The following is a 72,089-nucleotide window of genomic DNA, read 5'->3' as shown; positions in this document are numbered from 1 at the left end:
TATTATATATATATATATATATATATATATATATATATATATATATATATATATATATATATATATATATATATATATATAGTGCTCAGCATAATGGAGCGCACCCCATTTGTGAATTTAGGCAAAGTATTTTGCTGCAATTAAACAAAACAGATTTATTAAACTGATATATTTATTAAAATAATATTTTAGTCAACAAACGTATTTAGAATTTGAAAGATAATACAATTAAATTCAAGCAAAATATTGCAAAAAACAATTACAGCCTACAAAATTTCAACTAAATGTCATTTTTTTGCTTCTCTTGATTTTCCCTATTTTTAAAATTTGTATTTAGCTTTTTGCTGTAACATAAATTTGGCTGGAGTATTTGGACCATTATCATAAGTTATTTTGTAAGATTAGCTCCACATTTGGCTTCAGTACTTACCAATCTAATGTAAATGCACAGATATAATATTGTATATCTATTAAAATATCAATTTAAATGTATGTATTCATGTATATGTGAATATATAGACACACACACACACACACACACACACACACACACACACACACACACAAATATATAAATTCTACTTTTTATTTCTGTGACCTATTTAAATAGCTTAAATAAAGCAATCCCAAAACTGCCTTTGAGACAATCAACACTTCGACAAAATATTGACCTATTATATATAAGCGTAATATATCCATTAGCGTTAATATATATGAGTTTATATGATATTAACGTAACAAGAAAAAAAGATGAATCGCCATTGCAGTATTAGAATTTACCTGCTGTTTTGTGACTATTCTCCACCATCGTCTTTAGGACTTCATCTTGAATGGGTCTGACAACAGGTTGGTGTCCCTTTAAATGTGCATCATTGACAAAGATCCTCTCCACGACCGTCCCGTTCACCACACTGCGCTCGAACTGAATTACTAGATCTAATGTTAGACGTAAAAACATCAGCAACCGAGCAGCTTTAATGCTTGACAACAATGTAGCCAAGATGACAAAAAAATCATAATCATGATTTGCATAAAATAGCATAACGAAAGCAAAATAACAGCACTTCTCGGTGGATGCTATAAGATGAGGATGCTATAAGAGGATGAAAGACTTACCCGTTGGAAAAGCCCAGGATAAAGCGACAAGAAAAGCGAAGGTTACCATTAAGAGCATTGCTGCGTGGTGTAAAGCGCGAGAGCAACAATGTTTTGAAACGCGACTTGCTTTCTGTTTTCGATGTTTTTATCTGTTTCAGTTTCTATTCTCTGTAGCATTTTCATTTAAATGGCATGAGTGTAAAAAGTCAGCTGAGGTGTGGAAAATCCCGAGCAACCCTTGCAAAACTCCTGTCAGTCAACTAGTGTGTGAGTGGGTGTGTGCAGGTTTGAAGACAGAGAGTGAGAGCACTTGCTTGTCATTGGCTGTTACTAACTAAGGAGGAAGACGGTCACAGCACAGAACAGGGTCAAAGAGTCTAGAACACACAAACACTGACCTCAGGTTGACATTTAACAGCTATAATAACAAAAGCATTCAATAGAGACTGCACTATATAGAAACTTTTCCGTCACTCCACTATCCCTCATTTGCGTTTGAGGTGAGAAAGTGTTTAGAAGTAAGGTAAAATATCTTGTTTGAACTGTATTGACTGATTTGCCATGATATTAATCTTAACAAACGTGAAATGTGGATATTTGGACTAGAAACAAAACAAAAATGTTTGCATAAATTTTATAAATTCCATATAGATAAATTTCTACTGCTCCTGGTCAACTATAATTCAGACTCAACATTGCATATCCTGCTATGTGACTATTGCAGATGCACAAATTACGATATCGAGGCTGAAACAATATATTGCATCCCTAATCATAATTTATGGTGGAATCACCCATATTTTTAATCACAATAAATAAATAAATAAATAAATTATTTAAAATATTTGAATATAACTGCTATAGCGTCAAAATTGTACAATTTTTCAAAAATTGGATTTGAAGTTAATTTTAAGACTTTAATAGAAAAAAATAGAAACTGAGAGAATCCAGAGAAACTGAGAATTTTTCTCTCAAGTGGTCTCCTAATTTTTTCCCTTAACTGTAGGTTTTATATTCATTAAAATGTTTAATAATCATTTGAAACAAAGCAAACTGAAATTTATTTATATATCGAGCTCAGATTTACTTTAGCCACAACCCTCAGTTTGTTATGGGTTTTTTTCAGCAGTTCAGTGTAAAATGATGTATGCGTTTGTATTGTCAATGTAAAGCCGCGGTCACATTGCTCTTTTTGTCCGATAGACTTCCATTCATATGCAAGTAAATGAAAAAGAACGGAAATGCAAATTCATGCGACAAGTTTCGTAGTTCGCTGCTTTGCAAAGTTCAAGCTTGGTGAACTCTGACCTGTGAAATCGCATCACATGACGGTATGAGACCAATCCAAGATCAAAACATGACCTTTCTGGACATAAATTTTAAGTATGGACTAATTGCTAACGTTTTTAAATTGTGTATCTTGTTTACTTCTGTCCCTTTTTGCAGTGCCATACAAATTTCGCATGCTCAAACTTGCGTTTGACCATGGCATTAGTTCCTGTTTTCTTTGTTCCCATTTTTTATGTTTGTATTTTCAGTGTTTAGTCATTGGTCCAATAATTAGGTTCACCTGTGTCTTGTTTAGTTGCTCATTATCTCGTTCTTATACCCTCAGTTATGCATACCCTCAATGTCCACTATCTTTGCACATGTAAAGCTTGTACGTTCTGTCCTGCGCATACTTTTTCAAATAAATATAAAAGATAACATTTAATATTATTTAATTTTTGTGCACTTTCATTTTAATGTAATGGACCATAAAAGAAAAGCTTTTAATGGGCAGTGCTGAAAAATAAAACATGCGAATAACAGGATGACAAACTATAAACAAAGACTGTGAGTGGAAAAAAGAATGTGCCATTTTCTGGTGTTCTCTGAGACTTAAGGAAAGAAAACTCATTTAAAATCAGTCACCAATATAATATTTTAATAGATAAAATCATTTAGATTAAAAGCTAAATATACTGAATATTATATTATAATACATGCATTTTCTGACATTGGCCATTTGTTTAATGTATCTTTTTAGGTGAACAAGTACTCCACTTTCTTTAGCTGCATGCATTTTTCAGAAATCAGAGAGGACGAGGGACCAAGACTTAACCATATATGGCAAAAGACAAAAGCAGAGCCAGGGTTTTATTATGGTTAACCTAAGTAAAGGAAAGGCTGATCATTTAAAATAAGAGACAGAAACCTTGTTAAATATGATAAAGAAACCAAACTCTTTGCGAAAAAGTGTCTCTCTTTGCTTTGACCCATTTTCTGTTGGAGAAAGCATGAAGTCAAAGGTTGTGAGTTTATAATGGCTTTTATAGCCTGTTCAAAACAGTGGACGTTTATAGCACGTCTTTTTTAAGCTACTGTATATTTGACATTTAGATTGCAGAAACTTCAATCTAGAGCAATTCATCAAAAGCACTTTACAAATCAAGAACAAAGTGGCTAGTCTTGAGTAGAAGGTAACATGAGAAGTGCTGGAATACAGGCCTACAAATGTTTAGAAATAAGGGTTAAGGAACAGTGTCTTAGTAGGCCACATTTTTGGTTAATGGTTTAAGAGTAAGAGCCTTTGTAGTTGAACAGTTGTAGAAGACAGATGCCAGGGTCATGTTTTAGTCCACATATCTCATCTAGTTGCAATATTGTACTGCATATACAATCGGACTTCTGCTTTAAAGTGAGCAGAAACTTTTATGTCTTTTCCAATTTTTCACGTTTCCATTTTAAAAATTTTGTTTATATATATATATATATATATATATATATATATATATATATATATATATATATATATATATATATATAGTTGAAGTCAGAACTATTAGCCCCTTTTTGATTTTATTTTATTTTTTTCAAATATTTCCCAAATAATTAACAGAGCAAGGAAATTTTCACAGTATCTGATAATATTTTTTTTTTTATGGAGGAAGTCTTATTTGTTTTATTTCGGCAAGAATAAAAGCAGTTTTTATTTTTTTTAAAACATTTTTGGGACAAAATTATTAGCCCCTTTAAGCTAATTTTTTTTCGATAATCTGCAGAACAAACCATCGTTATACAATAACTTTCCTAATTACCCTAACCTGCCAGGTCACCTTATTAACCTAGTTAAGCATTTAAATGTCACTTTTAGCTGTATAGAAGTGTCTTGAAAAATATCAAGTAAAATATTATTTAATGTCATCATGTCAAAGATAAAATAAATCCGTTATTAGAAATAAGTTTTTAAAACTATTAAGCTTAGAAATGTGCTGAAACAATCTTCTCTCTCTATATATATAAATGTGTGTGTGTGTGTGTGTGTGTGTGTGTGTGTGTGTGTGTGTGTGTGTGTGTGTGTGTGTGTGTGTGCGTGTGTGTGTGTGTGTGTGTGTGCGTGTATGTGTTTGTCTGTGTGTGTCTGTGTGCGTGTGTGTGTGTGTATGTGTTCATGTGTGCGTGTATAAATGCAATTGTAGGATGTCTTACCATTTGCATATCTTCGCCCACACTGCTCACACAATCACACATTATCAGTGTGTTTGATCACCATATGCAGATGGACTGAGAATGGAAGACAAACAGCAGCTTTGTTACATTCCTCCTGCCCCAACATCAACTGGCACAGTAAAACTATGAAAAAAAGACTTCTTATAAACCAATAAAATTAAATATATGTCTGCAAAAATAATTGTCAGAAAACGTCTGATAAAACAGAGCAAGGGGAGTTAACTCAGCTGTTGCATTTCCACAGTGGAGGCAACTTAAAGGATTCAAAATATCTTAAAATAATGTCATGTTATAGCAGTAAGACAAGTAATGGCAATGAAGTTGACAGATTTGTATTTGTGTACCTTTACAAATTAGCTTAATGCTAACTGCAGCATGTGCTTAGTGCTGTTTCACTGGTAAAAGAAACATGAGTTAATCTGAAGGAAAGTGTTTCCTCTCGTTCTGACGTTATGCAGACTTATCTCTTGGTGTGTGTGTTCATGTTTTGTGAAAGAGGTCTGGCTTTGAAGAGAGCACTGGAAGGACTATGCTTTGGATCTGCTTGCTTGTGTTTGCTATAGTCTTTCTTAAGTTGCCAAACAAATGGGGTATATGCACACAGACTTTCAGTTTTTAGTCAGCCAGCCTAAACGCTTCCGGTGAACTGTCATGACATTACAAAATCGCTATACATTTAAGATCTGATTTCTTCAAAAATCAAAGACCTACATTGTCTGACAATGTTAAAAAAGTATCAGAATGGACAAGGAGCACTGCATTTAACTGAATTTTTCAATCAATCATGGAAATTTATTTTACCCCAAAGTTTCTGTGTTAGCCTGCTGCTACTGACAATGTTTGCGTTTAAATAGACTTTCATCTTGTTTTACGTTGAATAACTAAATTAATTCTGAAGTCTATTTAACTGAATATATTAAAATTACAGTACAACATCAGTATGATGATGTATATCACATTAACCTTTTTACCAGAAGTTTAAAATAGCTGAAAAACACTAGCTGTGCATATACTTTATTGTAGCTTTCAGAACTGGATTCACAAATAAGTCTTTAAATACCTGTAAATCATTGAAGTAACTAAGACATAATCTGGCTCAACGCAAGTTAAAAAATAATTATTCAGTTTGTAAATCTGTACAGGAAAATGAAGTCAAAGTACATTAATAAAAAGGGGTGTTTCAGCACTCAAATCTTTTGGGTCATTTACACAACATTTCCCTCAATTAGAAAATGGTTTTTAAAGTGGAAGTTGTGTGTAAACACTCAAAATTGAAAGTTTTTGAAAATTATGATGTATGCATAGGTATGTAGAGAGGTTTAGATTATAGGAATTTTATTGGGCAAACTGACCTAAAAGGCTGGTAAAAGCCTGGCTATTACCACATAAGTAATGCATTCCCAATAACACAAAAGAGGTTCATTTTAAAATTCTTCATAAAATATATTGTTGAAGTCAGAATTATTAGCCCCGCTTTGCTTTTTTGCTTTTTTTAAAATTATTTTTAAAATATTTTCCAAATGATGTTTAACAGCACAGAAATTTTCCCACTAAGATAACATTTTTTCTTCTGGAGAAAGTCTTATTTGTTTTATTTCGTCTAGAATAAAAGCAGTTTTTATTTTTTTTAAAACATTTTAAGGTAAAAAATTATTAGTTCCTTTATATTTTTTTGATAGTCTACAGAACTAACCATTGTTTTACAATAACGTGCATAATTACCCTATCCTGCCTAACCTGATGAACCTAGTTAAGCCTTTAAATGCCACTTTAAGCTGTATAGAAGTGTCTTGAAAAATATCTAGTCAAATATTATTTACTTTCTTCATGGCAAAGATAAAGATATAGAGAAATGAGTTATTAAAATTCTTAACTATTATGTTTAGAAATGTATTGAAGAAATCTTCTCTCCATTAAACAGAAACTGGGCAAAAAATAAAGAGGGGGGGGGGGGGGGGTGGCTAATAATTCAGGGGGCTTATAATTCTGACTTTAACTGTATCCAGTGAATAGTACTTTGGCAAAGTATATGGAGGTTGATAGTTCATGCTCATTTTGTAAAACTGAAGAAGAAACCCTGATTTGCGCACTTTTTCAGTGTAAAAACACAAAAGCTTGAACAGCTTATATCTTCATAGAGGTATACATAGCTTCTCGCAGAGCCCCTTTTGTAACGATGGGGAGTAACACCACAACAGAAGGTAGGATCCAATATGCAGGTTTATTCACAGTCAGGCAAGCAGTGGTCAATACGGGAGCAAACAGGTGTGTGAGGACAATCCAGAATCGTAGTCAATTTAACAAGCAAGAGGTCGAAAGGCAGGCGGCAGACAAGGATAACTAAATAAACAAGGCTAGGTTCAAAACACAGGAAACCAAGACAAGGAAACCGCGTTGTAATGCAACTTTACAGTGAACAAGACTCGGCAACGTGTGTGGAAAAGAGGGGTTTAAATTGTCCAAATAATCATTGTGTGGGTGGTTACAGCTGTGAGAGTTCAGTCTATGACAAGGTTCAGGTGGTGAATGCAATCAAGTTAGGTGAATGAGCATGGGTGTCAGGGAGAAGTGCATGTATGAAAATGTAGTCCAGGAAAAGTGTAGTTCTAAGTGTGTGTGTGTGTGTGTGTGTGTGTGTGTGTGTGTGTGTGTGTGTGTGTGTGTGTGTGTGTGTGTTTACCAGCGACATCTGGTGGTTGTTCGCTGGTGAACATGACACCTTTCAACTACAAGATATTATTTGTTCCCATAAAGGTAAAACCGATATACCTACATTGGTAACTTCTTTATTTTGGATGGGAAATATTTTATTCACAAACAAAAATTCTCGAATTCGCAGCCGTCTTTTTCACATAAAAATCATTTTTATTAAATATCTTAGACTGGTTAAAAATCAAGAAAAGTGTTTGATTCTTGGATTATTGTGAAACTATTATGAAAATATCAAGGATACATAAGTCCTTCTTTCATCTTTGCTGTACTCGTGTTATTATGTATATCTTTTTATTTTTTTTTATTTTATTTTTATTACTGGTTTAGGAGTCATGGTGGCGCAGTGGGTAGCACGATCACGTCACAGCAAGAAGGTTGCTGGTTCGAGCCTCAGCTGGGTCAGTTGGCATTTCTGTGGAGTTTGCATGTTCTCCCTGTGTTGGCGTGGGTTTCCTCTGGGTTTCCTCTGGTTTCCCCCACAGTCCGAAGACATGCTGTAGGTGATTTGGATAAACTAAATTGTTTGTATTGAATGAGTGTGTATGGATGTTTCCCAGTGATGGGTTGCAGCTGGAAGGTCATCCGCTGCGCAAAACATATGCTGGATAAATTGGTGGTTCATGCCACTTTTGCAACCCCAGATTATTAAAGGGATTTTTATAATATTTGTTACATTACCTATAGAAAATAAAACAAATACATAATTGATTTTTTTTGTATTAATATTCATCCTCATAAATACAAAATGAACCATTTGTAAATGTAGGCTAATATCATATAGGCCTAGTTTATGTTTGTTCAACCTATTTTATTTTATTAGTGTCTACACCTGCCTCAACCTTAAACAGCACTTACAGTAATGAAAAAACTATAAATATTAATGTTGTGCAACTTCATAAAAATGATTTATGTGCACATTCTCAGTAGCCACAGCGTTAACACATTCAATCGTAATCGGCATACTCACGGCGGAAATTCCTCCCACTTGGAGGCCTGGATCTTGTGGTCTGGATTATGTATGCTGCAACGTTTGTGCGAGTCTACAGCTGGAAATTATTGCTACTGTTTACTAACAAGGTGACAGCGCCATATACTGGCCTGAAATACGTAGTACAGTGTTTTGACCGTTTTTACAGACCTGTAAACGCGTTGTTCTTGAAGAAATGAAGGACATCTGTAGTTTCTGCAGTGCAGATAAAGAGAGCTTTTGTCATTTATTTTTTGAATGCAACGTTGTAAACAATTTCTGGAAGGATCTAGATTCTAGCCAAATATATCTTTAAAATGACAAGACTTAATTATTATTTATACACTAAAATATATTATTTTTATTATAAAAACAAATCCCACAAAAGTCTTGGTGAAGCAGTGGCGCAGTAGGTAGTGCTGTACAGCAAGAAGGTCGCTGGTTCGAGCCTCGGCTCAGTTGGCGCTTCTGTGTGGAGTTTGCATGTTCTCCCTGCCTTCGCGTGGGTTTCCTCTGGGTGCTCCAGTTTCCCCCACAGTCCAAAGACATGTGGTACAGGTGAATTGGGTAGGCTAAATTGTCTGTAGTGTATGAGTGTGTGTGTGAATGTGTGTGTATGTGGATGGGTTTCGGCTGGAAGGGCATCCGCTGCGTAAAAAACTTGCTGGATAAGTTGGCAGTTTATTCCGCTGTGGCGAACCCAGATTAATAAAGGGACTAAGCCGACAAGAAAATGAATGAATGAACAAAAGTCTTAAATATATGGCTAATCTCTTTATTTTATTTTCATCTCCCACATTAACAGTTTTTTGTATTGATTTTGATTTCTTTATTTCTGCTGTGAAAATTTTTGAAAAGCAAAAAATCTGAGACTGAAAAATAATATTCAAAGATGATTCCTTGGATTTACTAAATTTTTTTTATGTTAAGTGGTTGTAAACAATTTATTTGGGCTGAATTTAAACAAACAAATTAAGTTGAACATTATTAACTTTAATTTGTTTGTTTAAATTCAACACAAATAAATTGTTTGCAACAGTTCTGCATGCAACACTTTTTTGAGTGTATTAATTTTCATAAGTTTTTTTAATTCCCTTGTTATTTCTTAAAATCCTTGGATGTAGAAGTTCTGTACACTATGCTTTGTGTATTTAAATAAAATAAAAATATGAATTTTTATTTGTTAATTTTTTTACCAATGTTATATAATTTTTTTTATGTTCACCTTTTATATTGTTGTATGTTTGTAAGGGTTTGTGTAATAAGAAAACAGATGTGTAAATGCTTGTCCTTTTAAAAACGTTACAAACTCCTTCAAAACCCAAGAGAAAAATCTTTGTTTTTGTTTTTTTGCTAAGAAACTTTAATGTTCATCTTTCTATTTCACAGAAGGCTATTGAAAATAGAAAAAAGCTTTCTTAAATGCCTAAAATTGTTGTCAAAAATGACTTCTTTTTTACTGTTTTACTCCGCAGTGCAGTGTGTTGTGTTTGAGGCATAAAGAAAATGTCTTTGCAATGTTGGTAAATGCATTTCTGTTGTAAAACACTTGTTAAGTTATGAATTATTACACTGTAAAAATAACATGGTTACCTTAAATATTTATTTGAATAATACTGAGCTTATGAATAATTTTAACCTATATTACATTAAACTAACTGAAAACAGCTTGTGTAATGAAAATAATTTAGTTGCAATTTATTTCAGTTATGATTTATATTAAACATACAGTGCTCAACATTGAGCACACCTCATTTTGAAAATGAATGTTTGCATCCATTTTTCAGAAAATATAGGCAATGTATTTTGGTTCATTTAATCAAAACAGATTTATTAAACATATTCATTTATTAAAATGATATTTTAGCCACCAAACATATTTAGATATTGAAAGATAAAACAATTACATTCAAGCAAAATATTGCAAATAAAAATACAACCAACAAAATTTTAACTATTTTTTCAAAAAAATTTTTTGCTTCTCTTGATTTTTCCACTTTTTAAAACTTGTATTTAATATTTTTCTAAATTGGGGTGTACTAGTTTTTGGACCATTATCGTAAGTTATTTTGTTAGATAAGCTCCACAGTTAGCTTCAGTACTTCAGTACTAATCTAATGTATATGCACAAATAAAATATTGTATAGCTTCCTATTAGAAATATGAATTTAAAAGATAGATTTGTAAGGTGTAATGTGCTGAGCACTGTATCTTGACATAAAGTATTGGTCACTATTTATAGTGTAAAAGTAGCACATACTGTACAGGGGGAAAAACATTGTTAAATTAGACATTACAAACAAAAAAGGTGTTTGCTGTTTGTTCAAACTATATATAAAATCAGCTGGATAAACATAATTCATGAGTCATTTGGGGGGACATTCATTCATTCATTTTTGATTTGTAGCTTTCCCAATTCACCTATACCACATGTCTTTGAACTTGTGGGGGAACCGAAGCACCCTGAGGAAACCTACGCAAACACGAAACATGCAAACTCTACACAGAAATGCCAACTGACTAAGCCGGGGCTCGAACCAGCGACCTTCTTGCTGTGAGGTGATTGTGCTGTGTTAAGTTGTCCCTTATGGTGGGACAACTTAATTGTTGTATCTTTAATCTAAATAAACTTGTATAAATAAATAAGTTAACTTAGTTCCTTCATGTCATCTCAACATAAATTGATTGTGTGGAATCCAGCATTCTTTACAGTGTAAATTGTTATTGTCACAACATTTCACAACTACTGACCAGTAAGAGGCAGTATTTGATAAGGCAGGATAAGTTCAGAGAAAAAGTAGCAGGCTTTCTATCTACACAGCTAAACATACATACTTTGAAAAACAAACAAATAACAACTAAAAACAAAACAAACAAACAAAACATATTAAAAATAAAATTATTTAAAGTTAGTCTGCTGAAATATATTTCACTGTAAAAAAATACTATGTATGCTTTGCTTTAAAAAATTGAGACAACTATTTGCATCAGCTTTTTGAGTATTTCATACTCATTTAATTTTAGTTTGTCCAATTAGACCAGGGTGGCCAACCCTGTTCCTGAAGAGCCACCTTCCTGCAGATTTCAGTTGCTCCCCATATCAAACACACCTGAACCAATTAATTACAGGCAGGTGTGTTTGACATGGGTAGCAACTGAAATCTGCAGGAAGGTGGCTCTCCAGGAACAGGGTTGGCCACCCCTGAATTAGACTTTGCATTTTCTCAACTTACACTTTCAAGTAATATCAACTCAATTTAATCAATTTTCAACTTGTAGTTTTAGGTTCATCAAACCGTTTTTTTAAAGTAAAATTTACATATTTATTATGACAATCCATGTTTTTTTTAAGTTACCAGTATTCAGTAAAACTTGTGCTTTTAAGTAATGCAAACATAATTTTATTATTTTTCTACCTACAGGAATCAGAATTATTATTCAGACAGAACAGAAATGATTCAAACAGAAATTAGTTTTTAAAAATATATGTTCATAAATGTGTTGAAAAAGATCTCTGTTAAACTTATTTTTAACAGATTAATTTAAACTTATTATACAATTAAAAATTGGGGAAAAATTAAACATGGAGGCTAATAATTCTGATTGCAGCTGTATATTTTGTTAAAGCCTTAAAAACACACTTTTAATTTTTTTTTACATTAATAATTTTTATACAAACATTAATTTTTATTTATCTACAAGTATCAAACAATAGACACAAAAACAGTCAAATGTTTTTATTCAATTGAGTATTATTCAACATTTCTTAGCGCACCCTAAAATCCCAAATGCTGGATGATCTTTTTATTAACAGACATTTATATAGCTGTAATATATTTAATATTTATAGCTCTTCATATTCCCACTAAAAAGCATGTGTAAAAATTTGTATATATTCGTTGCTTTTTTTAAATAACAAAAAGCTTGATTAATTAACAAAACTTCAGAAAAGGGAATTCTCAGACTTCCCACGATGTCTGTGTGAAAGCCTGATGGATTTTTACTGTTGTGGAACAAATGTTTTGTTCTTTGCAAATCTCACTGAACTCGTAGGGCTCCAAATCAGACTTTATCTGTGGAAAGAAACAACAAACATGACATGCCCCCAGAAAATCACTTGCAACTCACACTTGTACAGCTTTTCAACCAATGATCTTCTCAGAAGAAATCTATCTTTTGTCAATTGTAAAGTTAGGCTGCAACTAGTCTGTCATCATACTAAAGAGTGATTATGCAGTGTTAGTCTATGTCATCATCCCATTGATTATTCAGTGTTTGTCTGTCATCATAAAGTGTTTATTCAGTGTTTTTGTCAAGTGAACCAAAACAGCAACTTAATATTGATGTTTTTGCAATGCAGTTAGGCTGAACTGAGACATACAATGTTACTCACACAGGTTTGAAACCATGGTTTTACTCATATTATTTGGACATTTTTTGTCAGAAAAATCTGAGACATCCAAGAGCCTGACCTCCATGACATGCAAAACAAAGGCTTATACTTTTTAAGATAATGTTAAAGAGCTTTAATGTAATGCATTTTAATGTCAAATTGTGATGAAAAAAGCTTTATTTCAAACCGAAGCCAGATCTATATAGTCTATTGCTTCACATACACTTCCAGAGTCAACTTCTCTAAGCAAAAAATCTTAGTAGGCACCCCTGTCAGTGCCTTAATAAAATCCCAAATGACCCCTTAACCTGTTCATTTACAGCAGCGGTGCTGTCAACAAACAACATTGAGATGAACCAGCCAGTTATATGAATTGCAAACAGTAAAATAAACTAAATAGAAACAAACAATTTAGCTTATTAATAATAATAATAATAATTTATATATTTATAAAATCTAATATACATCATTTTAATCAAATAATCAAATCTCGAATAACTTTTTCTTCACTGTATGAATTAAAACTATCTATGCTCATTAAAGAGGTGGTCTAATGTTTTTCAGAGTTATTTACAGTGTTAAAAAGTTGGACTCTCATGCTTATATAGGCATAGGTCAAGTTTTAAAAAAAATCATTTAGACGTCACATAACACAGAGTATTTCTTTTCCAAAAATATTACTTCTGTGTCGTAACTTGTTTTTAAAAAACTTTGTTTTAGCCCAGGGCGGAAATTACTCTATAACATAAGCGGGAGTGTGTTTTTCCTGGAAATGTGTGTGCACACCTATCACCTGCAGCAGAGTTAAACAGGATTCGGTTGAGAATGAGTCCGAAAAAAAATTGCTTTTGGGTGTAAGGGAACGCTGATCTTGTTTTGAGAAAAGATGGATACAGTACAACTCTGTATACAGTTGAAGTGAGAATTATTAGCCCCCTGTTGCTTCCCCCATTTTCTGTTTAACAGAGAGCAGATTTGTTCAACACATTTCTAAACATAATAGTTTTAATAACTCATTTCTAATAACTGATTTATTTTATCTTTGCCATGATGACAGTCAATAATATTTGACTTGATATTTTTCAAGACACTTCTATACAGCTTAAAGTGACACGTAAAGGCTTAACTAGGTTAATTAGGTTAACTAGGCAGGTTAGCGTAATTAGGCAAGATATGGTTTAACAATGGTTTGTTCTGTAGACAATCAAAAAAATATATCTTAAAGGGACTAATAATATTGACCTTAAAATGTTATTTAAAGAATTAAAAACTGCTTTTATTCTAGCCAACATAAGACAATTAAGATTTTCTCTAGAAGAAAAAATATTATTAGACATACTGTGAAAATTTCCTTGCCCTTTTAAACATCATTAGGGAAATATTTAAAAAAGAATAAAAAATTCAAAGGAGGGCTAATAATTCTGACTTAAACTGTAAGTACACAGGATTAGTATAATATTGGGCAAAGTTTATCTTGTTTAATGAAGGCCAATGAATGAATCTCAATGTGTATGATTTCATGAGATTCTCTTCTTTGTTGTTTAATTAACATTCAATTAGCCTTCTCTAATAACTGTCTATGCCCATTTAATTTACCTGCACAAACATATAAATATATTTTTTATAAACATCTCCAACAACCTCTAGATCAGTACTGATATTATCCCTAATGTATTTAAAAAAAGTTAAAATCTGGAAAAATAAGACATCTTAACTAGTGACTTTGGTCATGTCCTTTCACCATGCTAATGACATCATAACAATCGATTTCCAGTTTTACAGAGTGCAGGAAAACTTGATCCTTTAATAAGTTGTGTGTTTTATTGGACTGCATAGAGCAGCATTAAACAGAAGCCTGAAATGCATTTAGTATGATAAAAAGTGCTACTTCTCCATTTGATTACGACTGAAAGAAATTGAAGCTCTCAATTGTGGCATAATAAAAGCTCTGCTGCTCTTGTGATAACTAATTTTGAAAACTTTAGCTCATTCATAAACATGGTTGAGTCTCATAGAATTAAATGAAGACCAAAACTCCCATGATTTCACACAGTCACAGCATCATCAAACTACAACTTTGTTTGTTGTGAAAATGAATAAAGATTACATACTATGTCTTTAAGTACACACTCAAATCCCAAGTTGTTCATTCCAGCTCCTATTGCGTGTACCCTATAGAAGTTGCTTGAAGAAGGTTACATAGGATGGAGGTTACAGCGCATGGTTTTAAAAGTCTGCATGGACCGAAAGCTGCATGGACCGAAAGCCGTTTTTTTTTCGTATTGTGATGCACTTCCTAGAGAAATAACAAATGAGAATATTAAACGAGAAAACAGAGGGCATGGCTTTTTTTTTTACTGTGAGCTGATTGGATGTAGTAAAGTAAGCATTCTATTCAGAAAGATCTGAAAAAGGGTAATTACAACCTAACAGACACCTCCTTTTCACTATTTCTGTTTGCTGTCACAGCGCTGTCAAAACTGAGAGTTGGAGGGGCATGCAAGTATGTTAACCACACCCAAAACCTAAAACAGACGTAATCATTCATTCATTTATTTTATTTTTGTCTTAGTCCCTTTATTAATCTAGGAGCCCCACAACAGAATGAACCGCCCAGCATATGTTTTACGCAGCAGATGACCTTCCAGCTGCAACCCATCACTGGGAAACACCCATACACTCTCATACACTAGGGACAATTTAGCTTACCCAATTAATCTATACCACATGTCTCTAGACTTGTGGTGGAAACAGAAGCACCCAGAGGAAACCACACAAACATGGGAAGAACATGCAACATGACACCTACAAGCGTAATCTGAGAATTTAAAGGAAATCAAACAGGAAGTGCATTTTCAGGCAAACAATTTTTTTCTTAATGACATTCCCAGATGAATTACCACAAAACGAGCAATGTAGGCTACCAAAATAAATATGGTTAGTTTTGATTGCATGAGTACTTTAAAAGAAAGGAATGCAATGTGGGGATTTTCATAATCCTTTTATAGTGTTTTCTCAACAAAATTAAAAGCAAAATTAAAAGCAAAACAAAATTATCTTGCACAGTTCTTGTCATTATTTGTTTCCGTGTTTCGGACACAAACTAGTAGATTTTAGTAGAAGATTTGTGTGGAAAGCTGCTGTCAGCCCTAATCGAATTAAAATAGAACCATAAGCCAAGTTCTATATTGTTTTAAGTAGGTTTGATTCAGGGCTGGAGTGGGACTCCTTTTCAGCCCTGGAGTTTCAATACAGACTGGCCCACCTCAGTTCATGACTGACTATATTAAAAAAATGTCATTTCCAAATCAGTTTCTAATGGCGCTATCCTGTCTTTTTCAAGAAAACAGCTGCTTTAGAACTTCAAATGTTCAACAACCCTAACAGTATTTTATATCTTAAATAAAAATTAAAAATGAAAATAAAAAAATTAATTAATTACTCAGATGAGGTTCAAACCCAAGTCGGTGGCGTCATAACGCAACATGCTGACCACTAGACCACAACAGCTTTTCTCAGTGTAGTGACTCTTCTCAGCTGCGGCAAAATAATGAATAAAAAGAGTGAGGCTGTGGTCAAATAAATAAATAAATGAAAAAAGTGTGACTGCTGAGAGAAACAGAGTCTGGAGCTAGGGACACCGGCCCTCGCAGCCAAAAAAGGACCGGCCCATCGGGAATTCTCCTGGTCCTCTCGATTAGCCAATCTGAGCCTGGTGTGTTTAGTTTTATTTGTGTAAAAAATTTTGCGTTCCTGGATTCCTGTAACTAATGTTCTCAGCATAGATTTGGTGAAACATTACAGTGCTATGGCTTTTCACACAGTTTTTTAGTCAACTAGTTTGGGTAGGTTTGAGTGTATGTATAGGGAGGATCATCTAGACAGTGGTTCTCAAACTTTTTTCACCAAGTACCACCAAAATTACCTGTATTGAAATAAAGTAGCATAGTTGGCCAAATTAAGCAGCTAGAGGACTGCAGTTTAAAAACGAGGCATACTCATATTTATACAATTTGACAACTTGATCACGTGACTCGTAGAGCGGCATTCTGAAAATGTAAAATGTTTTCAACTGAGTTCACCTGGAATATGCAAGTGCGTCGTGCTGCAGTTCCTACTCATTTTGCTAGCCTGTGGGTTAAATTTTGATGTTCAAGTTACCGAGATGTAACAAAAGAATTCGGTCATTTTTCAAAATAAAAGATTTTTCAAAATAAATGATCGTTCAGACTCAGATAATAAATAAAATGGAAATAATTAATAATTTTTTTGTACTAATGGATCTAGAGACCGGTGCCGGTCTGTGGCTCAAGGGTTGGGGACCACTGCTCTAGCGCTTATCTGCTCTGCAAGCACCAAGCACCTCTTTCTCTAGTTTTGAGTCATTTGTGTTGATTCTTAGCAGCTAATGACGCGATGCACTAAAATAAACATTCTAAGCACAGCGCCTTGATCGTAGGCATAAGAGAACAGCCAATGCTGATCACATCTGTGTTATCGAACGCATCAAATGATTAAAATTGTATTCATGTTTTCTTTCATTACTCAGTGATTCCTCCGCGTACCACTAGAAGTAAGCCTGTGTACCCCTAGTGGTACACGTACCACAGTTTGAGAACCACTGATCTAGACTGTTTTGAGGGACATAAACAATAATAATGATCCTAACATATATCCTGTTTTACATTTTTAATTTCTATAGCTTCCAAAAATCCAAAAAGAGCCACATATTGATAAATACTGTTATGACAGCTGTATTAACATTAATATATTAATTAAATTGCCTCTTGTTGCAGTTATAAAATAGACTGTCAACAAGCAGGAAATGTTCATTAGCCAATGACAACCATATTGAAATGGTCAATATTTTATAATAAAAAACCATATCAGTGCAGTTTTAATGAGCTGTCAGCATGAATAATGATGTGTAAACATTCACATTGCTGTTTGCTTAACGGCTGTTTTCTCACTGCTGCCACTTATGTTTAATTTGTTATCGAAAAGAGAGAACGAGCAGACCACATATTTACATATTCATCTCAAGTGTTAACGCTTTCTCTGAACCTTTGTCCTAATCAAAGAACAAAAGAGAAAATCACTGACATTATCAGGACATTCAATCACTTTCAGTTTCTATCATAGTGCAAATAACAAGGCTTTCTGAATTCCATCATTAGTATTTGTTTTGTATTTGTAGATTTTTTTATATTTATTGATGCATTTTTTTTTTATTGAGATATTCATTGCATTGCATTGCACAACATTACAGCAGATGTTACAGCATCTCAAGTTTTTTTTTTTGCAAAAAAGAAATAAACAAATTAAATATCACACACATAAAAATAAGTAAAAATTAAAAACAATAACATTATCTGTAATAGAATAAAATAAAATAGTTAAGGAAAGAAAAAAAAAAAAAAAAAGAATATCTAACCCCTAAGACCCACCCCACCCCTGGGACTGAAGCTTATGCAGTACTGTTGGTGTGACCTTCACCATCTGGATTTTAGTCTACGCTTTCAAGATAGAGGAGAAGAGGAGACCAAATCTTGTCAAATTTTTTCAATTTTTTTGCCATAAGAAATCTAATCCTTTCCAAATGTGCTAATTTAGTTCATTCTTCCAGTCAAGATCTAAATTATGGGGATTCTGTTGATTTCCAAAACCTTAGCACCAGCTTCTTTGCCACAATAAGACTGTAAGACAACAGTTGTTTTTGAGAATCCTGAAGTGATCTAGTTTTGTCTGAAATTCCGAATATAACCAAAACTGGGTCAAAAACTAATTCACAATGTAAAATTTCAGATAGAATTTTAAATATTTTAGGCCAGAATGGGATCAATTTAGAACACAGAGCATAACTATGTAAGGGAAAGGCTAAGTCAGTCTTGTTTTTATCACAGAAGGGAGAGGTATCAGGAAAAAGTTTAAGTAGTTTTGTCTTGGTATAATGGAGCCGGTGTATAATTTTATACTGAATGAGACAGTGTCTGGAGTTGACAGAACAAGAGTGGATTTCCTCTAACGTTGATGCATTTGTTTAAATGGTCATTAAAAAAGGTTTTGGCTTAATTCATTTGCCACAAATGTGACCATTTGATGTGTGCTAACAGTTTGTGCTTTTGTGGATATTATGTCTCCTTTCATTTAAGAACTGTAAGTGTTTAACAACAGATTTAATTTGACAGCTCCAGCAGGGTGCTTTGCCAAAACCCCTTTCCCCCTCCCATTGAACAAATTCTCCTTTTTTGTGTTACGTAAGTCGTGTGTTTACTGAGGTCTTGTTTCTAATTAACAAACACTGCCTCATTAGAGCTCAGCTGCACTCAGAATGCAGAAGCAAAGAATCTGTGGCGGCGATTAAGAGTAGCATTCATTTCTGCAGTTCATTTTCTTCTCAGATTTCCCTCTGTGTTTATATCTTAGGGTTTTTTTTCTGCTGCTGGTTAGTTTAATTCAGGTTTGTGAACATCCACCTACTATCATTTACAAAAGGTTTCCACTGTGCTTCCTGCGAGAAATTAACCTGCCAGTTGGATTTTCTTGGTATGTTTCCTCATCACATAATCTCAAAACAGAAGGAGCATCCACAGGTTCCAGAACCATGCAATATTTGTTTTGGAGCAATAATTTGATTTTGACGGATTGCTTGTTAGGGTTGGTGGAGCTGCTCTTTAGTGGACTGTCCTTCAACAGTGACATTTGTACTAAATGGAACTGAACTGAACATGTTTTTAACTTAACAGCTGCATTCTACCAATGCTCAGCCTGGTGTGCTGAATATGTCCACAAACTGATATTGTTAACTGATTTTTTATCCTTTTCCGGTTCACCCACAAAAAGTGGCTTTGACTCAATATGATAAATGACTTAAATATGACTTTACTATATTTATTATTTGATTTTTATGAATTATTATTATCAGTAGTAGTAGTAGTGTGATCAGATGTGCTCCAACATTAGGCACATTCAAATTGAGACTGAAAACACATCTGTTTAGCTGTGCCTTTACTGAATGAGCACTGTGCTACATCGGACAGGCCACAGTATTATGTTTTTCTCTTTAAATCTATTATAACCTGTTTAAACTCATTTTAATCTGTTTTTAATCATTTTATTGTTTATTATGTTCTTAAACTTGTCTTTTTATTCTTGTTCATGTAAAGCACTTTGAATTGCCACTGTGTATGAAATGTGCTATATAAATAAACTTGCCTTGCCTAGTAGAAGTAGTAGTAGTTCAGTTACTATTTAAACCTTTATTTAGTTCGATGATGACTATTCTTGTTGTTGTATTCTTATTTTATTTTTAAAGTAAAGTAGATTTTTATATATGAGTTGTATGTGAGTCATGAATAAAATGAGTTTCCATAATCCATAATTGTTACTTAAATATTGTATCTTTTTGGTAAAATGTATTTATTCATTGATTTTCTTTTGGCTTAGTCTCTATTTCAAAGGTCACCACAGCGGAATGAACCGCCAACTATTCCAGGATATGTTTTATGCAGCGGATGCCCTTCCAGCTGCAACCCGGTATTGGGAAACATTCCTACACACTCATTCACACACACACACACACACACACACACACACACACACACACACACACACACACACACACACACACACACACACATACACACACACTCTCACACACACACACACACACACACACACACACACACACACACACACACACACACACACACACACACTCATTCACTATGGCAGGGGTTCCCAAACTTTTCAGCCTGTGACCCCCAATATGACGATGCCAGTGACTCGCGACCCCCAATATCCTGGTTATGAATACAGAAACCTTGCATGCAATGTCACACACACACCAATACACCCAGGGATATTCTTCGTTTAATGTCAGTGCAGTAAGTGGGCCAGAAACTTTAACCTGGTGTTATAAAATCAATCTACTGCATCTGACGCTATTGCTGTGTCTTTAATATAATGTAATTACCACTGGGGTCGCAATCCAATAGAACTAGTAACTATAAGCTACTATAGTAACTATATAGTAATCATAAACGACTATATTTTTTCTCTTCTGTAGGTTATGGATAAAATATGGTCATTCCTATATGATTTTATAATAATAAATATATTTTTTTAAATCACCAGGTGACCCCCCTTCATTGTCCCGCGACCCCTAGAGGGGTCCTGACCCCCACTTTGAGAACCCCTGCACTATGGCATTCACAATTTAGTTTGTTCAATTCTTGAACCAGCTACCTTCTTGCTTGCTGTAAGGCAACAGTGCTAACCACTGAGCCACCGTGCCGCCCTAGTTTGTAATATATATTTTCATAAAGATTACAAGACCATGTTAGCATTTATTTTTGTGCAATAATTTTTTATTAGCATTTTTATAAATGTATTTATATATTTTTTATTTTATTTTTTATACAGGTTGTCGCATTAAATATTAGTGGTGATTTTTAAAGTAAACAGCATAAAAACTTCCAATGACAACAACAAAAACAATAATAAATAATATTGTTACTGTTATTATTATTATTGATGTTATTTAATTTTGTGTATTTCTATTATTCATAAGTGGTAAAAGAATATTTTAAATGCTCACGAATAGCATGTAAAAGGAATATTGATTATTGTAAAATGACCGTGTGTTGATATTATTGCGGCTGCTTGAATATTATAAGGTATACAGTAATAGGACGGTCTTCGGGATCCTCCAGTATACCTGTAATCTACAATCAATAACAATTTCAGGGTTGCACAGTTTACGCATGCGCATAGCAGCTGCTTCTTCGTTCCATCCCCCACAACATAACATAACGTGCTGCTGTCGGTCCGGATTGTTGGACCAGTTTGGAATCGGGAGCATTGCAGCACATTTGGAGAGGTCAGAGGCCGGAGGATCTTCAGTCCTTCATCAGGGCATCAGCCCAGTGATTTCAGCCTCCTCAGACCAGGTCAAACCACAGCGCTTGTTTCTCATCAGCTGCGCCTAACATTTCAGCATGTCTAAAAAGAGCGAAAATCCAGCGGAGGGCAAAGAGCCCGAGAGCAGCTGGAAAGACGCGATCTACAACCCCAGGACCGGAGAATTGTTCGGCCGGACCGCGCGCAATTGGGGTGAGATGATAAACGTCAAATCATGCATGCTCGTGGTGAAATATGCAGCTGATTGAAATGACCGTTTTGTTAAACCACAAGCATGAAGACCCCGAGGTCATGAATGAACACTAGTGTGCACCGAAATTTACGAAAGTGATCCTTATCTTTGGCATTCCGACATTTTGATGTCATCAACTCTCATTGATGACATCAGTCGCAATTTAGCGTCTTATTTTGTCCCGCGTTCTGCATCATATTCAGTCATAAACGCGCTGCTCATGCTCGACGTCTTCAGAATGGCAGATCTTCTCGTGATACCAGCCGAGGAAAAAACATATCTAAGATTTCAGAAACATTGAGACGAAAAGAATGTTTAATGGCAGTGTTTTATTAGGTTTTAAAATGCAGCGAAGCGACTGTATCGTCCATGTTTTGCGTTTGAAGGTTCGGTATCGCGGAAATTTTCTCGGTGTGCAGTGAAAATTCACGGTGTTGTGAAAAAATGCCTCTTTTGATGATAATGAACATTAATATTACATCAGATTAGTGGGAAAATGATAATCATTTTGATTCCAGAATATGAATAACGTGAATCAATTTAATTATTTAAACGCAAGGCGTTTATATTTATCGACTGTTCAACATTTTTGCGCTAATTTCATAATATTTTGTTTTCTAAAAACAAACAAACAGACTTACAATGCTCACTGCCTTAATGTGCGAAAAAGACGAGTGTCATTAACCTTCTCTTGTCCTTCTTGACCTAAGGCCCATTATGCCTTGTCAAATTCAAAGCACTATCTTGACGAGCTCGTCTGAAAGATTAAAGGCCTGTTGGAATGAATCGCTTTCAGTCAGTCAGACTGACCCCAGTCTTCTGAACACTATTTGTTCTCCTCGGTTTGGAGATAGGCAGACCTGAAGAGCGATCGCTAACATCAAAGTGACGTCCCTGAGCGCCGCCGTGACGTCGCCAGGCCTGTGGGAAAGCTGAATAGGTCCCGTTTTCGCGCCTCACTAAACCTTCTGTGCAAATGACACATTTGATTATTTTCCTGGCGACAGCGATCAGCGACCTGCTGAATGGGACAATTACATTCATTTACTACGCGTGAATGTGAAGTAAACGTGAGCTTATATATATATATAATTAAGTGGTATTACTACGTTACTACTGATTTTCACCTCACCTGCGCCACAGCCGGAAATATTTTTAGGCACGAAAATGACGTGATTGTTATGGCCGTGTTTCACGCGAAATCCCAACAATTATGAATATATTAAACTATTGTTATTGTAGTTTGTTTCTGAGAACAATGACGCAATCTACTTGATAATTGATTATCTTTTTAAAAACCCAATATTTTCCAGAGTATAGGCATGTTTTGCAATTAACTTGTTTGTTTGAGTTAAATGCATTGATTGAGGTGATTGTTTTTTTTTTCCTCGCTAAGTTTTTTAAGTACACAAGATATCTTAACAAGACGTAGAAGTACTTTTGCCTGATATTTAAATACTGTGATTTAAATAAAAGTTTTGGAATATATATATTTTTTATGGGTAACATGGTGGCTCAGTGGTTAGCACTGTCGCCTCACAGCTAGAAGGTCACTGCTTCGAGCCCCGACTGGGTCAGTTGGCTTTTCTCTGTAGAGTTTGCATGTTCTCTCCATGTTGGCATGAGTTTTCTCTGGGTGCTCCGGTATCCCCCACAGTCCAAAGTCATGCGGTATAGGTTAATTAGGTATGCTAAATTGTCCGTAGTGTATGTGTGTGTGAATATGAGAGTATGTAGGTGTTTCCCAGTACTGGGTTGCAGTTAGAAGGGCATCCGCTGCGTAAAACATATACTCACCCTCCACTGGCTGTAAAACTGTATTAATAATAAAGTTTTTCTGTTGAACAGACAACATTATAGTTTGGTCGTCAAACACATAATGGTAACCACTGACTTGACATTAGAGGCTTGTGTCAACTGTGTGGTCATGAACATTCTTTTGAATATCTATTTTTGTATTCATTTGAAAATGGAAAACAGTTTTAGAACAGCTTGGGGGTACATTACATTATATTAACATTATTTTAGGCGAACTATTCCTTTAAAATGTGCTGCGCATGAAGTTCTAGCAGTGTTGTTGTTCAGTGGATTGCTTATGTTTATATTTTACAGTGTTAACACAGATATTTAATTTGAATAAAAATTATTAGAAAATATATGATTTGTATAAGATATTTTTAAAAATGTAAGCTCTATAGCAAAAGTCTAATCAGTTTAAATCTGCTGATCAAAAGCTAATCATCAAAGGTACTACTTTCCAGGCCTCATCCTGCTCTTTTACTTGGTCTTCTATGGCTTCTTGGCTGCCATGTTTGTCTTCACTTTGTGGGTGATGCTTCAGACACTGAATGACGACACACCAAAGTATCGAGATCGTGTTGCGTCCCCAGGTAAGTTTGTTAGTGTGCAGTTTTTATTATCGAGCTGTTTTTTACATGACTGTAGTGCAACAAAACTGTAAACGTTCATTTAAAACGCATTTAATGTCAGTTTAAATTTTGTTGCAGGGTTGGTTATCAGGCCAAATTCTTTGAATATAGAGTTTAACAGATCAGATCCTCTTGAATATGGCCAGTATGTCCAGCATCTAGAATCGTTTCTGCATCGTAAGTGCTCAGCATACATCCTTTGAAACATTTCTGAACTGGTTACATAATATTGTACTTGTATATTTATAGTGTCTCTATGTTCCGTTTCCAGAATATAATGACTCGGAACAAGCCAAAAATGACTTGTGTATGGCGGGACAGTACTCTGAGCAGGATGGGGAATCTCTGAAAAAGGTTTGCCAGTTCAAGAGGAGTTTACTTTATAGTTGCTCTGGGATGGAGGATACCACCTTCGGCTATGCTAAAGGACAGCCATGTGTTATTGTTAAGATGAATAGGGTGAGTAACCTTTGGGGTCAGAACCATTTTTACCTTTTATTTTGTTTTATAGTGAACCAGAAACATATGATCAGTGATTTTTACAAAAATGTAATTACAAAAATAATAATTACAAGAAATATTAACTGTGTTCCAAATCATAATATTAGATTGATTTCTGATGAATTATGTGACACTTAAGACTGGAGTAATGATGCTAAAAATGCAGGAATACATTTACATTTTAACTGTACTTTGATGAAACTAATATACAACGGAGGTGAGGATCCAATTGCAGATTCTTTATTAATAACAGAAGTCAGGCAGGCAAGGGTCTATGGAGACAGATTAGACTCAATAATAATTCACGCAAAAGACACGATGTACACATGCGTAGCCAAATTCACGTGCGTAAAATATTTATTTATATTCACAATAAAAATTCACGTGCAAAAATAAAAATACATTTTCATAAAATACGTTTCACAAATGCAAAACACCATTTGCAAATGTATAAGAGTGTGCAAAAAGTTTTGAATGTTTAAAACTTGTGAGTTCATCCTGAATGAGAATGTGCAAATCCTCTTTCACGTACGACTCCCCCTGGATACGTGTGTGTGTATTTTTGAGACTTTCCTGCCAGAGTCAGGGCTACTCGTACCTTTCAGCCAATCAGATGAGAGCTGTATTCAATAAAACCAACCCTGCGCTTCTTTTGCGCAGACTGTAAAGCAGGTCGCACACCAGAAGCGCCGCTCGGCGGCGCGCCACGCAGCGCCATGTATTTTAGAATTCTAAACATAGGTTTCTATCAGGATACACACACCAGCGCCGCAAGTCGGCGGCGCCCGGCGATGGCTCAGGACGCAGTTCATTTTTCAGCCGCGCCACAGAGCGCCATCTGATTAGTTTCATGTTAAATATCATTCGAATGTGCGCGTCTGGTGTGCGATACTTTAATCTGTCATGTACGCGTCGTGTCGTGGCGCCGAGCGGCGCTTCTGGTGTGCGACCTGCTTTACTCTCCAGCATGGCGAAGGGAGAAAGCAGCAGTCGCACTTTTTTTAAATTGATTAATTTATTTGACCATATCCTCACTCTTTTTATCCATTATTTTGTCACAGCTTTGCTCTTCCTATTTGGTTAATTTGGTTTTATGCACGTGAATTTGGCTACGCATGTGTACATCGTGTCTTTTGCGTGAATTTCTTTTGAGACTTATCTGATTCCATAAGGGTCAGTCACCGAAGCATTCATAATAATTAAGGGTAACCCAAAAGAGTTGTCAAAAAGGCAAAAGGTGAAATTTAGCACAGGAAACCAAGCCAAGGAAAACGCTTTGTAAAGGTTACAGGTAACAGCAAGACTCAGCAACTAGTGTGTGTGTGTGTCTGTGTTGATTTTAAAGTCGAAACCCGGAACAGGTGTGAGTGTGTGGTGCATGACAGGATTAGTAGTCCATATGGTGACAGATTTGTAGTCCTGAGTGAAAGTGAATGACTCCCAGCGATCTACAAGCCTGGACTGCTGGTGATTGCAGACAATACCAGCATGCCGGAAGTTACAGAAGTCTCTCGCATATGCACAGAGACTCCCGGATGCCCGTAAACAAATGACAATGTCCAGGAAGTTGCGCGTCTCCCCCCGGACCCTCAAATATGTCATGCACCAAGCTCCATCGCATCACTCCCCCCTCTTTTCAAATACGTCACGCCAACCCCCTGACCCCTTCAGATATGTCACGCAACTCACTCCCACCGGAAATGACTTTACTTGGGTTGGGATGTCTGTGATTGTAATAATAAACTTAGTTAGTCTTCTATTAAAAATATAAAAAATTTAATTATAAATTAATTATGCATCATCAAAAAAGTATATATGATAAAAATGTAAGAATAAAACTGGCATCGGGAAAGTATTTCACATTCATGACTAGCTGAGTAAGGCTGATAATGTGTCATTTTGAATCCTCAGATTATTGGTCTTAAGCCATCTGGAGATCCGTACATCAACTGCACATCAAAGGTAACAAATGTACACCTGTTCAATATGGATGCAGATTAAATAATGATTTACATTTCTGATATATAGACATAGTAGTACATATAAGATCATAAAATGTATATGTTTGTATCTGTGGTGTTTTTGTGGTTTAAAGCTGCAATTTGTAAGAAAAAAAATCAAAGACACACAAATGCCTCAATGCAGACCTTTTATTAAAATATTAAGATCCTATGCTGGCTGTTTCTAAAAGTAATGTTAAGGAACTACAACAGGTCCATACATGATGTAGAATAACCTCTCTGCTCTTCTTTCTTTCACCGTTTTTTTTTTGTACTAGTCTACCTAATAATTTACCATTATTATTACAGCTTTTGAGTGCTTTAGAGCTAAGCCACTCCTACCAGGAATGCTGGTTCTGGAATTTGAAAAAGGCTTTGTTAAGGTGTTATGAGTGAGGTACTATACTGTGTATTTACCAGCTTTAACAAGAAAAGAACTTGTTTCCCATGCAGCATGAATGACAAATGATTAAAAAAAACTATATGCAGTTGAACTCAGAATTATTATTCCTTCATAATTATTAGCCCCCCTTTATATTTTCCTCCAATTTCTGTTTAATGGATAGAGGATTTTTTTCAAAACATTTCTAAACATAATAGTTTTAATAACTCATTTCTAATAACTTATTTATTTTATCTTTGCCATGATGACAGTAAACAATATTTGACTAGATACTTTTCAGCACACTTTTTTACAGCTTAAATTGCAAGTTAAAGGCTTAACTAGGTAAATTAGATAAACTAGGCAAGTTAGGGTAATAAGGAAAATCATTGTATAACAGTGGTTTGTTCTGTAGACTGGAAAATAAATATTGCTCAAGAGGTTAGGCTAATAAAAACAAAACCGTTTTTTTTTTTTTAAACTGCTTATATTCTACTTGAAATAAAACAATTTCAAAATAAAATAACATTTTTCTAGAAGAAAAACATTATATAGGAAATACTATAAAAAAATTCTTGCTGTGTTAATCATTGTTTGGGAAATAATAAAAAATGAAAAAAAAAAATCTCATAGTCTCGTAATAATTGTGACTTCAACTGAGTATATACACTCACAGGCCACTTTATTAGGTACATCTTACTAGTACCGGTTTGGACTCCTTTTGCCTTCAGAGCTGCCTTAATCATTCGTGGCATAGATTCAGCAAGGTACTGGAAAATTCTTCAGAGATTTTGGTCCATATTGGCACGATAGCATCATGCAGATGCTGCAAATTTGTTGTTTGCACATCCATGATGCGAATCTCCCATTCCACCACATCCTAAAGGTGGTTTATTGGATTGAGATCTGGTGACTGTGAGGGCCATTTGAGTACAGTGTACTCATTGTCATGTTCAAGAAACCAGTCTGAGATGGTTCACACTTTATGACATGAAACGTCATCCCGCTGGAAGTAGCCATTAGAAGATAGGTACACTGTGGTCATAAATGGATGGGTATGGTCAGCAACAATACACAGGTAGGCTGTGGTGTTGACACGATGCTCAATTAGTACTAATGGGCCCAAAGTTTGCCAAGATAATATCCCTCACACCATTACACTCCCACCAGCAGCCTGAACTGTTGATATAAGGCAGGATGGAACCATGCTTTCATGTTGTTGAGGCCAAATTCTGACCCTACAATCCAAATGTTGCAGCAGAAATTGAGACTCATCAGTCCAGGCAACATTCATCTTCTATTGTCCTATTTTGATGGGCCTGTGCAAAATGTAGCCTCTGTTTCTTGTTCTTAGTTGACAGGACGCACTATGTTTGGTCTTCTGCTGCTGTAGCCCATCTGCTTCAAGGTTTACGTGTTTTGCGCTGTGTCGCGGCGCCAAGCGGTGCTTCTGGTGTGCGACCTGCTTGACTGCATGTCTGGGTTATAATCATGGCAGTGACGGACTGAACACAGAGACTGGACAGCCTAAGTTAACCCAATGCATGAAGTTGTGGACATGCATCGCAGAGCTGGTGCAAATACAACAAATACAAGCATTTTCTTGTATTTTTCTTTTGTTAATACCTTTGCATCAAACACGCTTTTTTTGATCCACTCTCTCATGCTACTCCAGCACTGCCTAACAAGGGGATTTACATTCAGAATAATGCAACAAGTAAAATCCTACATGACTTCACGCTTTTCTAAATCACTGTGTTGATTGTCAAGACATACTCCCTTATCAAGTCGATAAACTCAATCTCTCAACATGTATAAACGATGTAAAAACCTGCCATGTGAAAAACCGCACCGATCTTAGTTCGAACCGCACTAATCTTAGTTTGGTTTGAACACGAGCAGAGGTAAGCAGCTGTAGCAGTGAAAATGAAAGTACCCGGCAGTCAGGCAGAGGCAGTCAGGCAGCATAATACAGAATGGTGCAAAGCGCATCAAATGATCGGTATTTAAAAGGAGGAAAAAAGAAAAATAGATTAAATATATATTATTTTATATTAGACACACATCTGGTGCTTTTATTTGCTCCTGCTATACGTCCACAACTTCACGCATTAGGTTAAATTAGGCTTTATAGTTTCCATGTTCAGTCCTTTACTTCCACTGTATCTTTTTAAGAAAAAGGCAGCAGCATTACAACCTGTCTTTTATTCAGAAGACAAAGTCAAAGCTAAGCTGACAGCCAATCTTTCGTAGGCTCAGCAATACTTGCAAAAAATACCTCTGTATTCCTGCTACTGCAATATTTACACAAATATTTTTTATTCAAATCTTCTGCAACGATATTTAAATCGTGAATTTGTTTTACATTTATTTACAACTTGTTGACCAATTTATGTATGGCAGGGCCATTAAAAACACAATGTTCCTTAACCAGATGGATTTTCAAGTTACTTACAAAGAGAATGTTATTTCAGTCATGTTGTTGTAATGTTTTAAGTTGACTAATTACACAATAAAAAAAATCGAAATCGTGAATCAGTCAAACTTACAAACCTAGATTTTTTTTTTGCCAAATCGCCCAGCCCTAATATGAACTATAACTTTGCCGTCTGAATGAACAAAGAAAGGGCGCTGATCGCACACACTTACCAAATCTGTAGACAGGACAATCAACACCAACTGGAGCTGCGCCTTTTTTAAAAGGAGACAAGCAGCAAATCCGGATTTCACAATTTCCAGAAGTGAAAAGCTCTCGAGTAAAAAATGTTTCGTACAAACGTATTTCTGCCGCGTATCACGTGCACTGATCCACACGTGAGTCCAGTTGTGCTCTCATAGCTGGAAAATGAAAACAAAACCTTCACTGCAGCACATTATAAAAGCAACACAGACGACCCGTACCTCCAAACAATTCTTATTCTTTTCCCACTTCTTTTGGCAACACGTGTCGTCTCTCTGCCGTCTTAACACTGTTTCAGGTACAAACATTCTTCGAAGCAATCTTGCATATTAATGAAGTTGCACCGCATACACAATAGAGCGATCTGATTGGTTTGAACCAAGTCTTACTCATGAATGAATGCAGCACACTCAGAAACATAATACGGTACTCCTAGGTACAGACGTCCAGTCTACACGCTGGAATACATGCCAAGATCTCATGGCCGTGACGCAGCTTCAAAAATTTGTTTCAAACCGGAAGTACGAATTTGCTTGAAATTACACAAAAACAACCAATTTTCACTTTTTAGAAAAATATGTGTCCTAATAGTGTTTATAGCAGTGTGGGACACATATACGACTGTCAACAGCTCAAAAATGTGTTTTGGTGTTTCATGACCCTTTAATGTACTGTTATACCACAAATATTTTGCTCTGTTCAGAGTAGGAGACAGAATCATCTTCATATATTATTCTCAGTGCTTCATGGCAGTGAGTGGAGCTGAAGATCCATTTTGGTGCATCTTGCACAGTCCGATTCTCTGACTGGTGGAATTTTCGGAACAACATCATAAATAATGTAGTCTTTCTGCACAAATTTTGCTATTATAAAGGGTAGTTCACATGAAAAGGCCTATGATTTACTCACCCTCAACTTCTTCCAGACCTGTTTGAGCTTTTTTCTTCTGTTAAACACAAAAGAATATATTTAGAAGAATGCTAAAATCTAATAACCATTGACTTCCAAAGTATTGTTTTCCTTTTTATGGAAGTCAATAGCTACTAGTTTTCACCTTTCTTCAAACGATTAACTGTGTTAAACGACAAAAGTAACTGTTTGAGTAATATTGGTGTAAACTTTCCCTTTAAACAAGATTGTATGATGAATGAGTAAATACAGTTAATGCAAAAAGAAAATAAACAAATACCACAGAGCTCAAAACAAACTTTTTTTTTTACTTTTCCCATATTTATATTTCAGATATAATAAAGTAAAAAGATAATAATAAAAGAAGCCACACTTTTAATTGGTGTCCAAAGAACCACTTTTAGAGTGTTGGAACAAAAAACAGCCACTGTAGGAGCAGAATCTGCTATAATTATCAGCGTTTTCTTATGGATTTCAGCTTTAAGGTTTAATTTATATGTTGTTATGTTTCCTGCTTGAATTTCTGATTGTCAGTCCGTCCTCTCTCAAGAGTGTTTTTTTCTTTTTCCCTCCTTTTTTTTCTGTTTCTCTCGTGTCTCAATTGCATGCTGCCAGTCGAACTCCTTAGTAAAGTGATGGGTAAGATCACTGCATATACGGTCTCTCTCTATCTGCCATCTCTTATTCGCTTCCAATGTGACTGAGCATGTCCCTTACATGCAGTGTAATTCCTTGCCTTAAATTTTCTGCAAGCTTTAAAAGGGGCTATGTGTAGAACTCAGAAAGTAGAGGTGAATGACTTGTTTTTTGTTTGTTTGTAAAGTGTTACTTTACAGATGTCAGGTTTGTTATATATACAGTGTATATACAGTGGGAAAGATAAGTATTGAACACATCATGTTTTTTTCCTGGGAGTAATATTTCTAAATGAAGCTGTTGACATTGAATTAAACCAGATTTTGGGCAAAACCCAAACAATACAAACATAAAAATAAAATAAAACAAAACGATCAGAAAAATGAGTTCCGTGTAATAACAATGGAATGACACAAGGAGAAAGTACTGAACTACTTAAAAATATTTAATACTTTATATAAACATCTTTTTGGTGATGTCAGTTTAAAGACGCCTCTCGTGGAGAATGAAGTCACATGCATTTTTCAGGTGTGAGTTTTTCACAGACTTCAACAGTGAGTAAGAATCTTGATGGTTCTGTGGGTCTCGTCTATCAAATCTGATCTTTAATTTGTATTTTATATTGGATTCAAGTCAGGTGATTGGCTGGGCCATTCCACAGCTTGATTTTCATTCCCTGAAAGCATTCAAGAGTTTCCTTGGAATGTGTTTTGCATTATTGTCTTACTGAAACATCCACTGTAGTTTCATCTTCATCATCCTAATAATGTAAATGTTAAACTTAACAGCTAATATTAATTTACAATGACAGAGGGCAAAGGGTTACTGAAAAACATCTAAAAATAAAAGATTTCAGCTCCTGTCTGGGCTTTCACTGTCTTTCTACACCTCACTTTCTTCATGTGTTCAATACTCTTCCCTGCAATATTTAATTTAATTAAGCATAACTTATTTTGTAAACTAATTCCATTTGTTTTCTTTGCGTATATGGATTTTTTTTGGTTGTTACCAACATCTGGGAAAATCTCAAGTCAACGGCACCTTTAGAAATATGTTTTCTGAGAAAAATGGTGACGTGTTCAATACTTATTTTTCCCACTCTATATACACAATGTCTCATTCTAGGAAGTCATGGAAGGTCATTTGTTAAGTTTCATTAAAAGCTTTTCAGACATTGGCAATAAAATGTTAATTTATAATGATCTCTTTATGGAAATGCTTACATATAGCCCTTTTCACCTACAATTAACATTTTACATGATATAGAATTAGGGATGCAACGTCATATTAAACATAATCTAAAATGGTATAAAATAAACACAAAAAACCCCACAAAAAACAAATAATATTTTTTTTTATTTGCTCATTTAATCTTTTTTCTTTACTACAGTTACATTTAACATTTGATATTTAATTATTAGTGTTTTAAAGTGCTATTAGTGTTTTGAAATGAGTAATTCGTGGTGGTGTAATTGTAAAAATAGAGGAAATTTGTTATTTACTTTAAAAAATCTAATAAAAGTTCATACAAAAGTCTGTAATGTTGGCCGATATCTTATGCATCCCTAATCAGAATTAAAAAAATTGTCCATTCTCCTATTGGTCATCATTTGAATATTTTTGCTAATGCTATTTTTGAATAAGCAACAAGTCTAATATTAGGCCAAATATTAGCTCATTTAGCATGGCAAAGCTGCTGCATGTCATTCAGCGCTTGTTTTCTCAAAAGGAGCCTTACAAATACATTTCTATGCCGCAGGAGCTGTTTACACGGCATATTGATGATTTATACTAGTGTTACAGCTACATCAAACCTCATCATCTCTCACCCGGTGATGGTCTGCTGTCTGCACTTGTCTGATGCTATTTTCTCTATTCTCTTCAGAGTGTGAAACCTCTCCAGATGCAGTATTTCCCCCATGAGGGGACTATTGATAGGATGTACTTCCCTTACTATGGGAAAAAGACACATGTAAGTATGGCAGTCAGCACATGCTTTAAAGGATTGTTACAGGTTTAATAAAAGCTCAGGTGCTGGTGTTTGTAATGCTGGGTTCACACCAAATGCAAAGAGATCACGTCGAATGCGTCACTCGCTTTTGTTTCAACCCAGGCTCATTCTGAAAACAAACCTCTATATACATTTCTGGAGAGCGCCAAATACGTCCCAGGAGCTATGTTTTTTTTTTGCAGTTTTTGTTTTCGTGAACCCACCAGAGGCCGCTGTGAGCATTTTAAGATCTCAAATTTTTCTTTTCACGCCTGCTGTTCTTGCGTAAATCCACCAGAAGCTGCTGTCGACTGACTGAATGACTAACTGACTGACTAATCGATCCTCCTCCTTCCCTAAACCCAACCAATAGTGTTTTCAAAAGCGCCGATTGACCCGTCCACCCAATTCCCTAAACCCAACAAACAGTTTTAAAAAGCAATCCAGAAAAAGAAAAGATTTTACCACATTCTCACCCTGTTATTTACTAGTTTATTAAATATTTTTGATTCTGTTTTTGTCTTACCTGCTTTCTGGAAGCATTTCTCATTGGACTCGAACCACGTCTTCTCAGTCAACTCCTCTGCCTATCAAGTCTGCCAACGTAAATGGCGAGCCACTGGACAAATTGGTAACAGTGGGAAAGCCGTTCATACGGAAGTAAGCAGTCAGCTGGTGAGCGAAAAAAGGAACGGCATCATACCACCCCCTAGCATTTGTTTTAAAGACGAAATGCAGCCAAACATACTCCTGGCTATATAATTCACGATCTCCAGAAATGGATATAGGGCTCTGTTTTCAGAATGAGCCTGTGCTGTTTAGTTTACTCACAGAATGTTTTTCGCCTGGCAGAACGAATTTTCCACTCACTTTTGATTTTGTTTTAATTGCGCGGAAGACACTTTTAACTATTGAGGGGTTATTGCTAGAAGGGATACAGCTGTGGCCGAAAGATTTTTTTTCATTAGCCATTAAATTGTATTTTATTTTTGTCCACAGTCACGCCAATCCCACACCTACCATCACAGTAATGTAAAAACAGTAATTATTGTGCAGTGTCATTCTACTGCATCGATTTCTATATGCTTTATCTAGCAGTATTGTTGTGCAATGTCACAACAATTCTTCTGTATCAGTGTCTATATGCTATACTGTGCATTATTGTTGTGCAGTGTCACAAAAATTCTGCAATATCAGTTTTTATATTACCGGTATACATAGTGCATTTCACATCGCACATTCTACATCATTTGGGAAATTCGCCTTTATTTGTGCATTTGCATTGACTTTGTACACTCAAAAAATGACTTCTGCTATTCGTTCAATCTATTCTAGTTCTAGTTCAATCTGTAGTTCTACCTATCTAAAATGAGTTGAAAAAACACAATGCTTAAGTTTTTGAGTGGACAACTTAATTGTTTTATGTTCAATCCACTTAAATGTGTTAAAACGATTCAGTTAACTTAATCTATTTGTGTTGGGACAACATAAAGGAATTGTGTGGAACCCTTCATTTTTTACTGTGTATGTTATCTACTCGCACTAATACTAAAGTATCGATGTGGACCCAGCATTAATTTATGTTGATTACCACAAAAACACTTGCTTAATAATCTAAAATATGTATTACAATAGACATAATACACATCTATGCGTAGCATGTTTATGTAGCACTACTGGTAAGAAAAGCTGATGTGTGTTCTGAAACCTAAGGCTATTTGTCCAGCATATAATGGATGTTATGAAGGATGACTTTCACAATCTTAGCAGTAACAAAGAATATAAGATGGTAGAATATCTGAGAAGTTTTCTCAAGCTTATAACAGGCTTTCTTATTGAATCTGTTGGTATACAATCACACAATAACTTTTTCCCATTTTGGATGTGCTTTTGCAGATGCTATTTTAACCTGATGACTTAGTGCTTCTTGTTTGTGCCTCATCTTACCCAAACAATATTTTTGTTGTGGTTATTTAAACTGTCTTATGGTTGAACTTGTATTAAATCTGGGCTATTCTTTTAGATACATCATCATGTATGTAAACTGACGAGATTTCTTTCTGTTTATATATCATTAGATCTTTAATATATGTTTCGTTCACGCAAATGCAGCCGCTCTGTTGGTCCAGTTAGTTTCAATATGTTTAAATGCTGCCATCTAAACAACTGGTCTGAGATTGCTTCCAACAAACTTGTGGTTTCACTGAAATATGATAAACGTGGAGCAAAGGCACCTAAACAAACAAAAAGCAGGATATGATGTCACAAGATACAAACAAAAAAACAACAGAAAGCTCAATCATACTTGTTTTTTTCTCATCACAGTCAGGGTTGCCAGCAATAGTTGAATGCAGGCATACAGTCCTGTTTGTGTGACAGGAATTCCTGTTGCTGTTTCAACATATTTTATGAGCTTCAGTTCTCAAATGATAATAATACCATCACATTAAACAAGCCCGTTCAGCAGGTTCCATCACAAACTATAATAGCCAACTATCATTTTAATCCTTGGGTTTGGTCTTTGGGCTTTTTTCCCAAGACCTAATGAAAAGAGATCCAACCTACAAATGTGAACACAACTTAAGTGTGTATATTGAACTTAATTTGACACATTTAGTTGATTTTGGGTTACATTGCAACTACTTTTCAATAATAAGAGCATTAGTACACTGTAAAAAAAAAAACGTAAAAAAACTGCTGCCAGAAAATTGCCGGGAAAAAAACTGCCAGAATAAAAAATATAGATAATCTGTAAAAAAAAAACCAAACAAAAAAAAAAAACAGTAAATTTCTTGTTCCATAATTATAAGTTATTACAGATTTTAGCTGTAGTTGTACAGGTTATTACTGCCATTTTACTAATTATTACTGCAATTGCACATATTATTATTGTCATTTTAAAAATTGTTACTGTAAATATATAATTTATTAATGTAATTATACAGATTAATTTGTGTAATTATGCACAAAATCTCTAAATATTTCATAAAGTTTTCCACTTTTAACATACCTTTAAAACTAGAAAAAACTTTTTTTTACTAGAAAACTAGTAAAAATCTCATTTTTTATTATTTTTTATTTTTATTATTATTATTATTATTTTTACAAATAACACATTTGCCCATCATTTAACAACAAAAACAAGGTTAGTATAATGTGAGGATGCCTGCACAACAAAGTTGAGGGTTAAAATACCAATTTATTAACAGCAATTTATCTTGCAATTAAAGGTTGAGACAGGAACAAACAGGTGCATACAGATAATCCCAAGCTTAAAGGCGGCAAACAAAATAACAAAGTAAAGGGGTCAAACACGGCAAGGTAAGGGAAACCGCACCGTAATGCTCACTAAACAGTTTTAAACAGAAACGATATGTCTGTGCATGCTGAGTTTATAGTCCTTGAAATCAGTCCATAGCGATCTTCTGACTGTGTGTGTAATCAGTTAGAATTAGGAACCTGGGTGTGCGAGGTGCCTGCTGGGAGTTGTAGTTTGTTAAAGTAACGTGTGTAGTTTTCCAGCGATACGCAGTCGCTAGATCACTGGTGATCATTATAGTTCACATAGCAACATTGTTAGAGTAGTAAAATAAACATTTCCTAGTCTACAGTGCTTGTATTATATGCCAACAAACAAAAGGCTATTATTTCACTTAAATAAACTCATGTTAATCTTCATATGATTACTATCTTCGCTAAAAACAATTTGACTGAATTTTTGTTTCCCTATTTTTACTGGAATAATCTGTAAATATTCATGTAAAATGACGTGTTACTTTCTGAAAAAACATAATATTTCATTTAAAAAGCAGAAAAATAATGTTATACCAAAATAGAAGCAATAACCTTAAATTTAATGTTAGAATTTTTATTAAACAACCTATCTGTAAAACAACAGGTATTTCACTGTATAATGAAAAAAAATAACCTTGATTCTGTAAAACAAAAATACAGACAATTACCTGTAAAATAACGTTTATTTTTTAGAGTGTAGACCAGTGGTGCTCAACCCTGTTCCTGGAGATCAACCTTCCTACAAAGTTCAGCTCAAACTCTGATCAAACACACCTGAAGCAATTAATTAGGACCTGAACAGCACTTGATAATTACAGGCAGGTGTGTTTGACTTGGGTTGCAACTGAAATCTGCAGGAAGGTCGATCTCGAGGAACAGGGTTGGTCACGCCTGGTGTAGACTGTAATATTGGGGTTTGGGTCAAATGATATGGTCTTTTCAAAATTTCTTATTGACCTTTTTCTTAAATGCGGAAGTGTGCCTGTTTTCGGGATTGTTTTAGAACTTCCGATTCAGTCGCCTATGGGAGAAATGACTAGGAATAATAAACGGCAGAAAAGGGTCAAACTACTTGCTCTACAAACAAATGTTTGCATGACTATACAGACCAAGTAGAATAATGTAATGAGAAAATATTAGTTTGCAACATCAAACAGCAAAGTTTTTAATGTCTAAAAATGAATAGAAGTGAATGAGACCGGAAGTCTCAAGCCAAAACGATTCAAATGGCTGCGCCCGCTTGTCGGTGAAGAATAAGGTGAATAGTCAGGATAATGTTTGTTGGTGGAGGAGTATCAACAGATTTTTATAAGCAGACAGTCTGCTAATAATCTCATGAGAATTATTTGGCAATGTAACTTATACACTGAATATGTCAACAGAATATGCAATGGGAACCATCTAAATAAAGTGATTCGGTGAAGTGCTCAATATTTCATTTGTTTTTTATCTTTGTACCTCCTACAGAAGGGTTATGTTCAGCCTTTGGTTGCTGTAAAGCTGTTGCTTAAGAAGGAAGACTACAACTCCGAGCTGATTGTAGAGTGCAAGGTTGAGGGCTCCAACCTCAAGAACAATGACGAGCGTGACAAGTTTCTTGGCCGCGTCACCTTCCGGGTCCTGGTGACCGAATAAAGCAGTTGCTGGTGCGGACGCTGAAGGGGAACTTGTGCTACTTTTCCTCCCTGTTGTCTCTGATCTCCTTTTAAGCCCTCGAGTGTACGTCCTGCTGGTCCTCAGCAGGACCTAAAGGACCTGATTTAACTCTCCAGACAGGCATGACTGATTGATTTTTGTTAATGAATCCCTCTCACCGTGTCTTAACAGGATCTCTGTTTAGTCTGCTGTCAAGCTCCTCCTCCTGCTGAGCGTCACCGAACATTTAATTGAATTTTAACCCAGGGCCTCGCATTCCCTAGATGTTTTGAATTCTTTAATGTTGTACACTTAAAGGAACACTCAATGTTTTAGACATAGGCTCGTTTCATAGCTCACTAGAGTCAAACAGCTCACTTTCTGAACTATTCAGCAAATCTGCAGTTGTGGCTCAAAAATTAGATGCAATTTTATTATGCAGCATCTGGAATTATTCGCCAGCTAGGTAACATCGCTGTATAATATCATTGTGCCTGATGCAGCCTTGGTACCGCAGCAAAATTCCTTGATTAGTACGCCAGAATGAGTATAGTTCCTAGACACATCGGCCTAGAAAAGAGCAACTTTTCAATTTGTGTTGTATTTAGAACAAAATCTCGCTAAGAGTCAAGTTTAAATAGGAAAATGATCAAAATATCTAAATGCTAACGGTCTAATCTGATTTAATGATTTATGCTAAGCTAAAAAATACTCATGCCAGATTTAATTACAATAAAACTAAACTAATCAAACAAAACTCAAAACTAAAAATCAACTCTAGATGACTTGCGAAATGATCCTATTTCCAGAAAAAAGTGTTCCTTTAAGGGGATTTTTTTGTTTACATTGTGATTGAAGAGACGGGTTAGATGCTATCTTAATCCTTGGTTGGTGTTTTTGTGTTTGTGTTACCCTATGTGAATATATTTAATGATCGTATTGACATATTGCTGTAAGACGTGCGTTGAAAAAGTGGCATAATATGGCACTTTTTCGAAGTATGAAATATGATAGGTGCCAAATTTGTAACTTAAATGATTTTCATAACCTCTGCATGGATCTTTGTCCGTGCAGATGCCTTAAGAACCATTTAACATCTTGGTACAAATGCTATTTTGACAAATAAAGAAGAAAACATAAGTACCTGCTTGTAGAGTGTTTGTTATTTCCCGGATGTACCACACGATGGCGTTAGATCTCATATATAACCCATGATATAACCTCTATTTCTAGCATTTTGTTGACTCGAGAGCTTGTTGAAATTGTGTTGAGTAGCACTTTGTTTTGATTATACAAGCTTACTTCTTTAAAAACTCGTTCTCTTACTACACTGGAACATGGTATTGTGCCATGTGTCTTGTTCAGTTAACTTAACCATGTCACAGTGCTCAACCAAACATAGCGCCGTCTATTCCTGCCTGCAGCTATCAATACATCAGTAGTTACGTCAGCTGATTAAATGCCCACATTTAGTCACAGACACAGAATCTGCTTCAGGCTTGTAAAATGGATTATCATTCAAGTCCAGTTATCGTATCACATTTCTGTGAAAGTTTAGCTCACGTTTTCAATTATGAAGCTTTTGAAGTATGGCGATTCCAACGAAATATGAGAAAACGATCATTTTAGGACATTAACACAACTTCTTAACATTTATACTAAAGGGGGTAGTTCACCTAAAAATAAAATTACTCTTTATTTACTCACCCTATGGTGTTTGTGAAGCTTTATTGTAGACTATATATATATATATATATATATATATATATATATATATATATATATATATATATATATATATATATATATATATAGTCTACAATATATATATATATATATATATATATATATATATATATATATATATATATATATATATATATTGAATAATGTTGAAAACTGCTAGCCATTGATTTTCACAGTGTAGAGTGTAGTTAACTCAAAATGTACTGGAAGTTAATTCTACTCATGTGAAAATAATTTTGTGTTAAAGGTAACGAGTTCATTAAATACTTCATAAATTCAACTTAAATAGAGTCAGTTCACAGTACTCAAATAGATTTTTTTTAAGCTCCAATGGTTTGTTGCAATCGGTTTCCTCAAATGGTTTGAGCTGCCTTTTACAGTACTCAGTTGATGTTCGCTTCATTTTTTGGGATTTTACTGTGCTTAAATTGCTTCATTTTCTCCAACAGATTAAGTTCACAGTACTCATTGGGATTAGTTTTTCAACTAAAATGTTTTGTTGTAATCGGTTTCCTCAAATGGTTTGAGTTACCTTAACTTTTTGGGTTTTACAGTGTATGGAAGTCAACTTGGGTACCGGTTTCAAACATTTTTCAGAGTCTTCCTTTGAATTAAACAGAAAACAGAAACCCATAAAGCTTTGATCCCTTTAATGGTCCCACTTTATATTGTGACATTAAATAAAATGTACTTACACTGAAATTAATTTTTTTAAATTTGTTACAATGTACTTACTGAGTCAATGCATGTTTTTACATTGTATTATGATTAATTAAAGACCTTCATGTAATTACAACTTTATTTAATTTCTGTAATTACACTGCTGACAATCCCTTACACCTCAACCTACCCTTAAACCTACCCATACCACTAAACTTGTCCCACACCCTACCTGTACACCACCCCAAGAGCACCAGTACTACAAAATAATATAAACACAGTAAGTACATTGTATTTATTTTTTGAGTAGATATTACACTAAGAAATGCAGGGTTCCACACTATTCATTCACGTTGTCTTAACATAAATTGATTAAGTTAATTTAACACTTTTAACAAATTTATGTGGATTGAACATAAAAAATTAAGTTGTCTCAATGAAATCTCAAGAATTGTGTTGTTTTTTATTAAGTAGTTTGAACAACTAATATATATATATATATATATATATATATATATATATATATATATATATATATATTTTTTTTTTTTTTTTTTTGAGTGTGAAGTTAAGGCCACCTACTATCAAAGTGGGACTCCTTTAACAGTGAGTAATTGTATTACTGTTATTTTTTGTCATATTTCGTTGGGGATGTAGTGGGGGTTGTACACCTGTTTAACTGCTGTTAAACAAATATCTATTTACTTATTTTTATTTATATAAATATCACACTAGCTCAACAAAATTGGCAACAGAGGATGAGAAAAAAAGTCTCTTTGTCTCATAAGTTTGGTGTAAACATCATGAAAGCATGAATAGGGCACTCTCATTTCAGGCTTCTGTACTGCCAAAAAAGCTTTCCTCATACTTTAAGTTTCTGTCTCGTTTCTAGTCCAAATGTCTAAAAATACTTAAATCAAGATGTTTTTAGACAAGTAAAACGTTGACTTTTTTTTCTTAAAAAATTATAAAAATATATATATATTACTTAGAAAAGGTTTCTTGATTGAGTTTTTTTTAGATGTTTAGACTAGAAACCTATAAGCAAGAAAAATCTGTTTTTTTTTTTGTGTTTGTTTTGGCGGTGTGGTTTTTTAATGGTGGAGTTATTTCCTTGGCATATTTTGGCCCTCTTATTATTATCTTATTATTATAATACTCTTCTAAACCTTGTTCAAATGCCACAGCTTTGATCATGTGCATCTATTTGACATCTTATAATAAGTTATAATGGCTACTTCCAGCAGCATAACAAACAAGATCACAAAGCTCAAATCATCCAAAAGGTTTTCTGTACGTAACAGTTGAGTTCAACCCCAAATACTAGCAGTGCACATCTGATAAAGTGGCCCGTCAGTTTATATATCTGTTTCAATATTTAGGAAATATAAAGGAGTGTCATTTTTTATAGTTAAACCATCATGGCTACCGATTAATCACCCCAAGATTAAAAAGTATTGTATTGACTCAGCAATCACTTTCGCCTGTCGAAGTGAAATGACTCTCTCAATAACCTTTCTTTTTCCACACATAAGCTCATTTTCAGCATTAGTGGAGACTGGTGCATATAAGCAGGAAGGGGATCTGTTTGGCTTAAGAGGGTCTTTAGCTGCACCACCTGGAAAACTCTTAGTTTACAAGCTTTTTCCTTGACAAAATAACTCAGAGCCACGTGAATATAATGGTGAATCTATATTATTTTTTGTCTTAAAAGGCAACTAAGGAGTGTAATTGTAACTACGTGGAGTGAGCATGTTTGTTGAACCATTCTCAACAGAGATCATAAACTGGTGAGAGTCTGGAGAGAGTGACTCGTCTTGGTTCAGCAAATCAGACTAGAGGTTACAAGGATTACAGGTTGATTTAAGTACGCAAGTATAAGCCAGATTATCGCCTTACAAGATAAGTGTGGTATTCTGAAATCAGCCCAGAACTTTTTAGGCTGTCTGTGATTTGACTCTTTAATCTGGGGAATATTTTTAGTTTTGGAATCACTTTGCGAGTGATTTTTGCTCAACAAACATTCACGTTCATCAAGCTTTAGATTTAAACCTAAATTAAGATGATCTCAGGAAACATGTAAGAAGAAGGAAGCAAATAACGGCACACTAACCTTCGCAAGTGCAACTTTGATTCTCCCCTTATATTTGCTGCATATGAAACCGAATTAGCAGCAATCATCAAAAAGCACAGAAATAAATCTGTAAAAGAAAGAAACATTTTATTGACCCATTTTGAATCAGTTTCTCTGCTGAATATCTGAAAGTTTAGCATTTATTTAGACCTATGATGTCAAACCTTACACACACAATTAGATGCAATCGTTAAAACTTACCTCACAAACAGTAAAAACTCAACACTGACGAGAAATGAGTGATTGCAGACAGGTAGTTTGGTCCATTTTATGTCACTTTCTGTTATTTTCACAATACATTTCTGTGAAGCATGATGCTCAGCATCATAAAAGCCTCACCGCTGAAGACTTTAAGGGGACATATCCTCCACCTTGGTTACATAACTGATAATGACCACGCAGACGTATCTGTGCCGAAGCTCTTTCTCTGTACCCTTGAGGACTGACCTCTTTTATCTGTACCTTCCTTTAAAAGAAGGCTGTATGTATCTTTTACAACATGGGAGAGGATTCACAAAACACAAGTTACTTTTAAACGCTAAGCGAGCTCTGAGTTGATTTTTTAATTCAGAGCTGTTCACATTTATTTAACTCATATGTACATATTTATGAATTTAAAAATCTAAGTGCGTAGTCAGAAAATCCCTGCTATCAAAGATCACAAGCACAGAGGTCAGGAGTTAACAATTTGCGCGAGATGTTCTTACAACAGAGATCATTGAAGCTCTGCTGCACGATAACACGATTCAGAAAAAAAAGCACTTTTGTAAGCATGTCAGCTGTTTTACAGACAGGCCCACACGCAGTCTGTACATGTGGAATGCTCCGCAGATTTCTGCACACCCATCCTTTGCGATCCTTCACTTTTACTTTGTCTAATCTCCGATGGAATAGCCATCTGTCTAGGGTGTTTCCTTGTCTAGAGCTTAAAATGGCGGTAGAGGCTCCAGCATCCCCACAACCCTACGTAGGACAAGCGGTTTGGAAAATGGAAGGGCGTATGAATGAATTATGACTACAACAACTTAACAAGTCTGACAGGACATTCCACAGAATTCAGAAGATTCGGCTTGGGCCTCGTCTGCAGTAGCTTTTTATAGTCTTACAGGAGATAGATGCCGTTTGTGTACTAGTACACAATGAACTAACACACAAATAAACTGTGATTTGGCAAGGCTGGAGATGTTTGGAACAAGAGCCGCTATTTGTAGATGACTCCGAGTATCCACACACCTCTGCCTTCTGATCACAACTGCTGCCAATTACACTGACTCGCTATGGTTACATCATAATTTTAAAGTCTCTTTAGGTGGCATGTAGTCCTCTACTGTACTCTAGCATCTTCTTAAAAAGGAAAGGTACTTTTGCTTGCTCCCCTGTTGAACAGGAGGTTGATTTCTCTGACTGGTCCAAAAGCTCAGTCCACCACATCAGGGGTGGTCCAAAGTGTGTGTCAGACCATGTGACAGTGCAAACGATGTAATAAGTGTCTTCATATATGCTACAAAGGACTAATGTCCCGTCTCTTTCCAGTCATGCTCCGCTCTTCTTTGACACGGTGCACAGCTTCAATCATGTTAGTGATGCCACTGAAATCATCTGCTGCTGGATGTCTGAGCTGCTCTCTCACAGAAGAGTGCAAGTGCCTGATTTCTTATCATCATCGGAGCCACCGGAAGACTCTTTCCGGTTCGGATCACTGAGCTCATCAAAAAGTCCAGTGTCAATCATCTCCTGTTGCCAGGCAATGGACACCGCACCTGTGCTAAATTCCTTGAAGAATTTGTCATCCTTGGCGTCAAACTCAATACCCTTAATTTCAGAGAACTCTGCAATGTCACCTGTATCCTTTGCATAGACCACATTGGGTTTGGGCACCCAGGGTGGATCGATTAGTCCAGCCTCCAAGCGAGCAAAGTTGATGGACTTGAACCACTCGTGCTTCCTAGGATCATCATTCCTGTGGAAATTGTACAATTTTACATCTTAGCCATGAGGGAACAAGATGTTTGATACATTTCAGAATACGATTGCTTCATACTTAAGGAAAAAAATCAAGATCACTGTTACACCTTGAGTTCAACCAGAAATGAACATTCTGTTATTGATTACTAGCCCTCATGTCTTTCCAAACCCCTAGACCTTCATTCATCTTCAGAACACTCACTCACTCACTCACTTACTCACTGTTCTTTGGTCACAGAAAAATCAACCACCAAATTCCTCTGGCCTATGTTTTATGTGCAACCCAGCACTGGGAAACACTCATGCACTCTCATTCACTCATGTGCAATGCCTAATTTGTTTTACCCAATTCACCTATAGTGCATGTCCTTGAACTATGAAGGAAACTAGAGCACACGGAGGAAACCACATAAACACACCCTGCAAGCATTTTTTGTTTTTAAAAGATGTCTAATAGATTTCTAATAGACGTCTAAACATAGTCGTCTTGGCTAAAACAAGGCTGAATTTGGGCTGTCAGTGAAAATCTAATAGACTAGAATAGAAAGAATAGGCCAAAACTAGACTAGTCATCAAATAGACAGAAATGAATGAGTACACATGTACCGTCTGTCTAATCTGTCTATTTGACCACTAGTCTAGGTTTGGGCTTTTCATAGACGTCTATTAGATTTTCACTGACAACCCGTTTAGCCTCGTTTTGTCTACATTTAGATGTCTAGTAAACACAAAATTGATTAATGGGCAGGGAAAACATGCTAACTCCACACAGAAAGGCCTCCTGGCAAAGGATTCGATTCAGCAACCTTCTTGCCACGAGACCACTGTGCAAACCACTGAGCCACTTTGCCACTTCCTCAGAACACAAATTAAGATATTTTACATGAAGTCTGAGAGCTCTCTTTTTTCAAAAGGGTCCTGAGACGTTTAACGTCCAGAAAAAGAAACAAAAACATTCCGCAGGACTGCAGTTGTTCAATTCTAATCATACAAAGCTAAACCTTTTTAGCAAAAAAACAATTTTTTTGCTAAAACACTTTTGTACCACCCCCCCCCCCCCCCCCGCCTAAACTGTAAAAAATAATTTTTCAATAATTTAAACAGCGCAACACACAAGCTTCATATTGCCAATAGTAAACATGCACCCTAATCTGAGGAGGAATATATTTGTGAACAAAGTTGGGTTTTTTGCACACAAAAATGTTATTGGAGCTTCAAATTATTACAGTTGTACCTACTGAACTTATATGAAATGTTTTGACAATCTTTTTAGTCCCTTTTCTGGACTTTAAATGTCTGACAACTGTTGTTGTCTATGGGGAATTAGAGAGCTCTCGGATTTCATCTAAAATAATCAGAATTTGTGTTCCGAAGACCAACAAAAGTCTGAGGGGATTTGAACAACATTATAGTGAGGAATTAATAACAGAATTTACATTTTTGGGTGAAGTAAGATGTATTGAAGGACTTACTTGCAGCCAAGACGTTCATCGATCTTCTTCTTGAGGAACTGCTTGATGATGTCTATGGTGGCAGCGTCGAAGTTCTTGTGCTCAAACTTGGGCTCCTCATTAAGGATGCGCCTCTGTACCTCTTCCTTCTCCACCTTCTCCTTCTTAGCATCAGGGCCTTTAAATGGGGTATATCCAGCCACCATTTCATAGATACTACAGCCCAGGGCCCACCAGTCCACTGATGTTCTGTATGGAGTCTCATTGAGGATTTCAGGTGCCATATACGCACCTGTTCCAGCCTGTGTTAAGGGAAACAAAGGGTCTGAGGTTCAGAATGAACTCTAATATTATATTTTCTTGTGGCAAGCTGGTCAAATTTGACAGTTTATTATGGAAATGTGATCATTTGTGAAACATCAGAGGTGTTTATAAAGTAGTAGTAGAATATTTGTGTATTACCCTATCTATTACCCATGCCTCATTACCTATCTTTGCCAGAAAGAAGAAGCTTAATTGTAATCCTCTACTGACTGTCAGGAGCCATGTGCCGATCCACTGTGATGAAGCAGACTGTCTACTTATATAAAGACAACCATTCTTAGCCACAAATGGACATGTGAACCTTTGTGTACATGCTTTCACGTGGAGTCATTCATTAATAGTACTAACCTAATGCCAGAGTTACTGTACCTTATCAGTTGACCTACATGGCTCTAGGACAGATCACTATGAGTGCTTTAAACCCCATTTTACAAGACTTAAATCATCTTAATAAATAAACAGCCCGCTGATGTAAACTAAACAAGATGTTTCAAAGTATTTGATATCCTTGTATACTGCTAAGTAGGAAGTGGATTCTAGAGGTATTACATTAGTTCAAGTAGAAAATGCAGTTAACTATAGCAAGATGTAGCATCGACAGTCTCAGTCAAGCTAAACAGAGTGTTTACATGTTGAAAGCTGCACAGTCATTGTGCTAGGCTAACATAATTAGCATACCTAAACTAGAATGATCTAGCACCTACAGACCAGTGAAGCTGTTGATTGGGAATATAATAGATTTACATACATGAAACTGACAGGTCAGGGCTTTAAAATTGTTAAATGTGCAGGAGATTAAGTCTTTAAAGACAAGAACACCTCATTGAAGAATAGTGATAAACAGAAAGTCTTCAAACATACGATAGACATGCGACAAATAAAAAACTGAAGCGCTCCCCTCCCTCTGCCTTTGGCTGTCTGATCAGAGACAGATTTGTGTAATTCTTTCTAAGAGGATCAGGAGTGTAAAGCCAACCAAACCCCCGGTGGTTCAGCTTGGGCTTCAACCTGAACTGAGGACTCAAGAAGGGCACGGGATAATAAGCTTAGGGTCAGTGCATGAAAGTTGTTTCATTTTGACTTTTGATAATACATCAAAAATGCACACGAGCAATGAATATGCAACCTTATTTTAAGCATGATCAAGGCTTACACCACAACAGGCAGATTACGTTGAGGAAAGACATGAAGGAGGCAGCAAATTCTACATTTCATAAAAATAATTAAATTATAGCTATAATATTCATCAGCCACAGTAGCTTCAAACCCACTTAGTCTTGTTATTTGGATAATCACTTTCAAATGATGGAAATATGTTCAAAGTTAAGTTACATTTATCTCTGTTAAAGTACTAAGGACTTTAAATCTGCACTCAACATTTTACTAGGTAATTTAACTATTACCGTTTATTTAGTAAGTCAATTTCACTGGTTTCCGATTGACTTAAAAATGTAAAAACAATCCAGTGGATTTTGCTATTAGCTGAAGCTTCCCAGCTGCTAATGTGGCACTGTCCTTTTAACCTCAATAATAACTACTATCTTCATGTTGTTATTGTTGTTTTTTTTTACTTTGACATTGATGATTACTGAACCTCTTACTTCTCGATGCATTTGTAGTGTGGGCCTACTAAATGATGTCAAATTATTGCAATTGAAAATCATTTTTGGGCAGCTTTAGAAGCAACAGCTAAGTCCTATGCAATAAATCAATAAAATAATTATAAAAATAAATATATACAAACAAATCATTGTTTGCAGGGAGTAAATAAAAAGTTTATGGAGAGAATGAGATATGGGTGCATGTAAGGACACAGCAGCTAACTGGTCTTTCACTGGTGTAGCTGTACTTAGAATGATGAAGATCACAAGGAATTATGCAACAGGCACATAAACCTAACAACAGTAATCCCGATTTACCATGTAAAAGACAATCTGGTATGAGGTCCTAACCCTGTTCTGGTAGCATTAGGACTGGCAAACACTAAACATGTGGACTCGAAAGTAAAGGCAAGAATAGGAAAGTTAGTAGACCTTATGCATGGAGACTTTAGAATATGCCCACTTCTGGTAAACTGTCATGCCATTACGAACTCTGTTAAAGATTTGATTTAAGATGCTTTATCAAGTGGGTCTTACACTGGACAAGAAGCACTACATTAAATTCCACTGTTCCATGTCATATCTTTAAATTATGAACATTTATTTTACCACAGTATATTCAATAAATTTTCAGCGCTCAGCTACTGCTCCTCTTTACACTTACATTTATACCTCTATTAAACTCATGTTACGCTTGAACAACTAAATTATTGCACAGGTCTATTAAACTGACCATTTTATTTTTTTAATAGTTGTTTATTTTTTAGGGGTTTTAACTTTTATTATGACAGGACAGTAGAGATTTGAGATAGGAAAGCATTCAGAGCAGAGAGAAGGAAAGGATCGGCAAAGGACCTCGAGGTGGGAATCAAACTCATGTCGCCGTGAGCACATTGGCGCTATATGTCGGCGCACAGTACGACTAGGCTATTGATGCTGACAGACTGAATATATTTTAATTAAATTACATTATCCATGCTGTAAAGTAAACCTCAGGAAATTGGAGACAGCCACATCAACTTTGACTGGAAGTTATGTGTTTCTGAAAAACACTTCCGAGCATAAGGCCCATTGGCTAATTAAAATGGACTTCAATGATAATTGTAATCCCCCCCCCCCCCCCCCCCTCTCTCTCTCCATCTTAAAAATCTGTAAAAATTCTCTAATTTTAGATTCGGAGTTAAAGTACTCTTACGTAGTTTGAGAATTACTCTCCAACCATCAGTTTTCATTTTGTATGCACACACAAACACACTCGAATACTCTCCTGTGGCATCAGTGGAACAAATCACAGCATAGAGACGAAGAACTCACCTTCTGGCTGATGGTCTTCCCAACAGCAATCTCCACAGCGAGACCAAGATCTGAAAGACGGCACTGGCCCTGGCTATCCAAAAGCACGTTCTCTGGCTTCATGTCACGATACACGATGTCCATGTCGTGCAGATGAAGGATCCCGGTTGCAATCTGGGCTGTATAATAGATGATCCGATCCATTTCGATTCCCTTCTCCCCAATGTTATAGATGTGATACTTAAGATCACCTCCATTCATCAAGCTCATGACCAGGCAGAGGTGGGTCTTGGTGTCATAAGCGTAAGCCAAGCTGACAATGAACAGGCTGTTGACCCTCTCCAAGATCTTCTTCTCGAGCAGGGCCATTTTCTCACCATGTTTCTTCTTGAGGCGCTTTTTGCAGAGCTTCTTACAGGCGTACATCTGGCCGGTGTTCTTCACTTGCACTGCGCACACCTGGAAGTGTATAAACACGGTCAACATCTAAATATTTTATTCAAGAACTTTGAGGAGACTTAACATAATTTGCACCGCATTAAAAAAGCACCTACCTCTCCAAATCCACCCTTTCCAAGAGTCCTGAATTCGTAGAAGTACTTCTCACTGATAGGTTGTTTCTCGTACTCTTTCCACTGTAGAAATTTGTCGAAGAACGGAGATGCCTGGTATTCTGTAAACGGCTTGCCTTTGAGGAACTCTTTGGTGGCGGTCTTCACCTGTCCCATCACCTCCTCGAAATCTTTATCAGAAACCGCCTTGCACTTGGTTGCTACATCTCCGGTCAGAAAGGTGAGGGAGCTCTTGGAACCCTCTTTGCAGAACTTGTTGATGATGTTTGTACGAGCCTTATCTCTGGCAGCACTCTCAGACAGTTCCCACTCGTTCAGATCATCCAGAAATTCTGCAGCGGTGGTGCACTCCGGCCCCCCTTGACTGAGGTACTGGCGGAACAGCTTCTTTCCAATCGGTTGCTTTTCGCAGAGGGATTCAAAGTCCTTGTCCAGACTCGTCCTGAGCGAAGCACATTGCTCCGGCTTGGGCAGAGACAGACTCCGGCGACGTTTCTTCATCTCCTTGTCGTCACCCCCTTGGGCTTTCAGGTAGGCCGTGTTGGCCACCAAGTTATCGAGTCCCCCCATGTCACACATTTTGGCAGCTGTGTTGGGTTACCTGCCCTAGAGAAATAAAAGCTCCGTGGACAGTGCTATCAGACTAGAAGATGCTACTGCCAGCGTTCAGTGGTTTGTGTGCGTCTCGCTTTGAAGTCAAGGCGCGAATGAGCCACTAAGATGCGCGCACCTACAGACCAAGACACACTGACAACCCAGTAATTACTCATTTAGAATTAAATACCTGCAAGGGATTTTCACTTAAGTATATTTGTGTGGTCTATACTCAGCTACTGTTCAAGGAAAGGAACTTATAAGAGGGTTCTCCCACTAAGAAGCTTTAGGGCTGACTATATTTAGGCAGATGCAGAGCGCTAGTAAACGGATGGCCACCGGGCTCTGTTGTCTAAACATAAATGGTGATACTATGAGAGGAGCAAAAATGTGGGAGCTAACAGCTCAGCATGGAGAGTACAAAATGCTGAGGCCAGCAGGACACACTAAAACTTTCTGCTGTTGTTTATAGGCCAATGGCTAATGTGCTATTGCCACACTAAATGCCAAAGATAGGGGCTGATGTCCCACTGCTGGCTCAATCAATTCGATTATTTTATAAATGTGTTTTACGATTTTAACTGCTGGTTTGAATGGTTTGCCTGCTTTCTATTCCTATCACATGATTTCTGACTATACTACAGTTCTTTTACTCAGAGACTTATCATACTTTGCACATCCTTATCAACAGACAAACAATCAGACTTGGGTGTACTTTAAATGCAAGAAATAACACACTTTTCATAACTCAGATGAATTTTTATCCTAACTTTATACAGTATTTCCACTCATTTTATGCCTTATTATCAGATAAATTCAAATTATTGTTGTTGTATCACTGATGCAATGTGAAAATGCCATTTGTAAAGTCAAACCTCTTGAACTCTGCTGCACTGACCTCTTTTCTGCAGTGTGTCAGTCTCTCCTTCTTTAATGAGCCTTAGCTTTTGCTTTAATTCCCTCATTTAAATACTGAGGCTATCCACATTTTCCCAGTTGACCAAATTCATTTAATTCCACTAACTAAACAAAATAAATCATAAAGATTATTAGGCATAATTTTTATTCAGCATTATAAAATATATAAATGTGTATGTTTTAGAATAAACCATATAATACAAGGCAAAGGCGATGGTTAAGTGGTCAAAATATTTCCCAGGGGGCATCTTTAAAATCACATCAAAAATATGAGTTAAACTGACTACAAGATGACATCAAATTGAAAAACAGTTCTGTAAACAATTTTAGATGTCAGTTTTGACATCAAGGTATAGTTTACATGCATTGTAGGCATACTAAATCTAGTGTACATTTGTAATTGAAATTTTCAGATTATTAAAACTTTTTATATTAATATGTTTTGGGTCTGGGTTTTGGTGGTCAAAGGGTCATCAGTATCTGGATGTCGAATGGATGTCAGGTTCTTCAAATCGATCAGCATTTTTTACGTTTTATGACGTCAGTGTCAATTTGATGTTGTTTTTGCATTATAAAATTATTATATCATAAACATATAAAGGCCATCCATATGGCCAGACAGAATCTGCGTACAGTTTTTGCTTTTTCTGTGGAGAGTTTTGAAAAAAAAAAAAAATCTGCAGATTTATGCAGAATGATTTTAGGAGTATCATAACTAAAATTTAATTTATGAACCTGATGAACTTTTATTTAATGTTTACAATGCAAATGCAATTAGATTCACTTATTTGGTAAAAAAAATCAATTCTCATATAATATATTCACTAAAAGACAGAAAATATGACTTTACAAACTGTATTGTAATTTAATCATATGAACATTTTACAATTACAATTATTCTTTCACAATAATATATGTAAAATTAATTTAAGAACTGAATAAATGCAAATTTACACACATTTACACAAGTAAATAAATAGACTCAATGATGGACTAAACATCTGCAGAAATCTGCGGATTTCTGTGTAGGCCTAGGCGTCATTTTCATTCAGCATTATTAAATGCTGCTCCGGTTTCCCCCACAGTCCAAAGACATGCGATGCAAGTGAATTGGATGAACCAAATAAATTGGCCATACTGTGTGAATGGGATATTGTGTGGGTTTTTCCCAGCACTGAGGGTACTATCAGTGCTGAGTTGCATCCACTGTGTAAAACATTTGACAGAGAAAATGACAGTTCATTCTGCTGTGGCGATTCCTGATACACAGGGAATAAGCAGAAGAAAACATGAAAATGAATTATTTCATGGCCAAAATGATTTCATTCCACAAACTGACATAATATCTCACAAAAAAACTTAAAATAAATGTAACCAATATTACTAATTGTTAAAATGCTTCCCTTTGGGCATCCTAAAAACCACATGAAAAGTCAAACAGAGTACAAAAACAACATCAAATTTGAAACACAGTCGTGTAATCGATTGTAAAAGTGTTTTTGATGCCAATTTTCGATGTCAGTTTAATGTTGTTTTGACATCAAGGTAGTTTACATGCATTGTAGGAATACAAAATCCGGTGTAAATTTGTAATCGAAGCTCTCAGATTAATAAAACTTTTCTTATATTATATTTTGTTTTGTTTCATTACTTTAGTGGTCAATAGGGCATTAATATCTGGATGTCAAATAGATGTCAAGGTTTTAAATTCAAATCGATTAGCATTTTACATGTTTTATGACGTCAGTGTTAATTTGATGTTGTTTTGCTTTTATTATTGTACATGAAGGTCATTAGGCATTATTTTCATTCTGTGTTTTAAAATATATAAACATGTGCATGTTTTATTTTTCATTCTGCTTTGAAGATTCTTGATAAACAGGATTAAGCTGAAGGAAAATGAGTATAAAACATATAAGTTTGTTTTAAGAAAATGAGTTATTTCATGGCCAAAATGATTTCATTCTGACATAATATTTCATACAAACCTGAAATTAAAGGTAAGCATTATTAACAGTGGAAAAAGGTTTCCAGATGTCTAAACCACATAAAAAAACACATTAAAAAATAAGTAAAACTGACTACGTTATTGTCAAAACAACATCTAATTGACATCTAACTTTGGTGTAAAGTCTTCCGCCCAATCCATATCCGTTTTCAAATAACAAAGGACAATGAAGAAAACGCACGTTTTTCTGTTTTTCGTTTGCTCACAAAAAAACGAAAAAATAAGTTTTGGCTCAATTCTCATTTTTTTTTTTTTTTAATTTAAGGTAGTAAATGGATAAACGACTTCAAAATTCATTTTACAGATGTAGGCAGTGCTGAAACGCCCATATTCCTCTGATTGGTCAACCAAATCTGAGCTTGTGATGTAGCCCTCAAAATATCTGTGGACCATCCCCCTAGCTTTCCATTATTGTTATCTAATTATATTTTCCTTTTTTTTTTTTTGAAAACGGATATGGATGGACAGAAGATTCCCTGATTGTATAAGAAAACCAATTTTAAAATCAATTTTAGATGTCAATATGATGTTGTTTTGACTTTAAAGTAGTTTACATGCATAGTAGGAATACAAAATCCAGTGTAAATTTGTAATTTGTCATTGAAGCTTCCAGATTATTAAAACTTTTCTTACATTATAATTTTTTTGTATTAAAATATTAGTGGTCAATTAGTGACATCAAATCAATTGGCTTTATTTTGCTTTACATATTTTCTGTCGTCAATGTTAATTTTAAATTGCCATTAAAGTGCCCCTAGGGTCGTTTTAGCATTTGTTAGTTCCTATTTTTCATTGTAAATTAGGCAAAATGGTTTAAACTAAAGTGTGTAACACACATAAAGAGTTTTATAAAAATAAAAAAGGAATAATTATGAATCAAAACAAGCTTAATAAAATAAAATATACCTCAAAAGAATAGCTATATTATGTAAAAACTAAATGCTGATTTGAGTCATGTGGACCACATTTGGTTACAGTTATCCCATGCCGACATGGATAGGGCATGCTCCAGTGAGGGGTCATGTAGTTACAAGAATTACACAATTCTTCTACTGTTTGAGAGTGATCTCTGTATAAGGCTGGGCGCATCAGTATAACCTAATTCAGTCCACTAAAGCTAAGCTAATATGAGTTAATCCATACTAAAAGTGTCTTATGCTTCTAAAACAGACTGAGAAGGGGGGTCTCATTCACGTACACCACAGTGAGACATTAAAGCTCAGTCAAACTTTCTAGGTCATGTTGAACACCGGCCAACTACATGGTTATGCAGCTGACAAATGTGTGACTGAAAAACCTTCAGAATCAACGTGCAAAATGAAAGCATAGTTTGAAAGCAGCACATAATGCAAGATGGTCATTCATGTTAAAAAAATTGGGCCTATTGGTTATTCGATGTAGATCATCTGACACAGCTAGGCAGACAGTTCTGTCCTTTGGGGCACTAGGATTGCCTTGTCTCACCTGGAGATCACCTTTTCTTACAGGATTATGCAGGTGGTGGAGAGAGAAAACGGACTCTCAATCCCCCATCTGATTTTAACCCAGAGACACTGAGCAGATCAGCAGGTCACTCGCACAAATGCTACGATACCACAGTAATGAGATTTTACCTCACAAATCTGATGTATGTTTTTTCCAAAATGTCAATCATTGCATGTTTACCGTGTCCGCAGCTTGGAAATGTGTTTTCTTTCTTTTCATATGACAGAAAAAAATAGAAAAAAATTCATCAAGGATAAACACAACAGTTTTTTTTAAAGCAAATCGGTTTTCTCTTGTGGTCCTTTTTGTAAAGTACAGATTGCAGGCTACTCCTGGTTAGGCATGGGCCGGTATAAGATTCTGACGGTATAATAATCTTGAATATAAATATCTTTGTATTATGATTACTGCTCTAAAAATAAATAAATACATAAATAAATAAATAAATAAATATATATATATATATATATATATATATATATATATATATATATATATATATATATATATATATATATATATATATATATATATATATATATATTTACACACAGTATATATACAGTATATATTTATATATTTAGTATATATTTATATCCCTTTTAAACACAACATATTGTATTTTAGGGAACATTTAAAATATTTTATATTAGAAAACATGTCAGGCTGAATAATTCAAATGAATCATTGACTTCTGTTGTCTTCATTTGTTTCAAAAACAGATATTTTATTTACAATTTTAAAACGGAATCTTTGGATATGTTAGCTATAGATTCTGTTGTCCTAAAAAACGACAACAACAAAAAATGTAAATAAAAAATCTTACTTATACCTTAGGAATGGTATTGCGGAATATTTTGATGGATTTCAAACCTTGACTTTTCCAAACCTCTGCATACCTTAAAACGGTTCTCATCCCATGCCTACTCCTGGTAACACTGACACTATGTTAAACAAACTACAAAATCCATCAACAAACCAGCCTAAGAGCCAGCCTTTAGATTTGAAACTAAACCTAACCACATTTGCCATAATTTTAATATCCAAAGGCATAAAAAGGCCCCAGAACATTTAAATACATACACAGTTTTAAAGTGGCATAATGTCACTGGAAAAGTAAAGATCGTAGACAAACTTTATGGTGGCTTGAGAAAGACTGGTCTGACAGTTTGAAATAGCTTTGAGGTTCAAATCAGAGGTGTCAAACTCATTTTAGCTCAGGGGCCGCATGGAGTAAAATTTGTTCTCAAGTAGGCTGAACTGGGAGGGTTGGGATTGCGCTATGTATTTAAAATGGGGGCAAAGGTTTGGTGGGTTGGGTGGGGGGTAGGGGGTGGGGGGAGGGGGGTTAAGGGCTGTGGTTGGGTACCACGCCTCCTTTTTCAAATGGTATTTTCATATGACTGAACTAGTACGAAACAGCCACTAAACTGACAAAACATAGTTACATTTCCTCGTGAGATCACCTCAGTGTGCAGGGCTTCCCACAGGTTTGAAATATACTTGCAGTGGCAGCCGGATTGAAAAACACCTTTTTCCCACAGCACATAAAAGGTCAACTACATGCGACAAACAAAAAATAATGTGATTTTGAACTTGATTTTTATTTATTATGGCACTGTTATACAGCTTTTCTTTTCAATGGTTTAAAGGTATTTTAAAAAGGCTGTTGAAATAATAGAAATCCACTATTTCTCTTTCATGCTATTTAGGAGCCATGTGCACCCACTAAAAGGGTGCTCTCTCTCTCTCTCTCTCTCTCTCTCTCTCTCTTTCTCTCTCTGTCTCTCTATCTATCTCTCTCTTTCTAAAGATGCTATATTGGAATTACATATACAGCATTGTCAAAACGTTTTAGATATGTATAAAGTATGTAACATATTAATGTTATTAAATTAATAAAATATACAGCAACTGAAAAATAAATATCAGAAAAAATAAATAAAAATAGACATTATTGCAAAAAATTATAATAACTCCTAGAATAAAAAGTGTAGATTATTTAAATAAGGCAAATTAGTTGATTAACCATTTCTGATGGTGATGGTGATTTTGGCGGAAAAGGCGCATCTGTGGGTGTGCAGAGCACGTGAGAGTTCCTGTGTGAGTAACAGATCGCGCATACACAGAGAACCAGCAGTAGGAAACGTGCAGAGCGAGAGACGATTTTACACTGGTTAATCGATCGTGAATGTTTCGTTTTTTTGGACGGATACAAAAAAAGTGTAAAAGAATGATAATAATAGTATTATTCATGTGTCACTACCAAATATACCTGGGCGGCCCGCCCAAGTAAAGTCTATGTGTGGGAAGCACTGGTGTGGTAAGACGGTATAGGTGAGGTCTTTTGACCCATTCACACTGGGCATCAGCTTCGATGCTTCCCCTTCACTTTGAATGGGTGATGTCAGGCGTTGCCGAATTGCATTGTGGATCCGTCGGCGCCACTCCAGCAGTTGGGACTTTCTCAACTTTTCATACAGCGATGGAAACGTCAGCCAATCAGATCGCTGTATGCAAATACAACAGCTCAGACAGTGTCCTATTGCTGACTAATTTAATTGGCTAACGCTGCTATAACGATCGCGTCAGCCCCAACTTCAGACACGCCCCAGGAATTCAGCCCTGGCACTGTAGCCACACCAGCCCACATTACCACACTGAAACAGCCCCACTCACAGACACGCACATTCACTATTTAGTCTACAGATGGTGAAATAATATGACATTCTTGCCAGATTTTGATTATGTATGGGTAACCTCGGTTTGGGTCGGCCCATCTTGAAACCAGGCGGCAGTTGCCGATAGGGCCAAATACTTAACATTTATTATTATTATCATAATCATAATTTCACATCTAGCAAGAGATAAAGCTGTCTGCACTTAAAAACAATACATATATTTTTTAAAAACTGACCGGCCCACATTAAAAATTTGGTCCGGCCCTTCTGGCATTTGCCAGAATTGCCAGATGGCCAGTCCGCCCCTGACACGCCCTCTGTCAAGCGTTGAGGCTGGAGGCCCGTGTGAATGGGGCGTTTCTCTCTGAGATGGCTGTCAAACTGATGCCGATTCAGCCTTTTGGATGAGATGAAATTAAGTTTGCTGTTGTGCCATCCAGTGGACACAATTGGAACAGCAGTATATTTTTTTGAAAAATTACAGCTCACAGAATCATCTCGCAGGCCGCATTCAATTCATTTGTGGCCTTGATCCGGCCCGCAGGCCGTACATTTGACACCCCATTGAAGTAGTTTTAAAGAAATTTGAAACAGCTGGCATACAGAGATAACTACATATAACAGACTTTTACTATGGATTGGCATGTTTCTTAGGTGGTTGCTAGGGTGATCCGATTCGTTGCTAAGGTGTTACTAGGCAGTTGTTGTGGTATTCTAAGTGGTTGCTAGATCAACCACTGAGCAGTTGTTAAGGCATTGCGAGGCGGTTGCTAGGCTGTTCTGAGTAGTTGCTAAGACATTGCTATGGTGTTCTAGGCGCTTGCTAAGTTGTTGCTAGACAGTTGCTAATATGTTCTGAGTGGTTGCTAAGGTGTTCTGAGTGGTTGCTAGGCAGTTGCTAATGTAGGGTCCAGCCAGTTGGTCCAATGACGGTATCCAATGGTGGATGAAGGTTCACTGCATGTTCGGTCTTTCCAGTGCACAATGTTGATTTATATTAAACTTAGCTCATATCTGACTCCAATTTTAGTATGAGGTGGTTTAGAATATTAATATATTTATCCTCGTTTTATCTGACTCTAATTATAAAACATTGAGAAGGTTATTTTGTTTCCGTTCACATTAATTTAGATTATGATTGAATATTCTCTTCGGTTCATCATTTTATGTTATTCTCGTTCATTGGGATTCCTATAACATCCTGAATCTTGTACCGGCCGAGTATACAATTTCTTAAGCACAAGCATGTCAGTCTTGGTCACTAAACAGTGGCGATTGACCGCTATCCTAAACCGGCAGAACCCTACTTACTCAGATTAGGATATTTTTTATGCGGTCCCCATAGGTCTGCTACCTCCTAAATCAAACAGAGCTATTTAGTCAAATAATTATCATTACTATAGAATTAAGCAGACCAGTCGTACTTAAACTATTAGTAACTTTGAATAATCACTATACTATCTAAATAGTATTATAAGTTTATCGGGTGAAGGACTATCCCCTTAGATATCCTTTTACAGCCCAAGTATACATGAATTAATGCCAATGTGTTAGTCGGAGCTCTAGAGACATCGTATGGCGTGCCGCAATGCTCCGTCTACCGTGTTCTAGTCCGCTACTAACCTGTTGTCACATTCACCAGCGATCTCTAACCACCAGAGGTCGCTGGAAAACATTCTCACTCACAGAACTACAAATGTGTTTGTAAATGGACTTCAACTTCATACATGCTCTTCGCCCACACACCTGCTTCCTCATTTAGCTTGATTACATTTGCACACCTGAGGACTTTCAGAGACTGATTAACACACACTATTTAAGCCACACATTCACTCCTTCAGTTTGCCGAGTCTTGTTTATCTGTAAGGTGACATTACAACGCGTTATCCTGGTCTTGTTTCTCTGTGTTTTGAACCTAGCCTTGTTTATTTAGTTTTCCTTGTCTGCCGCCTGCCTTTCGACTTCTTGCTTGTTAAATTGACTATGATTCTGGATTGTCCTCACACACCTGTTTGCTCCTGTATTGTCCACTGCTTTCCTGACTGTGAATAAACCTGCACATTGGATCCTACCTTCTGTTGTCAGTGTCACTCCCCGGCGTTACACCTGTACAGGGGCTTGTGGTGCTATGAAATTACCACAATCTACTAGAGATAATAACATGAACTCTGTTTGAATAATTCAAAACATAACAATTTATTAGTCAGGTAAATGTATTATGCCAATTCAATCAGTCAATTCATAAACGATCAATACAAAACATCAAATTATCACAGACAAATCCAAGATGAAAAGATGCATATCCTGACTTTGAAATATACATAACAGCAGGCTCCATGTTATGGGCTGATCTGGTTAGGCAAAATCGCCCTGAGCCTTTCTCAAACCTTACCTTAAATAATCCAAGAATTCCCTCAAGGAAAGGGGTGTGTGTATAACAAAAGGCATTCACATTTAGTGCTGCCTGTGGAAAAGTCACAGCCTTCACAGTGGTTCAAAAGATGCCTGAAGTTATATATTTATTGTTTTGATTATGTCTATTTCTGAGAGAATGAGACCATTGTACCAATCGCACTGAGACATTTCAAATGATATCAAACATGATAGTTAAAGTCAGTTTGGTTAATCTAGAACATTCAAACATTGAAATGACCAAATATGTGAGATGGGGTGGATGAAGCCGAGTTTCAGCAGACTCAGATGCAAATGCAGCAGGAACTGGTTTTTCCCGCATTCCCACCTGCTGGGTTGTGGAGTCAATTGGCTCTGTTTTCAGCTCATGTTTTGAATTGTCAAAGACATCAAAAATATTAGTAAAATTCCAATTCTTACACTAACATAAATTACCATGGTTCTAGTATGAATTAGCATGTCACTTTCATGGTTCAAATATAAACTAGCATGTTGTTAGCATGAATTAGAATGTTGCTAGTATGATTAGTATGTTTGTTAGAGTGTTTTTAGAATGTATTAGTATGTCAGTATGTTTCTAGTATGATTATAGTATGCTTGTTAGTATGGAGTAGTATATCGTTAGTATGAACGGTATGTTCTTAGTATGTCCAATGTAAAGTCAATGGCCTTTTCTTTTACAATGGAAGTCTATGGGACAGGTGGTAGGGTGTCGTAAGTGGTTCCTAGGGCGTGACTAGTAAGTTGAAAGGTCATCAGTGGTTGGTATTCTTAGTTAAATGAGCCTTAACTCTGTATAACAGCCTGGCGCAGAGTTATGAGGTCATAAAGTTTGGTCCAATGTTAAGTGAATGGGTATTTTCAGAATTTTCCAGGTTAGTTTTTGGAAAACCGTGAGTCAGATCAGTTGGAAAAAATAAACAGCAACTTAAGTCGACAAGTTTGGAGGATTGATGTTAGTTTGGTGGTTGTAGTATGGACGGTCTAGGAGAAGATGCATATAGAAATTAGTCTCAGAAAAAGAAGTGACGGAAGAATAATTTGTTTATGTAAAATAACAGTATGTTGGCTTTCTCAAGCTACCATACAATGTTGCTCTTTAATAAAAGTGCATTAAATAAGTGGGTGCTTTATCATCATTATGATCTTGTATCCCATATTTATTTGAATGTGTTCAAATCTAATTTCTAAAAGTAATTAAGTGATTAAAGCGATTAAGGCACTTGAAATGGGAAACCTGTGAAATATGTGAAATGTGAAGCCTCTAGAACTAACCAATTCATTTATTCTGTCAATTTTTGCTAAGCCACCCACGAGAAAAAAAGGCATCAAGGAGATATGCATATTCAAAATGACAAGAAACCAAAAATGATGTGATTATTATAATTATTACAAATAAAATAAACATTTATGGAAAGAAATTTTGTTTTAATATGAAAGGAATAGTTCGCCTAAAAAAAGATAATGTACTCACATTTACTCACCCTCAAGTGGTTTTAAACATTTATGACCATCTTTGTACTGTTAAAGAAGATATTTTCAAGAAAGCTAAAAACCTGTAACCACTGACTTCCAAAGTACAAAAACAAAATAAGCTACAGTCAAATAAAGTCGATGTTAACAGATTTTTAGCTGTCTTCAATATATCTTCTTTTGTGTTCAGCAGCAACAGCAAAAAAGAGAGACTCAAACAAGTTTGGAACAAGCAAATGGTCAGTAAATGATGATAAAAATGTTAGCTTTCTGTTTTTTTCCCTCTTCTTTTATTAAACCTTTAAACAACCAACAGGCATTCTCACCTTCTATTGTTAAACATATATAAACACTATATCCAAGCAGCATATAATAAACAAAGTAGTACAAAAATAAAAACTAAATAAAATAAATCAATCATAAAAAAATACTTTTCCCAGAGATAGCTTGCGGCTGGAAGGGCATCCCCAGTGTAAAAACGTGCTGGATAAGTTGGCGGTTCATTATGCTGTGGCGACCCCGGATTAATAAAATGACTAAGCCGAAAGAAAATGAATAAATGAATGAATGAATAAAATAATACTAGTGGTTCATTACGCTGTGGTGACCCCTCACTTATAAAGCGACTACGCCGAAAAGAAAATGAATGAACATAGATAACATTACATTCTATTTGAGTCGGTAAAATTTTAGAGCAGCGGTTCTCAATCTCGGTCCTGGAGGTCCGGTGTGCTGCAGATTTTAGCTCCAATCAGACACACCTGGGCTAGCTGATCATGCTCTTACTAGGCTTTCCAAAATATCCTTGCAGGTGTGTTGAGGCAAGTTGGAGCTAAAATCTGTAGGACACCGGCCCACCAGGATCGAGTTTGAGAATCCCTGGTTTAGAGAGTTTAGTTTTGGGTGAACTATCCTTTTAGCCTTATGCAGTGCTTTCAAGGCCAAGACCATTATACACATCCAGGATAACAGGTAAATTACCAGAGTTTCTATTTCAGGCAACCCCCAACCTGAATAGACATAGCATATTACAAATCTAAAGGTAATCTAAAAATGTAATAATTAAAACATAATTTATACTGAATTTACATTACTCAGGATTTATTCAAGAGGTTTCATTTGAGAATGTGATTGAGCCCTTATGACTCAAACCATGCCCCCACAAAGCCACACCCCTTTTTAGTTATATATATATATATATATATATATATATATATATATATATATATATATATATATATATATATATATATATATATATATATATGTGTGTGTGTGTGTGTGTGTGTGTGTGTACTGTCCTCCAATGGAGACGCAGCAGACTTTGAGGAGATAATCAAGCTGTCCAATCACAGTGGGCAGAGTCAACCTGCTGACCCAATCATGGCCTTCAAGGGAGGAGAACCGTTCATGATGAAGGCGGGACCTATGAAACCTCAACATGTGGCAGGTAGAATTTTTCAGATTTTGTTAGATTGCGTACAGTTGAAACGTTTACATACACTTTATAAAGAGGCACATAATTATTTTTTTTTTTTAAATCAGATGTTAATGAGACTAAACTTATAATTTTAATTAAGTTAGGATTATCACATGTGTTTCTGTTCTGCTTAATAGCAGAATAGATATTTTTGAGAAATTGTTATAACTTTTCTTGAAAGTCAAGTTTACATACAATTACAATTACATACAGCTGTAGAATGGTATTTAAGAAAACCTCAAACACACTGCTTCCTTGTGTGACAGCATGGGAAAATCAACAAGCCAGAATCAACAACAAAGCCAGGTTACAATTTGCTAAACTACACTGGGAAAAATAATAATTTCTGGAGACATGTCCTGTGGTCTGATGGAACTAAGATTGAACTGTTCGGCCATAATGACCCGTGTTACATTTGGAGCACAAAGGGGAAAGCTTACAAGCACATGTTCATGTTGTGGGGCTGTTTTGCTGCAGGAGGTCCACTTCCCAGCATAGATGGCATCATGAAGAAAGAACATTATGTAGAAATACTGAAGCGACATCTCAAGACATCAGCCAGGAAATTAAAACTTGGCCACAAATGGGTCTTCCAAACAGACCATGACACTAAGCATACTGCATACATTCAAATGTGCTTAAAGGACAACACAGTGAATGTTTTAGAGTGGCCATCACAAAACCCTGACATCAATCCTATAGAAAATTTAAGGGCAAAGTTGAAAAAGCTTGTGCGAGCAAGACTCAGTTACACCAATTCTGTCTGGTGGAATGGGCCCAAATTCCTTCAAACTGTTGTGAGAAGCCTGTGGAAGGATACCCAAAACATCTGACCAAAGTTGTACAGTTTAAAAGCAAAGCAAAAAAAACAAAAAACAAGGAATGTGTGTAAACTTTTGACTGTCTAGAAATTAATAAAAAATTCTCCCAAAACATTCTCTCGTTATTCTGGCATTTAGCAAATGTAAATCATTTAGGTAATCCTAACGGACTTGAAATAGTAAACATTTAGTATGATTTACCATCAGACATTTTTTTTAAATGGTTATGTTCCTTTTTTTAGAGTGTATGTAAACTTCTGGTTTCAACTGTATGTTAGATCATATATGAATCAAATCTGGTCACCAGTGGAGTTGCTTTTCAGTGTTTTGTCCTTCAGCAGTGACATTTACATTACACTGAACTGAACTAAACTGAACCTAAAATAAAATGTTGAAAATAATGTATAAAAGATGATTAATAGAGTCTCCAAGCTATTTTCCATGCATGAAACTGATGATTTCTGCAGTTTGTTGACTTTAGGCAGCCTTGGCATTCTGCAAAACGTCTCTATTTTCAGTTTCATAATACCAGTCATGGATGTTGTGGGCAAGCTTTTAATAGTTTAATAAATCATCTTTCCATGTGGGTTTCTGCTGTTTTTCTGCAAAGATGCTGTGAGAGATGAGAGATATCAGAGTCTTCTGGATATAAACAGAAGAAGAGAAGCCTACTCTACCACTGCTTCCACCCTGACGTGTGCCAAACTAACAAAAACAGACTGCTTTAACTTTAGAAACACAGCCGAGCTGGACGCGCTCTAGAGAAAGTGCCAGAAGACGACCTTAAAGAGACACTTATATACATATACATGCGTTTGCAAAAAGTCTCTGTCTATTTCAGTGTCATGGTGCAACATTTGTTGAGTTTCTTTAACAAGTCAACTGCCGATTATGTGGTGCACCTTAAAAGAGTCGCTATATATTGAATTTTAGAAAAGACAACTTGGCTTATGTTTTTGATATGAATTATTATTGTTGTTGTTGCTCTTGTTATGATTTATTGTTATCGTTCTATTAAGTAGAAAAAAAAACAAACGTGTGTCTTGAACTATTGCGTTATTTAACGTGTGGCGCATCAGAAGAGGCAAATATTTAGTATGTTAATGTATATTTGCCTGATTATGACAGACCTGTGAAATAAATCTTTATGAAAGGGGCTGTTTGTCAGTGAGTGGAGTGTTTGCTGTAGTGTAAACTAATCGAAATAATGCGATTTTCATTTTAGTCTGGCTATATCATGATGGTAGAACAGTGCTTTATAATAACCAACAATAATAATTCCTTACATTTCAATAGCGTTTTTCTCGACACTCAAAGCGCTTTACACATAGGGGGAATCTCCTCATCTACTTTTTTTTTTTTAATGCAAGAAAGAACATTACAAAGATATAATATGAACAAAGAGACAAAGAGGGTTACATAAATAGAATTCCAGCAAATTAAACAAGTTTAAATGATTTACACCAAGAAAGCGTTTTAAATTTTGCTTAAAAAAACAATAAATAAATAATAAATTTACAATGAGAAGGATCTACACTCAGAGAGTAACCAAAGAATAAAATTTTTGGGGAAATACAGAAGTTTGGAAATAAGAATTTTTTAATGAAATTGGAAAAGTCAACCTAAAACACTACAGAAAGTACACACCCAAAATAAATGTTTTAGTGTTTCGTCATACTGAGTACAAAATGAGCATTTAGGGGAAATATTGTTATTAAATTTACCTAGTTTGATATTTATTGGGTAGCAATCTCCTCATCTACCACCGGTGTAGCATCCACCTGTATGACGCGACAGCAGCCATTTTGCACCAGACCGCACACCACAGAGAGAGAAGACAGAGGAAAAATCAGCACGTTTAAGGTCTGTTTACTTAAAAATCAGCGATCTCCACTGGCTGAGTGATATCCGATAAAAAGTGGGTCTCATGTTGTACAAGAAGCACTGCATTAAATTACATTTTTTTTCCCCGCCATGTCTTTATAATATGAGCATTTATTTTACCCCAGCTTCTGCGCTAGTCTGCCGATTCTGACGGCCGAGTGCGAGTAAAAGGCCTTTTGTCTCGTTTTACCCTTGAACAACTAAATGAATGCCAAAGTTTATTTAACTGAACGTATTTTAATTACATTACAACATGGATGCTGTAAAAGGAACCGTATAAAGTGGAAAAAAAAAACTCACAATAACCGGTCACTGGAAGTTTATAAGTATGGAAACAACACTAGCTCGGCATATATCCAATTATATTCATCTGTCTCCATATTCTACTGCATCTCAGAATATTACACAGCACCAAAAATGTAAATATATATATTGAATATATTGAATATAATTTTATCCACAGCAGACGGCAACTCGCCGTGACGTAGATTCCCGAGTCTTTGTGCTCCAATCAGGTGAGCCCTCTTCAGCGCTCGCCATGACAACGAGACAACAGTGACGTGCCTTGTAAAAATTTGCATATGCATTCCTATAAAGGTCGTGTGCTCCCTGTCAGCGTTGTCAGTTCGCCCGGTGTAGCTGCTTGTACTTGACCAAGGTGAGTTCAATACCGACGGTACGAGTGGAGCCACGCCAATCTCACGAAGTCCGCTTCGTGAAGCTTCACCCGGGCCCGTCTGTACTGTAGTTCCTTGCGGTTTGCGTACATAAACGCAATATCGCGAAGAACATTACGTGTTTGTTGCTCGAAATGTGCCGCCGAGCAACATCCAGTGAATACTGGCACGGCCTGGCGCCCGGTCTTTCCGTGCACTCCCTGGGGCGAGGCGGCCTTTGAGCCCTAGGCAGGGAGCAAACAACCCCCGAGGACCCTCAGGGAAACACGGGGGGCCGGTAGTGGGACCTTGCTGCGAGGGTTATGGTGGGTGGGAGTAGCGAGGTCCACTCATCTTCTATTTTAAACTATAGTTTCAAACTTTAGTTTACTATAGTTTGAAATAGAAACCATGGTAACTGTTATGATTTAACTTTATGCAAAGAGCTTAGAATGACCAAGAGCAACAGCCCCGGATTCCGCCATTTTGAAGTGATATCGTCGCTCGTCATTGCTGTCGCGATGGAAAGCAGCTGCTTTGTTTTTATTTAATTTATTCAAAAAGCGCGTTATTGTTCCCCAAATTGTAGAGTGTCGCCTCTTGGTAATTCTATATGCTCTTTGCTCTATGTCTGACTGTTGTAATGGTTTGCTTTGTTTTTCAGCTGAGTTGTTGAGCAAAGAAGGACTATTGAAGACAACCGCGGGGGGTATATTCACGAGCGCGCGCATTATAATGTTTCCGGGCTGTTTTCTGAAAGTGTGTCTTGTTTAGATAAGTTTGCATGTCAAACTAAATAAACTATACTCTTTCTAAACTCCTGTCTCGTGTTTTATTTGTCCTCTACAGCAATGCTCTGTCATATAAGTCTGTTGAATGCATTTGTATGCAACATGGTTTGACAATACAGTAGTCGAACAAATAAATAGTTATAAATGTACCTTCATAAGTCAACATTGGTGTTATCTTATGGTTGTTTCATATTTATTATTATGTTTAAAACCAGCAAATTATACTATATATTTAACATGTCATAAACTTACTGTAATTTAAAATTTGCCAAATAAAATGTCCTAAGACAAGAATGGGTGTTTTGGTTTTATGTCAACCTACTGTAGGTTTTAGGTTGACTACAGCAGGCATAGGCTACATCCATCATAGGGAGTTTTTTTAATGACCCAAATCAAGAAAAAACGTCTCTTACTCAAGTACTTTTAGCATGCAAAAGTCAAATTTAGTTATGTAAAATACAGTTTCCAACAACTAAATTTTGTCATGTGAAAAAGACCAGTGTGGTGGTGAGAAAAAAGTAATGTCAAGTTATATATATTTATAAAAGAAGTTGATCAAGTTGTCATAATATTTAGTCATTAGATTATGTGACCGCTAGATGGCGTTCATTTCTAAGGAGCGTTACCCTGTACTAAAATGGCGACTCTATTGACGCATTCCTTCCTATATACAACATCAGGGTAGGCGACATCTAACGTATATAGCTATGGGCGCTAACTAGTATTCACGTCGTATCATGCTTAACTCTTTTTCTCCTTTTACGCACTTTGAAAGTCTATTGTGAGTTACACAATGCAGCATTTAGCTCGCTCGTAAACATCGCTTATGTCCTCAGGTCACTGTCTGAGCAGAAGTTTCATCATTAGCCCTGACTGTCAGATGCTCTTCATCTCAGGAGCTGTATTTTTAAATGCTTGATAACAGATATAAGGTGAGTTATGGCTGGAGTGGACGCTGCCAGACGGGCTTTCATTCATTTTGGCATGACAGGAGAGAACAGGATATTAGTGACAGAGAGAGTCCACAAAAACTGCTCTCCGGTTGCATTTCATTTGATGAATATTATCTTTTAGAGTTTCGAGTCATGCCTCAGGTTTTTCCCTCATGTGTTTCTCGTCAGATTTGTCGTAGAAAGGTGAGAAATGTTTGAGTTTAAGACATATACTTAAAGTAATGTATAATCTATGAGATGAAGTTAAAGATATTTGTGCAATGCATTTATTTATTAATTATATTTATAAATATATACATTTATAAATTATTTTTTGGCATCTGCTTCCACCTTGTGGCAACAAAGGGAAGTTTTAAAAGTCACACGTTTTATTCATTCTGAAAGTTCTTTACCTGCTGACTCATTCATAATGCAAACCGTTATTTTAATTGTATATATGTATGTATAAATGTAAATGCATGTCTAAATATTAAATTAAATTATTATTTTTAATTGTGATTTGTACAATTTGAATGTTTTTTTGGTTTATTTTTATAAATATAAATTCTATGAATATACATTTATATAATATAATTACACATATTATAAATTCTTTTAATATTTCTATATAGCTTTATTTAGTTAGTTTTAGTATTTATTTATGTATGTGTAGGTCTATATTTTTAAATAAAATATAGTTTTTAAAATTTTTGTAATTTTATAATTAAATAACAGCTAACTTTTTGTTATATATATATATATATATATATATATATATATATATATATATATATTTTTTTTTTTTTTAACATTTAATTTTTATTTTGTATAATTAATTTTTTTTAGTTGTCACTTTTAACAGGTAATATTTCATCTAGTACTTATATTTTAATAATAGTTTTCATTTCTGTCAGTAACATGTATAACGCCTTCATAACAGATGTCATGATTTTTCTCACAGTAGTCTGAACCAGCTGATTCAAATGTTATCGATTGAATGGGCATTATCAGTGGTCATCAGCTAATAGATATGGGCTATTAGGTGCCTTCTGCACCTACTGGTAGGCTCAGAAAGCTGTTATCATCCATCCACATGGTTAATTAGCTTTAGATCACAAACGGCTGCAGCCGGAAGTTAACGAGAATTATTTATATTATTTATTAAATTTCCCAATAATTATATTTTATTAATGCCTACCCCTACCTTAACTGTCACAGTAATGTAAAAACAGATCTGGAGTCTTCTCTATTAGTATAGCTGATTAACAATGTGAATGGATGATAACAGCCTTCTGAGTGACATTTACTGCTCGGAAGGCCCCTACTGGCCCATATCTATCAGCTGATAACCACTGTTTAAGATGATTGAAGCAGCTGACTGGACATGGTCAAACGACATTATTTGACCACACTAACCAGCCAAACGTGGGGTCCCATATGTGATATGGCACTAGACTTTTAGACATTTTAGAGATGTGTAATAAATGAATGTATGATGTGGTTTTATGTGTCTTTGGCAGCGAGAAGAGGCTGAATCCGAAGCCTGAGAAGAAGCAGAGAAACAGAGGATCGAACGAGAGAAACACTTCCAGAAAGAGGAGCTGGAACACTAGGAAAGAAAGAAGGTAAAACAAAAGTTCACCAATCAAGCTAAACACAGCATCACGCTCTCTCATTCACACACACACACATACGTGTGCTGGCTCGCTCAGGAGCGATATTGTTAGACCGCCCGCTCCCGTTTAAATTACACCAGTTACCGACCGCTCCCATGCTTTATTCGGAAATTTATTCCCACGCCGCACGAAATCTGGTACAGTCGCGGGAATGCAGACCTCTAATCTGGCATTACGGTGGCTCAGTGGTTAGCACTGTCGCCTCAAAGAAAGAAGGTTGCTGGTTCGAGTCCCGGCTGGGTCAGTTGGCATTTCTGTGTGGAGTTTGCCTGCTCTAAGTGTGTGTGAATGAGTATCTATGGATGTTTCCCAGTACTGCTTTGCAGCTGGAAGGGCATCCAATGTGTAAAACATATGCTGGATAAGTTGGCGGTTCATTCTGTTGTGGTGACCTCTGATAAATAAAGGGACTAAACTGAAGGAATATGAATGAATGAATTTTTTAAAAATTGTTAAATATTGCACTTTTAGCAGATGAAATTTTTTTTAGCAGATTTAAAATTCACAGGAGGGCTCAAAATTTTGTCTTCAATTGTATTTGAGATTTTAGTTCAGTACTGTTGGTTTAACGCTTGTGTTTACATTTTTAGCGTCTGCAAGAAATCATGAAGAGGACTTGTAAGAGTGACGCAGGAGCACAGGTGAGATGTGTGTGTGTGTGTTTCATTAAGTCTAAATTCATCTTAAACACACTCAATGAAAGAAAATTAACCTGGTTTATTAATTTCTTTACAGAAAGATGTTAAATATGGAACAAAATCAATGCCTAAAGTCTTGAATTAAAAAGCTTGTTGAATATCACAAACTGAAAAAAATAATACACTGTATTAACAAGTTCTTGCATTTTAATGACTTGAATTCCAGGGTTTGTATTTTTAGGTCCTGAAATTTAACATATCTGTATATTTAAGCTTTGAATATTTCAACGAAAAATATTTCAAACACGTTTTCATACTTAAAAATTCAATAATTCATATTCAATTTTCAGATTTCACTTACAAAATATTCAATACCCTTTAAAAATACGATGTATAATATTCAAAAGGTAATTTTCAGTTCATTTTATTTCAGTTCAAATATTCGCTTCCATAAATTCAGTGGATCAAATTCGACTGTTAAAATTCAACATTTCATCCGGGAACTGCAGGAAAAGCAATAGACTGCAGATTGAAGATCGCCAGCTGCTCTAGCTTTCACCAGCAGGTGGAGATAGAATAATGTAAGATTTTTAACCCAGTAAACAGGCGAGAAAAAGCCTATTAAAGGCACAAAAGTAGCATTTAATATTAATATCAATGCCTTGGACATTATAAATGATAAAAAGTATGAGTAAAATGAATATGATGTTATACATTGTCTATCTTTATTGACTCTTTCTTCCATAGACGCAAAGTATTATATTGACAGCTAAAGAATATAAACGTAAGAGAAACAGGAGAGGAAACATTATAATAATACAAAATAGATAAACATTGACAGGGCTAAGAACAATTACGAACAAAGATATTCAAAAGCAGAGAGATTTTATGAGAATGTCACACAAAACAGTTTACTTGGAACTGTTAAACAGTGTTCAGGTATGATTTAAGGCTGGTTATGGATGGGGCGTGTAATTTAAAATAATTTAACATAACGTGCGAATGCATTAAAGGAGCGTCTTCAGTTATTATTTAAACGCAGCTATGTCAGTATTGGGATAGGTTATATAATTTCATTATTTAAATTATGATTGTTGATATTAATATTTTATGACATGTATTTGGGCTATTGCGCTTAAATAAGTCATCCGTGATTCTAAATTAATATTTCTATTTATCCTTTGTAGCTATCACTTTGATATCGTCTTTCTCTTCTTTTTTCCTATTTTTTTGTGGTTCTGCCACGGTTACGTTTGCAAAATGTCTTTAGTTTGTACTGAATATTGCTTTTCCACTAAAATAGAGACGAAGCAGAAGGAAAATGAATGAATTGATGAATGAATGAAATGATTGACGTTTTTATGCATGTGCGGTGCGGCTTGCTCACGACAAAGACGAACGAGTGGCCGCGAGCTCCGGTGGCCGGTCAGAGCCAGCGCCGCATATCAAACTGGTTAAGAGATGCTGCATGGCTGCCCATATGATAGGAATTCTTCCAAAGTTTCAGATAATATCTGGGCTTGTGCATAATAATGTAAAATAAAAGTGAAAGTCATGACATTTGGCCAAGCATAAGAATAGCCTACAAGAGTGTTTCGATTATCATGACATGTCATGCTTGG

General features: G+C 35.7%; 3 protein-coding genes and 2 long non-coding RNA genes across 9 annotated transcripts in view; 2 read left to right on the top strand and 3 right to left on the bottom strand.

The window, feature by feature from the left end:
* The window catches only part of mhc1haa (major histocompatibility complex class I HAA), a 10,233-nt gene extending 8,873 nt beyond the window's left edge, over positions 1–1,360 (bottom strand). The window contains exons 1-2 of the mRNA XM_087240640.1: positions 1,117–1,360; positions 781–936 (exon numbers count right to left, since the gene is read on the bottom strand). Of these exons, the coding sequence (XP_087096766.1) occupies positions 781–936; positions 1,117–1,174 (214 nt within the window). The 5' untranslated portion in view covers positions 1,175–1,360. The remainder of the gene's footprint in view (positions 1–780; positions 937–1,116) is intronic.
* A 20,072-nt stretch (positions 1,361–21,432) lies between these two features.
* Positions 21,433–39,415, top strand: atp1b3a (ATPase Na+/K+ transporting subunit beta 3a). 4 transcript variants are annotated; one of them, XR_015477534.1, is made up of 8 exons: positions 21,502–21,776; positions 24,078–24,206; positions 24,324–24,422; positions 24,517–24,704; positions 26,658–26,708; positions 31,333–31,356; positions 33,239–33,325; positions 38,105–39,415. XR_015477534.1 is itself a non-coding variant. In NM_131221.2 (7 exons), exons 1-7 carry the CDS (start codon positions 21,662–21,664, stop codon positions 38,270–38,272), a joined length of 837 nt encoding a protein of 278 aa, NP_571296.2. In that variant the 5' UTR covers positions 21,433–21,661; the 3' UTR covers positions 38,273–39,415. The 4 variants fall into 4 exon arrangements, 2 of the variants coding, with proteins under 2 accessions (NP_571296.2, XP_087094908.1); XR_015477535.1 differs by having other exon boundaries at positions 21,502–22,886; NM_131221.2 differs by lacking the exon at positions 31,333–31,356 and having other exon boundaries at positions 21,433–21,776.
* LOC147837058 (uncharacterized) lies at positions 29,321–33,300 on the bottom strand. The gene is made up of 3 exons (XR_015478371.1): positions 33,183–33,300; positions 30,718–30,754; positions 29,321–30,614 (listed from the first exon to the last, which is right to left on the bottom strand). It is a non-coding gene; the product is annotated as an uncharacterized LOC147837058 (long non-coding RNA).
* A 3,649-nt stretch (positions 39,416–43,064) lies between the features above and the next one.
* Positions 43,065–53,692, bottom strand: grk7a (G protein-coupled receptor kinase 7a). Of its 2 annotated transcripts, NM_001031841.3 has the most exons (4): positions 50,001–50,727; positions 49,468–49,905; positions 46,250–46,530; positions 43,065–44,772 (listed from the first exon to the last, which is right to left on the bottom strand). In NM_001031841.3, the coding sequence occupies exons 1-4, from the start codon at positions 50,595–50,597 to the stop codon at positions 44,439–44,441; spliced, it is 1,650 nt and encodes a 549-aa protein (NP_001027011.2). In that variant the 5' UTR covers positions 50,598–50,727; the 3' UTR covers positions 43,065–44,438. The 2 variants fall into 2 exon arrangements, 1 of the variants encoding a protein (NP_001027011.2); XR_015477884.1 differs by lacking the exons at positions 43,065–44,772; positions 46,250–46,530 and adding an exon at positions 46,591–49,242 and having other exon boundaries at positions 49,343–49,905; positions 50,001–53,692.
* A 14,371-nt stretch (positions 53,693–68,063) lies between these two features.
* The window catches only part of LOC100002071 (uncharacterized), a 6,093-nt gene continuing 2,067 nt past the window's right edge, over positions 68,064–72,089 (top strand). Inside the window, exons 1-2 of the long non-coding RNA XR_015478370.1 lie at positions 68,064–68,153; positions 69,674–69,789. This is a non-coding gene — a long non-coding RNA (uncharacterized LOC100002071). The remainder of the gene's footprint in view (positions 68,154–69,673; positions 69,790–72,089) is intronic.

This window comes from Danio rerio, chromosome 2 (genome assembly GCF_052040795.2).
Source record: "Danio rerio strain M-AB ecotype USA chromosome 2, GRCz13ab, whole genome shotgun sequence".
Lineage (NCBI taxonomy): Eukaryota > Metazoa > Chordata > Actinopteri > Cypriniformes > Danionidae > Danio > Danio rerio.
Note: the sequence above shows the minus strand (reverse complement) of the source record. Positions and strands in the feature narration are given on the sequence as shown.

Excerpts from the sequence above, each read along its gene's own strand:
- atp1b3a (NM_131221.2), top strand. The coding sequence starts at position 21,662 with ATGTCTAAAAAGAGCGAAAATCCAGCGGAGGGCAAAGAGCCCGAGAGC. Across the intron at positions 21,777-24,077 it reads CCGGACCGCGCGCAATTGGG|GCCTCATCCTGCTCTTTTAC; the intron begins GTGAGATGATAA and ends ACTACTTTCCAG. Across the intron at positions 24,207-24,323 it reads AGATCGTGTTGCGTCCCCAG|GGTTGGTTATCAGGCCAAAT; the intron begins GTAAGTTTGTTA and ends ATTTTGTTGCAG.
- grk7a (NM_001031841.3), bottom strand. The coding sequence starts at position 50,597 with ATGTGTGACATGGGGGGACTCGATAACTTGGTGGCCAACACGGCCTAC. Across the intron at positions 46,531-49,467 it reads GGAAGACCATCAGCCAGAAG|GCTGGAACAGGTGCGTATAT; the intron begins GTGAGTTCTTCG and ends CCCTTAACACAG. Across the intron at positions 44,773-46,249 it reads GATGAACGTCTTGGCTGCAA|GAATGATGATCCTAGGAAGC; the intron begins GTAAGTCCTTCA and ends CAATTTCCACAG.